The following is a 72,089-nucleotide window of genomic DNA, read 5'->3' as shown; positions in this document are numbered from 1 at the left end:
ACCACCATTTCAATTTACTCTTTTTTCCGTGCGACTCCAAGAGCTCAGAGAATTATAACTTTCACAAGAGTTCATGGGTTTTGCTGTTGCAGTTCCTTTATTACCTTCAAAAGCTGATAAAATAAGATTATTATGGGTGTTGTTCCACAGTTAAGAAGAAAGGTATTAATTTGGAAATACAGGGCCTCCTAATCATGTTTCAATATTGAATTATCTTATAGATAAGGAGGTAATTGGGAGAAGAGAAAGACAAAAATAAGAGGAATTCTTTTCTCAACTCTCATTCAGTTCTGTAGCGGGATTGGGGCGGCGAAAAATCCTAGAAAGAAATGACCCCCATCGTTACGTAAGTCATTAAATCTATATTTGAACAATAACCATTTAAGTTCATGGGAGCTTTTAGTAACGAAATGAGGTTATAAAAAAGTTTTCTTTGTAATAGTTTTGTTTTCATACATTTTTCCTACAGAAATAAATATGCCAGACAGTTGGGGTGCAAAAGAGTAATGCGGTGGAGACTGATTTTTCTCGCCCAAGGGGTAATGAAAGGGAATATTAACTATGTTTTCATTAATTATTTGTTGTCACCATCTACAGAAAGTTACTGTTAGCTCCATGCTTTTACATTTAAAGGGGAAGTTCACCCTGCCAAAATGTTTGTCAAAATGGCAGAAAAAAACATTACAAAAATTATTGGTGGAAGTTTGTGGGAAATCCGTCGAAAATTAAAAAAGTTATTATTTTTTTTTTACTTGTGACGTCATATGCGAACAGCTTCCCCATATATAGTATATCAAAAAAGAAACAGTGTAATGTCAATTCAATCCCGACCTTTTCTTATCGTAATGTGTACGTGGTCGATAGATTCATAAAGTTTGTCAATTTCCCGTTCACCCGGCGGCTCTACGATATTATAAAATACTTCAATTTCAAATCAATAGGGGGAAAAGGAAGTCTTTTCTCCAATTTCCATGGCAGCAGTTTACAATGGTATTTGAAACGTCAACAGAATGGACACATTTTTTTTTTAATACGTGCCTGGTATGAGGTGAGTTTATCGAGATTTCTTGAAAGAATAAAGTGATGAAATTAAATACAGATGAGAGAAAGAGAGAGAGAAGGGGGGGGGGAGGTGTGAACAGAGAGGGGATAGATATAGAAAAAAATACGAACGTGGTTTAAAAAAAGAGAGAACTAAATATAAGATAAAAGAGGGCTTGCGCGTTTTGTGGTGAAGATAAGGCTAACAATAATTATGTTCAGGTAAATTATAGCGATATATTGTGCAAAATTTGCTCAGAATGTAGTATAATTTTACTTAAAGGGGAATGAAACCTTGGAACAAGTAGGCTTTTGTCAAAACAGAAAAATAAAAGAATAAGAACAAAGAAAGTTTGAGAAAAATCGGACAAATAATGAGAAAGTTATGAGCATTTGAATCTTGCAATCATTAATGCCATGGAGATCCTCCCGTTGGCAATGCGACAAGGAGGTGTGATGTCACATGTGAACAACTTTCCCTCTGATGGACAATAAATTCCCCTAGTGATGTCTCTTTTTGCTCTTTCTTACACTGTTAGAAAATTTATCCTTAAAATAAAAGATGTTCCTGCAGCAGAGTCTCGAGAACACCTGTAATCTTACCAGATTGCGTAATCTTACAGGAAATTGGTATTTGGTGTATGGAATCTTACAGATTTCCTTAAATAAAACACCCTTTTCCCCCCTTTTTTAAACAGACCTGTTCTGTTAAATTGCAGAAAAATCCTGTTATATGAATTTACAGATTGATTCTGTTATTGCTTTCTGCAAAATTTTCTTTTCTCTTTTCTGTAAAATAACGGTATTTTTAACAGTGTATGGTGATACAAACTCTTCATCCATGATGTATTCTTTAAAAATATGTATTACATGCACTCATATAGAAATAACACGTGATCTACTGGTAGATATGATCAAAGGGGCATTTTAGGTGAAATATATGCTAAAGTAATGGGGAGAGTTGTTCATAAGTGACATCACACATTGTTGTCGCACTGCCAATATGAGGATCTCCCTAGCAGTAGTGATCGCAATATTCAAATGCTCATAACTTTCTCATCATTTGTCCGATTTTTCTCAAACTTTCGTTGATCTGTTTCTTTGATTTTTCTGTTTTCACATAAGCTATAAGCTATCTTGTTCCAAATGTTTCATCCTCCTTTCATATCCACGTTTGGTTTAGAGTGTAGGATAAGCCAACCGGTGTGTTGGCTCAGATTTTAAGATTATTTTATAAAAGCACTGATTTTTACTTGTTAACTACATTTCACTAACCAATAATTTGCATGATTCTTCTGAAAGTGTCTCTTTCGCCATTGTTTTAATAACTCTTCTAGTAATGTAATGACTCTTCTAGCTAGATATTTTAAACCGCTATTTGCCTGAGGATACAAAACGCTGCTGTCATTACCCGACTATGGCCGTGCTGCCTACAGGCGCTCTGGTATTCGAGGAATTTCTTCCTACCGGGTACCCATTCACCTCACCTGGGTTGAGTGCAGCACAATGTGGGTAAATATCTTGCCGAAGGAAAACACGCCATGGCTGGCAATCGAACCCACGTCCCTCAGATGGAAAAGACGAGAGCCACTATTATTATTATCGATATAACCTAATATGGGTCACCACTTTAACCTTTATTGTGGCTGGCAATACTATACTATAAACGAAACAAAACAACGGCAATCTTTTTTGGCAGAAAGTGCCCCATCCTCCATTTATTTGGCTCATGTCGCTTCCCCTGTGATACACACAATACTTAAAAATAGATTAAAAATGGCGTGCAATCAACGACATGAAATCTTTCAGAATATAATGAGTCGGCCCTTGTATCGCGGATATTCAAAAGACATTATTATAACGATCGTCGTGTCTTAAAAATTTGATTTTTTTATGTAAATGGATCATTGATTTCTAAATGGAGTGTATAGAGACCTCGGGCTGAATAGCCGAGGTTTGTTGTTTCGATTATTCATCGATCATAATTGTGGAAGGACTATATAGGCAGTAAATGAACAATAGTGAAAGATGTAGAGGGGGTGGGGAATGAAGAAGCCTCCCCTTCCAAACGATTGACCGGTTCTCAGCATGTATATATAGCAGGGTTGGCAGAACTTGGGGAGGCTAGGGGGCAGGGGCTTCAGCCCCCTTAACCTATTTTTCCAAGACCGTGAAAACGTGAATAGGTGATTTTAGGGATGGTCAGCACCCCCCACACACACACTTTTGGCTTAGCCTCCCCCCCCCCCGCATTTAAAAATGATTCCGCAGTCCTTGGCGGGTTCTCTATGCATGTGTAAGAAGGTGTGCGTGAAGGTGGGTGTGCGTGGAGGTAGCGCATGAGTGTGTGAAAGAAAGAATAGATGGTTTATGGTATATGTTCTATGTATGTAATGGTGTATGTGTGTGTATGTGTGGCTGGGTGTAGGTGTGGTGTGATGGCATGTATATGTGTGCACGAGAGAGAATGGGAGAGAGAAGGAAGGGGACAAGTCACGTTGTCAAGGTGTTGGCAGAGGTGTGCGCGCAGTTGTGTACGTGATGAAAATTTGAGGGTGTGTGTGTGAGCGCGTGCGTGCGTGTGTGCTCTTGCATGACTTTGTGTGAGGAGCCGAAGCATCTAAGTCGCCCAACTACTCACATTAGAGGTTCAATTCTGAGCACGGCACTTTATGCCAGAGGACAATGCATTATCGTTCATAAATAGAAACGCAATTATAAAAAGGCATTATTGTATCGCAATCACGTTTTCTAAAAAAAAAAATAGAAATCATGGCACTCAAGAGAAGGGAATATTGAACTCAGCATTTTTTGTTGTTGTCGAAAGTGGATAAAAAATTGGTTATCACCGTGACACCGAAAAATCAGTTTTCATTATTTTATTCAATTTGGAAAACAATCCATCTGGCACCAGGTGTTGAAATAAGTTTTCTTTGAAAATGAAAATAGACTGAAAGGCAACTGACAATTTGGGATTAGAGCTACTCTTATGTTTTTGCTGGTTCATTTTATACGAACGCTCCCTAATTTTCTTTCTATCTCTCTCTCTCTCTCATTCTCTTATCATCTCTGTCTCACTCACACTTTCTCCATTCATCTGTCTCTTTCTCCCTCAACATTATTATTTCTGGATCAATACTTCAACCAAGAAAAGAATTTTTAATACATCAATTTTATGTGAAAACAACTTCAGGTTGCACGCTCATTCTGTTCTCAGAATGGCGTCTCATTGATTTTCTCATTAAAGTAAAGATTTTCGCATTCCCTCCCTGCCCCCCCCCCTCTCTCTCTCCCTCTCTTTCGTCTTTGTCTGTTCATCAATTGTCTTTGCCTTACTTTTGATCTCCATTTTTATATCACAGGCCTGCACCCGCTTCTCTATGCCATTCCTTTGATCCATGCAACGTCTTTGCAACCCATTTTCACCATCAACTTCTATCGCTATCGTGACATAAGATCGATGATTCGATGATATTCGCATTGATCCCGGAATGAGATGAGCGCATATCGACCGAATCAATTTCAAGAGCAGTCAGAATCGGCAAGGGAATAAAGAGTGTGATTGGGTAGAAGAGGGGGGGGGGGCGAGTAGAGAGGAGATAACTACAGAGATTTAGAGACATATACAGACACAGAAAGACAGAGAGAGAGAGAGGGAGAATGATAGAATGGGACACTCATACTTTTTTCAACATGTTTTTATTAACGATTTCATTCAAATGGATTACATAATCTCAAGATAAATACAAATGACAAATCTTCATTTAATATCAACAAGGATACTCCCAAAAATATAGGTTTACCCAACACTGGAGCAAATAAGGATGGAATGAAATTCCTTAAAATATACTTTTATATCTAAAAAAAATAAATAAACTAAGCCCCCAACCCTGTATGTACTTCAATATTAATTAATACTGAATGATTGAATGATTTGCAGGAAAAACAGAAATCATCATACACGTATTATCATTGCATCCCATTTTACATCAAGCTTCAACAAAACTCTACATAATTATACACACCCATCCTCACACACACACACACACACATCCGACTAGTCTTAATGCACACACCCTTGTTTTTCATAATTGTCATAGTGCATAATGCAGAGTCTGAATAAGTGAGACTATATTCACAATGTGATGTTGTTTGACACAGAGTCTTTGGAGTCTAGTCTTCGCTCGAGACCTGTTATTGGTTTAGGTAGGAAATATGGGTCTGAGCTTGCAGACTAGAGACAGGCAAAGTGGGTAGGAGAGAGAGAGAGAGCTGGTCGGGAGAGGGAGAGACGTGCACAAGAGAGTGGGAGAGAAGCAGACAGACAGAAGAATAGAGAGTAAAGGAACAAAAAAAAGCCAAAGAGTAAACAACAACCCTGCACAGCACATTCACGAACAACAGCATTGCTCAATATGCGAAAAGCATTCCCTATTCACGAATCATGTCAGACCGGGAAATGGATGCGGAGAAGGTCAACGTCAAAATTGCCAACAAAAGCTCCATACGAGGAGTAATTTGTATTGGGAATAGAAGCCAATCTCCCATCACAGCCAAAGGGCCATGTTTTATTTCACAATGTCAGACTGATGTATGGGCAAAGTGCTTCAATGAATGAAAGACGTGCTTTTTGCCATTCTCCCACACCCCCCCTCCTTTCCCCCATGTCGTTTCTTTCTTGAACAAATCGGAACCATCATCTCTGTATATCCATCCCCTCCCCAATTTGCGCGCCGTTGATTAATGTACATGCTGGCTATTGAGGACTGTGATTTCGACAGCCATATTGTATTCGTATTATTGCTACCACTTATAACCATTCTCCTGAGCTTTTCATATTTTCGTGTTTACAAACGATTTATGATTGACGAATTCAAATAGATTGAATGAATAACATGAAGTCAACGACAACCTGAAGAGGGGGGGGGGGGGTGCATAGGGTACGGTACACACCCGTCCGTGTAATTGATAACATGGATAATGAGTCGATTTAATGCTATACTAGGCTTATTATAGGCTAATTCATCAATTCACATTTATTCAGAGACGATTTCTAGAGATGTTCATACACTAGCTGTAGATGCCTTCTTTTTTTTTAACGAAGATTGGCATGAACTATTTACAAGCAAGGCATCACTTTATTCTGCCATTGTGTACAAAGCAAATTAGATTATCTCCACTGATATTGCAAAAATAGAAGCCCCAAGATACACCGAAATCTCGATTAATGGAAAATTTCAAGTCCAGTTCATTAATCGCCGCCTAAAACAGCAGTCATGGAGGCTATGGGTTTAACCAGGACGTCACTTTTCCCATTTTATTACTATCACTGTGTCCAAAAAAACGTAGATATTTTGGATTATGAGTATACAACAATAAAATATAAACAATCCCATTTTCATGGATTTATTCATTGGGGGTTCTTTCTTTCGTAAAAAAGACCATCCTCCCATTTTCATCTTGTTAATAATATCACATGTATCATTTTATTTTTAATGTTTCTTTATCTTTACTAAAATCAAATCAAATCAATATATTCGGAGAGAAACAACTTCCTTGATAAACCCAGCGATAATACTAATCTGCCTTGCTCTGTTTGTGAGAGCTATGAGAAATACAAGATCCCTGCAAGTTTAAACCACAGATAAAAATGGTGGTACGCCTCATTTTACCCTGAATTCATGGTTCTATGATTCGATTAAAAAGCTGAAAGGAAGTGGTTTTGGTGACGAGAGAGAGAGAGAGAGAGTGAAAGGCGGGGGGGGGGGTGCCAGATAATGTAAACTTTTATTCAGAAATTCTTATATATGCACGATACGGATTTTTTGTACTTTGAGCTCCAGAGCGACCTCTCACGTTGTTATTGTTGTTTCTTTATTGTTAATGAATAATTAGCATGCAAAGAAATGTTCGGAGTAGTAATAATAGTAGTAGTAGTAGTAGTAGTAGTAGTAGTAGTAGTAGTAGTAGTAGTAGTAGTAGTAGTATAGTAGTAGTATAGTAGTAGTAGTAGTAGTAGTAGTAGTAGTAGTAGTAGTAGTAGTAGTAGTAGTAGTAGTAGTAGTAGTAGTAGTAGTAGTAGTAGTAGTAGTAGTAGTAGTAGTAGTAGTAGTAGTAATAGTAGTAGTAGTAATAGTAGTAGTAGTAGTAGTAGTAGTAGTAGTAGTAGTGGCAGCAGCAGCAGCAGTAATAGTAGTAGTAGTAGTAGTAGTAGTAGTAGTAGTAGTAGTAGTAGTAGTAGTAGTAGGTATAAGGCAATCAATTATCATTTATACCTAATTCTCACGAGTGACGAGCAGCACGAATGCTGTTGTTGTTGCTGTAAACTTCGAGTTGTATGAGAGCCCATGAGAGCTAAAGTTGTTTTGCGATACTTTATCAAAAGTTAAATTACGAGTTTATTTCAGAACTTGCGCCGTCTGAAAATCGGAACAAAGGTAATTACCAGAAACGCGACCAGGTATACTTCGCGAAACCATGGCAACTGGTGTCAAAATGGAATCAAGAGAAAATTGATTTGTCGAGGAAAATATGATACAGGTTTGCTTTTGGGGTTCACTTGGAAAAAAAGGGTATTTAAATGGAAAATATTATTGTGAAACTAAACTTAGCATACTATTAATGCAAGTGAGAGGTGAATAATATTTCTGGGTCGGTCTACAAGACACAGATTCAGAAAGTTAGTGGCGTCAATATAACTCGACCTGAAAATGGCCGTTGTAATTACATCAGGAGTTCTTTGTTCATTATGTAGTTCATGAAAATGATTCGATTAAAATGCCTAGCCCTGAACCGTTGTGGCTTGTCTGGGGCGAAATAAAGACAGGATTGCGTGCTGGTGTGATGTCAAGGAGGAATATTTAGAGGGGCATTTTAAGAAGATGACTGATGACACTTTGTGGATCTTGACACTGGCTGCTGAATTCATCAAAATTAGAGAAGGGCCCAAGCAACAGATGCGGCTACCATGCTATGCGCGCGGTCACTCTCGAGATCGAAATATCAGGAGGGGATGAGGAAGATAGAGGGGACGAGAAAAGGAGAGGCGGGGGGGGTGAGGAAGAGAAAGTGGGAGGGGGAGGGGGGGGGAGAAGGGACACGTTTCAAGTAGTGGGAAAAATAATTAGATGAATGAAAGTGAATGGAACCATCCATGATAGTGAGAAAGAACATTTTGGATCTATGGATCCATTTTGATTGCAAATGTGAGAGGGGTGAAGAGAGGGGGGGGGGTGGGTTGGTCCCATTCTTCATCATGTCTACGGTCTTTGGTGGTAATCGTCATCATCACCATCCACCCCCCTCTTCTCTCGTTTTGTGGCGAAAATCTCCGAAAGAACTTTCAACAATTAATGCATCCGCACATCTTTCCTCTACTGTTTCCAACCACAAAGGACCGAGGGAATGAAAGAAAAGAAAAGTGGGGAAAACCCTGGAAGAGTACGACGCAACGGGCCGGTTGCCATGGACACCATGTAATTTATAAAATCACTAGCCTGGGTTGAAGAAATATCCGAGAAATAATGATTATTTTAAAATCGATAATATTTATCATTTCTGAACGTTGCAATTCTTGAGTTTTGCAAAGTAAATAAAATTGGAATATCTAATAGCACTTTCAAGTTTTTTATTGAATACTGACCTATGATAATTTTTTTTCGTAGGTTACGAGCTGTGGACAAGAATCGCTGAAATGTTATGAATTTATTTACAGCACAAGTTGCACTACCGCTCTCAGTCATGTTAGTGTTGGAAACTACTCTCTTATTCTTGAGTAAATATGATTTCTCTTTTACTGAAAATTATCCGGCTCCGGAGAATCCTAATGTAACTTGGAACATGTCAGGGGCTGTCCAAGTCACAGTTTGATACGAAGCCGATTTATAGTCTTGAATAAAGTCACACCTAGCGATACCTTATCACACATTTTACATAAAATCCTCAAATCCCCAGGAAAAGGTATGTCAATATTGAATCAAATACATAATGTCAAGGTATAACTCTTATTTCACATAGGTGAATATGACGTTGACAGGCCGAATTGGCTTGAATCGTTTTGGGAGTCAAAGGAGGGTCTTTTTTTATAGACTAACGATTGGACGACGTGCATCAAGGGGTAGAGTATGTATCACAAGTCAGTCTGGAAGATAGATACTTGGTAATGACATTGAGTGGTTGGACAGATGTGAATGAATTTATAGATTGAAATGCAAGTACTTTGCCCCAATTTCTCCCTTTCCCCTCAGATAGTCTCCCCAGTTCTGTTTCCTGTTTCGTCCATCCATTTTTTTTCATCCATCCAATTATCAATTGTTCGTTCGTTCATTCATGTAGATTAATTCATTCGATAATTTATTAATTCCTTCATTCATTAATCAATCATACCCATGTTTTAAGCATTTATTCATCAATACATTCATTCAGTCTTTCATTGATTCATTTATGCATTTAACAATTCCTTCCTTCATGTCTTCATGTATTTTATGAATTTATATATTCAATAGTTCTGTTATTAATGTATACATCTATTCATACATTGATTCATTCGTTGATCTATTCATTAAATCATTATTTATCATCCATCAGTTATATATTCATACATCAATGCATTAATATTTTCCATCCATTCATTCATTCGTTCGTTCAGAAATTAAGCCATTTAATATTCTTTAAATCAAAATCAATTTAAATCAATTTTAAATTCAATTTCAAACTTAAATCCATTCGTCGATTTATTCAGGGAAGTAAGACAATCCACCGATTCATCCACTTACTTTTGCTTTCATTTATCAATTCCTTGTTCTTTTAATCTTGTATTTCAGGCTGATATCATTTCTGTTTATTTTTTTTCACTATTTAAATAAAAAATTGACCTCCTGGACAGATGTACAATAGTTTGTGTTTTTCTAGGTATCCTAAATTAAGTAAAGACGAAAGCCATACCAAAAATAATGTCATAAGAAAACCCCCGAACCAACAAAATATGCTCGGTTTATGGCTTGTCACAGTTTAACTTTAAAGGACAAGTCCACCCCAACAAAAACTTGATTTTGATTAAAAGAAAAAAACCAACAAGCGCAACACTGAAACTTTCATCAAAATCGGATGTAAATAAGAAAGTTATGGCATCTTTAAGTTTCGCTTCATTTCACAAAACAGTCATAAGCACATCTCGGTCGGTATGCAAATGAGGAACTGGTGACATCACTCACTAACTATTTCTTTTGTAAGTTATTATATGAAATATGAAACATTTTAATTTCTGGTCATTGTCATGTGAAATGAAGTTTCATTCCTCCCTGAACACGTGGAATTCCATTATTTTAACATTTTGTGCTTCAGGCAAGGAGGTCCTAATCGTCAAATTCGTAAAAATTGAAATATTGTATAATTCAATCAATAAAAGACAAAAGAAATAGTGAGTGACATCATCGACTCTCTAATTTGGATGTAACTGGCTCGTTCACATAACTATTTCGTTAAAAATAAGCGAAACTTTGAAATGTCATAACTTTCTTATTTTACATCCGATTTTGATGAAATTTTTAGCATTGTGCTTGTCTGATTTTTCTCTATTAATTCAAATCCAAATTTTTCTGAGGTGGTCTTGACATGTTGGCAATCTTTATCAACTCGGTTATGGTCAAGAAAATATGTAATAAATTTAGGCCTACAACTAGTTTAAAGCTCTCGTTTCTGTTAACATTACAATTGCTCAATACGAAATGAAGCCCTTTTTAAACTTGATCATTGGCGGAAAGATGGGGGCTCTGAACCCCCTCCCCCATCCACAAAAAGTGAACGACCAAGAAAAAAGGGGAAGAAAGAAAAGGGAAAAAAGGGTTGCAATATGATATTATTTGTGAATATACAAAAATCTTTTAAAAAGGCAACAATTTTTCCATATTAGCTACGTTGTACCCCTTCAACTTTTTTTGTTTTTTTTGGGGGGCTCATTGTGCAACTGAACTTGAAAATGAAGGATAGGAATTATAAAGATTAAACCAATGGGTGTTCTCTAGGCAAAATGGCAAGATACATGCACTTTAAACGAAACCTACTCACCGTGGATGAACCGCGTAGTGCAAGTGGAAACACAGTTACATTTTCACGGACAGATTGCACAAAATAAGACTCCAAACAAAGCTATTAATTAAAAATGATTCACTTGAGTGGAATCGTTCAGGTGCCAGTCCTGAATGTCCATTATACTCTAGGTATTACCGGGAAATGGCAGGAAAAGCAGCCAGAGTTCAAGGATGTAGAATTAATTGCCTTTGCTGCGACATAAACAAAAATTGTTAAAAATCCAGATGTTGATTTCAAAAGACATTGGTTGGAAAAATATGATTGCGGAAGGGTAATGTTCCATCAAGGGGCTGAGGGAGATTTCGCAAGTACTAGGCAGACGCTTTCTGCAACACAGAGAATCTATTGCCAAAGCCCTTGATGATAAAATAGTCTTTGTCGAAAATCCGTGAATCTAAACAGCAGCGTCGTCCGTGACACAGGACAAACGACATAATTTCAATATTTCGACGGCTCCACATCTTAAAGGTATTGTTTAACTTTGTGAGAGCTGATTTAAAAAATTCTCAAACCAAGATGAAACATGTGTACAAGTGCATGTATTAGAACTAATAAACCCTGAAAACAACCATTATTGAGAATGAAAAGTGAAAACTACAAGGCAAACCTCGATTTTGTAAATAGGCGTCTTATAGACACCTAAATAGTACACATAAGTGTATGGGATGAAATTAAGATGGTGTTTCCGGTCACTTTATATTTCAATTTTTGAAGCACTAAATAATCATTTTCGAACGCAATTTTTTCTGGGCTTCATTTTTGGAACATATCACAGACACAGGTGACAAGTGTGACCTTCTAGCTCAGATTTTTTAAAAGTCAAACCAATGTTAACCAATCACTTTAAAACGATCTGCTGTCTCGATTTGCCATTTTTTGACAAAGACCCCCTAAGTTGTTCACTGTGATTTGGCGTACTATATTTTTAATAGATTTACTATTTTGCGGAATCATTCTCCGTTTCAGTTGTGATAACTCGCTAATGTGATATTTTACACCACATTTGGCAGATTAGGTGGGTGGGTTGTGCTCTCTACGTGTCTCCTAATTTTGAAGGCTTGTTAATAAAACAAAAGAACAAAGAAGAAATTGCAAATATGCGTATCATCTTTTCCCTTGGTGAGGGAACTCCATCATCTTATACAGGCTTCAGATATTCCTGTGACGTGAATTTCTAATGGATTAATGAATGAATAAAATATGCAACCCTGGTTTTCTCCTCGTTATATAAAGATTTCATTCTCTTTTAAACTTGGAAACTTTAAGCCTACCCTAGGCCATAGCGAGTGCGCGTGCGCACCGTCAATCTGGAACCCGGGTATCGAGGCACGCTGTCTCCTTTGGAAAAGAAACAAAAATCTCTTCTTTCATAGGGCTTATTAGAAAGATTCTACCAGATAATTTCAAATGCAAGTGATCAGTTACTAGTGAAAGCAGAGGATCTGAGCAAGAGTGTCATCGTTGCCATGGCAACTCGATGTAGGCTTTGAAAAAAACATACAAGAAGGACGAGAAGATACGCCGGAGATCCTGCCACTGGCGTAGATTATTATAGCTCTCCGTTTCGCAGTGTTGTGGTAGTGTTTCGTAACACATTGGATTAATGTGAAGATAAAGGGATAGAATAATTACTAGGAAGGGAAAAGAAGGAAAGATAATAAGAGCCAATCATTGTTCTAGGGAAAGAGGTTAAATCTCCTTTACCTGGCCGTTACCATGGTGATCTAGGGGTTTGCGTTTTCGCATTTCCTTCTCTTCTTCTTCTCCTTCCTCTTCCTTTTTTTGGTCGCATTTTCTTGGAGGGAAATGTAAATCGATACTAACTTCATGTTGGACCGTTTTGGTCGGCAAAAAACAAATGTGTAAGAAAGCAAACCCCCTCTGAAAAAAAATCGTACGGGCTCACCTTATTAAGAAAATTAAAAAGTGAGAGTGAATTCTTAAAGTTTCTGGACAAAGTTAACGAAAAGTGTCGATCCATGGAGATTTCTATGCATGGCCAAACTTAAAAACTATCAGCACCAATCAAATCTAAAATATGATATTCTATATTTCGATATTATGATTAAATCTAATACCACGGTCACATTTGATCTACGGCGGCCGTAAGGCGAGTCTAAAACAGCCGTTTTATTCATTTTTATAAATGTGCAGCTGGTACAAAAAATGTTAAAACGGCTGTTTTCGACTCGCCGTACGGCCGCGTAGATCATAATGTGACCAAAGTATTACTCGATGGTTGCATCAAGCAATATTTTTTTATGAGAAGGCTGTAATATTGAGGTCAATTGTTGCCATTTAGTTTTCGCATACACTGTAAAAACTGCCGGTGTTTATTCAACACCAGTCTGGAATCTATGTCCACACCAGAGAAGCGTTTAAGAACACTAGTTTCGTTTTGGTCTAAATCATACAACACCAATCTAAACAGCATCGGTTTGATTCCAAACTGGTGTTGTTTCAATACTTCTCTGGTGTGGAAATATACAGATTCCGGGTTGGTGTTAAATCAACACCGGATTTTCTGCAGTGTAGTTAATTTTTGGAAATCAAGGACACCGAAGATGATCGACGCGGACAATCAAATGCGGCCGGAGCGCATGTTATTGCCTGTCACTGATTTTTTTTCATTTTTAGCCATTGTGCACTTTCTAAATGAATTGTTTTACTCGTGATACACACATTGGATTTAGTTTTAACTGACGAAAATGAAATTTAAATGATGAAAATCATAATCGTAATTTACGATCAAATCAAAATTAATATTCCAATTGTGGGAAAGGTGAAAATATAAGTGTGATCTTCCTAATTTACTTTTACCATATTAAGGAGACTATATCATACAAGAAATATGGTCCTCTGCAAAAAAAAGACCCCTCATTCATAATTATAATGGTTAGTAATCCTGCCACAAGCCTCAGCTTTTAGGGTCTAAGCCTTCGTCTTTATAAAACCCAACATGTACTATATTTTTTCATAACAAATTGATTTATGTATGAATTTATGTTTACAAAAAATGTAATGAAATGGAAGAAAATAAATGTTTATTTGAAGTGAATTGAATTGAATGATGATAAATTATTATAAATATACATATATTTTGTGTGGGGGGAGCAGTCGGGTGGACTATTTGTATATATTCCCATACACTCGAAATTCCGTTTATGATTTTGATGATTTGGATAATTTACATGAAATGGCAGCTGCCAAAAACCTTTCTTCAGTTTTGGTACCACCCCCCCCCAAAAAAAAAAGGAAGAAAAAAACAAACAAATAGATTATATGAATGAATTTGCCTAAAACGGTGATGGAGTGAAGGGTACCAACTAAAAATGTATTTATTGTTTAATTTTTTTCCGAATTTACATAAAACATTATGATCAAGAATTAACACTGAAGATAGGAACGTTGGTATTTCATATTGTATGACCTAACAGATCAGGTCACTTCATGCAGGTGACGTCATATGATAAAAAAATGAATATTCATAATTCTGTTCTTTGAATCTTTTTCAAATCTTTATTGATATTATGTCTTGATCGTAGTCAAATCTTTATTATTATTATATCTTATTTCACGTATACCTTTTTTTCTTTAAAGCCAACTTTATATGATTGTATGAGGGTTGATATTTCTTTACAGTTTGATGAAGCAGATTAGCATGCGAGCAACGTATTAACGAAATATGAAAGACCTTAATATTTTACTCATAAATGGCCGGCATATTTTGTTGGCCTGTCCTGGGAGACTAATATATGGGACACTCTAGTCGACCCCTTGGCCAACTTCAGGGCTTATAAGCCGGCTATACTGCTCGGTATGATGCAGGTTTGATTGGGCGAACGCATGCGAGGCTATATCGTCGAAATTATAATGCCGTCTCGGCCACTTCACCGAAATATATGAAATATATTCCCCACGGTAGAAGCCAGCACAATATACGCGGGGATTAGGCGCGGGGCGACACCACTGCCCAAAATGCATCTACGCAGTTTGATGCCGTGCGCAGCATCCTGCTTTCCTATCGTAGGATGCGATGCTTTTTGGCGTACAACAGTGCGGCGCCGCGAGCAAGCTGGAAGACCGATTGCGCGCGAACACAAAATCCAAATTGGGAATATTTTTGGTACAGTGGGAATGGAGCAAAATAGTGATTTACGGCAAAACGGGAAGATTGGCAGATTGAATATTATATTGGTGGTGCGTTTGTGCGTTGAATCGGTAGACAGGCAATAGCATGGGGAAGTGATTTCAGCGCAGATTGGCGTTGCCTGGCTCCATATGAATTTTGTCATAAATTATTTATCTCAGCGGTGGGTTCAACGTGAGTACACTGACTTACGGGCCAGGTCTCATCATCTTACTGAAATACAAAGTAGATTGTCCTGTATTCTATTTGCTCATGGTGATTATAGATCCAATCGAGATGTAATCAAACTATTTTTGTTTTGTAAACCATAATGCATTCTGATTCGAATAACTTCTGAAAATTACAATCGCTTGTGGATGCATTCATTTTATTTGCCTGATTCACAGAAAACAAGACGTGATATTTTCAGGGATGAAGGATAGAATACCGGAGGAAGACTTTACACACTAGTGAAAGTCAAATAAACATTAAACAATAAATTTGAGCAAAACGTGTTTGATAAGATAGTTCGGAAAATATAGTGCATTTTAGATGGTATTTTACTTTCATTTATTCATTCATTCATTCAAATAAACATTCATTTTATTCCATTCCCACAAAATATCATTTTCATTATAGATTATGCCAAATCCGAGTAAATTAAAAGAGTAGAAATATAAAACAGATTTGTTAACAGTACATGGCGTCATTCACTAGAAAGAGCACAAGATAGTGATACGCCTGTAACACAAATCAGATACAAATACTGACTCCGTTATTATGTTTCATAAGTAACTTATAAATAATGAATGAAGTCTGGTTTTAGTTGCGATGACGCAATGATCATAGTATTTTTTTAGAATAAATATCACCCCACAATAATTCATTTTCTTGTTTGATTTGGGGGCAAAATAGCATTTTCGAATGTCGAATGTACAGGCTTTTCATAATTATAGGGATTTAAGGATTTTGGGGTCCTATTTTAGAAGAATTCAGAAAAAAATGTATACTCCAAAAAAAAATCTCATCGCGAAAATTGGGCTAATCAAATATGCATGACCTTCATTTAAAAAAGGACGCCATTGACGTAAATTGAAAATAAAGACTACTATACGCAAAAAAATTATCAAGTTGCAGCTTTCACATTTCATACGTGTTATAATCCTATACCTGTCGTCTTATGCCAGTTTAATCAAGGGAAAGAAATTCTTTGAATTCTTCCTCGATGCAAAAGTGATCCAAAAAGCATTTGTGTATACTTGTGATTAAACCAAGGCCGGGCGAACTTGAAAATTAAGAAACAGCTGAGCTACCTCCATAGTTAAAATGTTTATTTATGACGTTCAAAAAGTCAAAGGGGTGTAAATGAATGTAGGTGAATGCTGCCGGTGAAACTTGAAAAATGTCAAGTTTGAGGAGAAAAAAGGGAGGTCAGCGGCTTTGGCGAAGGGTGACAGATTCAAAGTTTGATCGCTGAATTAAACAAGGGAGTGTGGGTTGAAAAGGTTAGGACACAGGAGCTCGGGAAAAACTGATATTTACACGGTAAGTCATCAAAGAAACCACGTTTGATGACAATTCCGAACGTTTACTTTGCAAATGTAGATATCCCCCTCCAGTTGCTAACCTCTAACACCCCCCCCCCCCCACCCCCACCTCCCTCGCTCCGCCCTTAACCACGGATTTTGGAAACTTTCAGTCTTAAAGGTAACTGTTAGTATTACAAAGGTCTTATTCAAAACAAAATCCAGAACTTGATGATTGTTGTATTTGATGCATATTGTTCATAATGGATTTGAATAAAAAAAAAACACCCTGCAGGAAGAAAAAGAAATCAAATTCATTTCCACATTTCAGACATCTGCGTCAGAAAAACCATATCTCATGCATGTGGAGTCATTGTATCACATGTAGTATACTGAATGAATTTCGGAAGGTGTTTTCTGTCTCTCTATTTTTCCACTGTTTGAAGCACGGAATAATGAGTTTTCTTTTGTTGAGAGTACTGCATTTTTAAAACATATCACAGACACGGGGCAAATTGGATTTTTTTTTTAGCTCAGGTTGTTAAAGTCAAATTAATGTTAAGCAATGGCTTTAGTGTCTAGGTCCTTTACAATTTTGCTATTCAAACTTTAACATGTTCAAAAGTTTAGATTGTGTTAACCAACTGCTCTAAAGCTCTAAACATTAAAGTAACAAAATCGATTACCATGGGGCTTTGCTTTTCGAATAAGGACAGAAAAGTTTCTGACATGCGCATCACGCAACCTTGATACCCTAAAAGTCCTACACTCAAAACTTTTGTGGAGGCAGCCGACCCTAAACTACCCTTCCACATGTGTAGGCATGTATGCACATAGTGAGCAAATCAATTCAGTATTTTCATTATCCTGTCATATTTCCATATGTCTCGAAGTAATCCCATTCATTGCGCAATAAGAGAAACCTCTTTGCATTGATTGCCCTTTTCATTTATCGTTGATTCTTCCTCTCTGTCAAACAAAGAGTTCATTCCTCTTCGTTGACGACCCTGGGAACGAAAGAAGTGGGAAAGTCCGGATTTCAAGCACCCATCCATCCTTAACGATTGAATTTCAAATCTCGAGGTACACTCTACAAAAATGCCAGATCAAGTCACGTGACCTTTAACGTGAACTTGGAATGAGGAACCCCATTATCCAGCCACCCTTTGTTTCTCGTTTCCCCTTTCCGTAATCGTCCCGGCTTCTAAAGTTTAGGAACAGCATACCGAAATATTCATATGGAAATGAATTAATTATTTAATTCATTAATTGAGGCCACCATCATGAAGCCTCAACGATCACGATGGCGGTTTCGTGCATTCTTTTTATCCATGATATTTCCTTTCTTGTGGATTAAGCATCTCATTAATAATTATTTTTCATTTGCTTATAATTGCATTATTGTTTTGTTAAATACGTATCACCTTTGTATATGTTGTTTTGCATATTTATCATGAATGCAGGAATAACATAAAATCAAATCAAATGAAAAACAATTTAGCATGCCAATCACTCTCAACTATGCAAGATAATACAATCATTATATCCGGTCGATTATCCCCTGGCACAAGGTACTACCAGCAAATACACACTGAATTTTTTTTTATTCTCATCCGTTAAGCCACTCTCATCTTTAAACATAGTATCAGTCGAATCCTTTCTTCTTCCTTTTTTCACTCCATGCATGCCTCGTCTATATAGTCCGTTGTCTTAGCAACCGGGAGAATATGAATTTCCACGGCGAAATCATGAAAATTCAACAGTGTTGAAAGGGATGTCGAGTTTTATCATCCATCCAAACTCGAATCAATCGGTCCATTCGCTCTGTTCACTGCAGGTGATATGCTTTCCTAAAACCATATCGAACATCGATTCTTTCGAAGAAATTATGATATAATCATTTTTTTGAAGGCCTCTCTCTCCCTTCTCTCTCTCTGTATTTCTCCCACACGTTTATCTCTCCTAAACAAAAATAAGTTGGCATACCGTTGTACCATATAAAGTGAAGGACGTATTCACTTTTGAGAAAATTCGACTAATAATCGATATTTTGCATTGCAGGTGGAAGGGAAAATCAGTGTCAGTTACATCAGCGGCCATTTCCACATCCATGGGGTGAGGGCGCCCTCCCTCGATGGTCTGCCAAGGTAATGTCTATTTGGAAACAATCCCGGTTTAGGTTTGAATATTATTATATAACATCATAAATAATTATCGATGCCTGTCTATCTCTGCCCCATCTCATTATCTATATCTCTGTCTCTCTACCTTACTCTCTTTTTATCCCTTATCTTCCCCACTCCCTTCCATCTTCCATCAATATTCTTTCACTCCATTCTTCTTTTTCTTCTTCCTTCTCCTCCTTTTCTCTTCCACTTCATCTTCTTCTTCCTCCTCCTCTTTTTCTTCTACTTCTTCTTTGTCTTCCTCCTCCTCCTTTTCTTCTTCTCCTTCTTCTTCATCCTCATCCTCCTCTTCCTCTTTTCTTCTTCTTCGTCCTCTTCTTCTTTGGCTTAACCCACCACTCGGCATGGTCGGTACACCATGCCGCTCGCAAATATTTGAGGGAATAATTGCGTCCTTACATTCGAAGTAATCACAAAGAGTAAACAAGTCTGTTAGGTCGAAGCCGAAATCTGGAGAGGTCATCATTGAATAGGGACTCGTGTTTGGCTCGCTCTGCCCTTCTTTCTTTCCCCTTTTGTTGTTACTTTTCATTATAATTCGAAAAATAAATTATCACCCAGCCCTCAGTCTATTTCGAAATCATAATTTTGGAATATTCTTCACAATTTCTTTTTATTTTCCAATAGTCTTAAAGGTATTTCCCTTTATATCAATGTCAGACGAATGTGTGATGAAAGTATCAAGAACTAAACGAATCGAAAATTCGTTTGTTTGTTGTTTTTTTATTTCGAATTATCGTGGAACTTTAAATCGAATCCAGTAAAATTCAGTAATGTTATGAAACACAATATCAGAAAAAAATACTAGTCACAACGATGCTTGAAAGCTAGGGAAGTGATAATCATTAATGCCGGCGCATTATTTGCTTGATAAATAAGCCAATTTCCCTCATTCAATTCAATGGTTCGAGGCGACAAAACCCAAACAACAGGCACAGGAGTCTACTGATTGATAACAGCCATAGTATTGGATGAAAACTTATCAAAAGTCTTCAAAAGTCAATTGACGAATTTGATTTGATTTACTTATTTTTCTTATGCCCAACAACATCGTAACATAAAATATAACAAAGACATTATTTTTTACAATAAAGCAAAATATATATCAGTGAACATAGTTTGCGGAAAATGGATTTTCAATAACACGGTTTCATGCTTTACTTGCATTCTCAACCATGTATCATCCGTTCATTTCCTCAGGATACATCCAAGGCATAGGCCTAAAATATCAATAATCTACGAGCAAGAATATATCCATATAGCAACAACACAGCAGAAATGCATTCCTGCTTTTAATACATTTTGTGTCACGCGACTTTATAGCACATCCTTTCCTCGAGTTATTTGCTTGTTAGATCCATGGTACAGTCCAGTGTGATAGAATAATGTAACTTTAAACCATTATAAACCAAGAATCATGCATGAACGTTCATATAAATGAACGGAAAGAACGTAAATAGAAATGCGCCCCCCCCCCCTATACTTCCGGTATATTTCCCAGGCCACAGAGCAAGCTATGAATGATGGCCCATACCCGACTTCACTTTATCTTAATTAATTGCACACCCGAATCTTGCTCAAATAATTCATTTCATAAAATGCATTGCAAATTTACGGAGATTAGATCATCACTACATGCACGTACAATGACCAGGAATTGCTGACGGCAAAGGGTTTAATACTTACATTGCTGTTGTTGTTGTTGTTCATATTGTTGGTCACACTCAAAGCAAGAAGACTGCGTATAATCCTCCTCGGAGTGATCTTATGAAGATTTGAAGCTGTTGGCTTACTTCCTACCAGCGATCAACAGAATACTCATGTCAAAGCGACCTCCCAATATCCGCTGTAAACACTGCCAAAGGATTTGCGATATGTTTCCGGAGGAAACAAGAAGAAAGAAAGAAAGACGCCGTGCAGTGATTGCGTTGCGTCGTCCTAGGAGAATCCCACTCTCTGGAGAGAAATCAAGGTTAAAAGCACAATCTCGGATTTCCAGGTCTCAACGCTTGCTCGGCCCAACAACCAGTTTAAAAACACAGGTGTAAGTCGGCAGCGATGCCTAGCTGTCGATTTTATATACCATAAATCGATGGAAGTGCTGCAAAGTCGGGGAAACTTGAGCTTCCGCGAGCAACGACGTGATTTTTTGAAACCGCGGTATTTTTGTCTATCGCTGTACATATACAGCTCGATCGTCTGTGCTGATGACTTCGAGCTTGGCTCTGATGCGTGTAGTCGTTCAATACTGCGTGGCAATGGCAATGGGGGGCTGTACACTACTATTCAATGGACTTGAATGTGACTGTAAATACAGGTCGTTCAAAATGCAATGCCTGCGGGGGAAAGGCACAGCGTGCGCCTAGCTTGCGGAGCCGATTTCAGCCGGGCATGGAGGCTAGGTTCATAATTGACTGAGAAAGAGCCTGCGAGACATGGAGAAGAAGGGAGGGAGAGGAGGAAAAAGAGAGAGAGGGAGAGAGTGGAAGGAGATAAAGAGTTGGGGTTGCAATGCGGATGGAAGGTTAAGGACGCAGGAGCAACAGAAATAAGGCTTAGCGTGCGCCAGCATTTTATAAATTCCTTCCCCGTTGTTCCATTTTTGCTGGTTCAACCACCAGTTGCCCTAACTGAAAACCTGTTTCCCCCATAGTCTGTATACCTTTTGAATTTGAATTCTGGGGGTGTTTCACAAAGATTTAAGTATGACTTAGAGTCGCACTTAAATGCCGGGTTGCGTACGGTATGAAAGGCTTGACCGCATTGGTCAGATCGTCTCAAGAGGACGTGCACTAATGCGTATCTATCAATAAGATCGCGCGTTGCATATCTTGTACGCGTCGGCATTTGAGTGCGACTTAAGTCATACTTAAATCTTTGTGGAACACTCCCCAGATTGAATCATTCTTTATTCCATAAAGAATAATTATGATTCATCTGAAACATACATTATGAGGGGAAAAAAATATTCACTGTTTGTCGAATGATATGCAATAGGCCTAAGCATGAAACTTGAATATGAGGAACCTACTAAAAGCATAAATTATAAAATAAAAGCAAAGCAAAACAAAGCTCGGAGGCTCAGGGAGGAGGCCCTTCTCGATAATGCTTCCTTTCTTTTAAAGTCGGGTGTGGTCGTTGTTTTGTTATAATAATCATAATAATAATGATAATAGCTGCATTTATAAAGCGCCTTTTGCCTGAGGATACAAAGCGCTGCTATTATTACCCAGGCTTTAGCTCGAGCTACCATCACCGGCGCTCAGTGCATGCAAGGAATTAATCCTGCCGGGTACCCATTCACCTCACCTGGGTCGAGTGCAGCACAGTGCAGATAAATTTCTTGCTGAAGGAAAACACGCCGTGGTTAGGATTCGAACCCACGACCCACTGTTTGAAAGGCGAGAATCAGAACCACGAAACCACGACGCTATTTGCAGTGGATTACAATGATTTATTAAACCATGCACAATTTACTTCGATTAATCATGCAGAAACATAAAATTGACTTGCAAACTTGGGGAGTGATGAGAAGGGATTAATATTTACAATCTTGAACCGAAATGAACTTCTCGTTATCGTTGGAATTTAGAAAAAGTTCGGCTAATGCCAGTGGAGATTGTGCATGATCATGTTAGTGGAGAGATCAGTGGTTGTGGTTAGACGCTAAAGAAATTGGGAAATTATCTAATCGATCAAATCTACAATACACCACCTTCATCAAGCCTCACTCTGTTTCTTCAACAAGCCTCACTCTGTTTCTTCAACAGAGCGGGTTCAACTTAAACCATGTTATCAAACAAATCAATTGAGCAAGATCTTTACCTTCAAATAAATTAAATGAATTTTAAAGCAAGTCCGTTTCAGTTTGTTCGTTGACTCGATGGTTTTTCAAGTGAGCACATACCAGCAGTGGCGTTAAGAAGAATGATTCGAATGCTGTTTTTTGCAAAAATTATAACTTAAAAAAACTGCGAGAGAGAAAAGTGAGCGATCAAACAATTTGACCTTTAATACCAAATCAAATTTTGTAATAGACTTTGACATCATATTCAGATCATATTTCACATTTTTATATTCATTTTCATTCCTTTTCTCATTATTTTCTCTTGTTTGTGGTTAGCGCGACAATTTTGTCTTATTTTTTTCGGGGGGGGGGGGGGGGTGGAAGTGTCCATTCCACCCTCCCCCCTCTTTACGTCACTTTTCAAGTGAACATGTAGGATGCAGGAACGGTGAAGAAGGTTGGATTATACATCTCTTCTTTTCTATCAAGCAGGTTTCTCAACCAACCGTTTCCCCCGCTCTTTAGACATGTTAGAAGTAAGAAAATTGCGAAAATACATATAAGTATTTTTTTCTTTTTGTTGCAAGAGTCTGCACTTGTCTCCCCTCCCCCTCCTCCTTCCCATAATTTTTTTTTATTTTATCCTTGCTCCATCCCCCTCTATTTTCTCACCCTTTCTCATGCTTACTCTTGCCATGCTTGCTCATCTCCGGGACTCCTCTTTCCTGCTCCTCGCTTACTTGCCTGTCCTAATATTTTTTGTTATTGTTATATACATCTGCTAATTTAATTACACTTTGTTGTTTAATGTAATCGCATTTTGGAACATAACGCACAAATATTTTCTTTTATTTGGTTGATTAGTGGTCACTGCATGTTATATACGTATATTTTATTAATTCTGCTTTTATTGAAAAAATAAAGAAAATCAGAATATTTACAAGAATTATTGCAAAATTAGAGGACAAAATCAAAGAAACAAGGATAATAATAATAATAATAATCAAACAATGCAGAACAAAGATTAAAAACACCTCTGACTCCAGGGTTAGGCTCCGAAGTATATACCTTATTTTATCTATTATATTGTATGCTTTTGATTGTGAACTCACATCATTCGTATTATTATGTTATAAAGTTTTAGAATAAAAAATGAAATGAATGGAAATTTCAAAATCAATAATCAATGAATACTTTTGCTTGTATTAATCAAATTTTCAAGCTTGGGCTAGTTGCAAGGTGAATGAGAGGGTTTGCGAGGGTGTGCGTGTGTGTGTGTGTGGGGGGGGCAGGGGTATGGGTATGGGTGCGTCTGCGTGGCAATGCTTGTGGGGTAAGGATGGTGGGGATGGCAATGTTAGGTTATCAAAGTGCAGTGTGAGAGAATATGATTATGCGCATTCACGGTGTGGGAGAGGGAGTGCGTGCGTGTGTGTGTGTGTCGATCTGTTCAGGTGTCTGTGTGAAGATGCTCATGAACGGTAAGGGTCTGTGCGGGATGGTTATGTAATGGTGAAAGTGGTTATATAGGAGGGCTTATATGTGTGCGTGTCAGGGTGTGTGGAAGTATGTCATTGGGTGGGTGTGGGTGTGTGTATGCAAGTGATGGAGAAAGAGATGGATGAAATTTGCAAACCAGAAAATGACTATAAAATAACTCTGTTAATTTTTTTCTGACCCAAAATAAATAGGAATATACACCCTCACTCAGGCGAGCACAAACACACACATCCCACCCTCACACACACACTAATAAGCACGCGCGTAAGCATACACATTTTTTTCTCTCTTCTCTCTCAGTCTTTCAGTCTCTCTCGTGCATAATTCTCCCCCACCTCTCTCTCTTTCTCTTTCTCTGTGTTTTCAAGGCTTTACGGTCATCATTCTTCTCGATTTTTTTTCTTTCCCGACAGGTTGTCGCATTATCCCTCGTACTCTCTAATCTTCACGCAATTTACTTCGAAATGCTCTTGTTCAATCCACGCTTGATGCTGAGAAATTCCCGTTCCCACTGCTACCAAAGAAGATATTAAGAATAGCTCTCTCAAGGCAGTCGAATACAAAATATTCTTATCTAGTTTTTAACGTTCAAGGTACCCCTCCCCCCGCCAAAAAATGCATAAATAACAAATAAATAGATAAAATGATAATGGACAATTAAATAAAAAGTAAGATAAAAATAGAGAAATAGATAAATGAATGATAAATCAGTTGTGATGTCAATTAAGATTTTCATCATTATACAGGCTCTGTATGTTTTTCAATATATTTTTGTTATACACTTCACTAGAAATGTGTGTCATGGCTTGCTCATTTTGCATATCTTATTTGTTAATATTCAAACCTTTTTCTTTCTCTTTTTTCCTTGAACACTGATATTTATTTTATTTATTTTCAATAGTTGTTTTCTCCCCTTTGTTTAGTCCGTGATAACGGATTTTTTTTAGTTAGTTAGTTACGGCATATTTCGGTAGGTGTGTTTTAACTGTATTCTAAAAGTGTTTTTAACTGTATAGATTTCTGTCAAACATTTGTTTTCTTTCTTTTCTTGTTTATTGGAATTGCGTAACGCAAAATCAAATCTGAATCTACATATATATATATATATATATATATATAACAAGGCTATTTTCATAATAAATAAACAATATAAAAAAGAAAGTCTGTGTCTGCATCACGGTTGTATTGTCATATCTTTTTCGATTCATTACATGCCATCAGAGTTTCATGATGGCACAATGAAGAAAATGATGGATGAATGAATGAAAAACTTAATAACTGGGTGACCTTGTAAATGATAATTTGTTATATTAGATGTAAATTGATATTCTCCTTAGATTAAATCATGTTCGTATTACGTAATACGTCTTTGCCGTCCCAATAATTTTGTACACAGACCGAGAGAGAGAGAGGAAGAGACACTCACCCACACAGGCACAGATGTGAGTGAAAGGGGGAGAAGGGGATTCCGTTGGACGACAAAAGGAACAAAAACAACAACATCAATGAGGTGATGATACCATGGGGGCAGCTAAAATGGTTGGCAATGGGAACAATCCCGAATACACGCATATTCACATTTTGATGTCTTGGCCTTGACCATGGATCACATCTGCCCGACTGCCTCCAATACACCAACGAGGAGACGTAGGGGAAGAAAAGTAGAAGATGATTAATAGAAGACAGAGAGAGGGAGGGAAAGAGAGAAAGAGAGAGGGGGAACTGGAAGATGAAATAGTTACTTCATAAATAAGAATGTGACAGCTACCGAACAGCAAAAGTTTAAGGCGCATTATCATATTGGTCACAAGGTTGTATTCATTGTCCAAAATAACTTAACTTTTAAGATACAAATAGACAAACATTAATTTGAAAATAAATGAATAATAAAGTTTATACATACATATATATATATATATATATATATGGTATTTTGTGCACGTAACTTAACATGAAAAAATATATATTTACATCAAGTTACAAGCTGATGCATAGGTCATTGTAATATAGGCAAGAAAAGATATGCATGAGGTTAGTGTTGTTTTGTGCTTGTATAAATTGGTATTCAACTGAAATTCGGATTAATCTATCATTCATTCAATTTTCTAATACGTGTCTTACACGCATATATGCCGCCTTACATTACTTCACCTAGTCACTTTTGCTTGGTTTATACTCTTGTTTCCATTTATTTCACTGTTATTGTTATCATTTGATACTCCTTTTAGGGACGTTCCACAGTTATGTTTTTGCGCATCATGATCTGCGCATATTTTACATTCCGCGCGCTGACGTCACTGGATGAACAGGTGATTAATCAGCTGTATAGGTATGGACTGATTTTTCTCAATATCTGCACTCTAACTTTTTTTTTCAAATTCATTTATTTCACATCTCTTAAAAAACAGGGTACAATGTAATAGTGAGTTAATCTAATTGAGTAAACACAACATTGACAGTTGTACATTATTTAGACAAAATTGACAACTGAAGACAAACATAAAATATAAAATATATGAATGGGATGTGAGGGAGTAACAAAAAGCCATTGGCCTATCTAGGCTACTCCCTTTTTACATTCATAACTGATAAGGAAACAAAACAGGTTCTTCCAATCAACTTTTGAGATTGAAAAACAAAGATCTCAAGATCATTCCAAATTAATAGACTAGTAGAAAAAAGAACATCAAATTAAAAGCAAAAGCAAAAAATAAAGAAGTATAACAAAAACAATCAATAAAACAAAACAAAAACATAAAACATAACTGAGAAGCTTATTCAATGAGTAGTACAATTATTTAACAGGTAAAATTTACATTTTCTTTTGAACGAGTTTAAAGAAGGACATTGTTTCATTTCAGGTGGCAAATCGAGTGGTCCACTATAACTTATGACTGTTCTTGAGAAATTATTACGGTAAAAAGGAATATATAGTTTATCAGATATTCTTGTATTATATTTATTTATACTTCGGTTCGTTGTAAAATAACCGTCAAATGTTTCAGGCAACTTATTCATATAATATAAAAACATGAAACATGAAATTTGAAGGGTATGTATATCATACACTGTTAGAAAAAATAAAAGAAGTTCCTGCAGCAGAGTCTCGAGAACACCTGTAATCTTACCGAATTGCGTAATCTTACAGGAAATTGGTATTTGATGTATGGAATCTTACAAATTTCCTTGAATAAAACACCCTTTTCCCCTTTTAAAGGGTGTTTTATTCAAGGAAATTGGTAAGATTCCATACATCAAATACCAATTTCCTGTAAGATTACGCAATTCGGTAAGATTACAGGTGTTCTCGAGACTCTGCTGCAGGAACTTCTTTTATTATTTTTTTTTTTTCTAACAGTGTATATTTTCAAGATCTTTAACTTACAGAATAACTGATGGGAATGAGCTGAGTATGAAGAATTTGTTATTATCCGAATTGCCCTTTTCTGTAAGCGAAATAGTTGTAACATTAAATAATTTGCACAAACCCCCCATACGATATTGCAATAGCTTAGATGTGTTAGTATCATTGTATTATATAATTGTACAAGAACATGCAATGGAAGATCACCTTTAAGTCTATTAAGTACACCAATCGTTTGAGAAATCTTCATGGAAACATTGTTTACATGTTGTTTCCAAGTCATATTGTCATCAATTATAACACCAAGGAATTTTGTATATTGCACTTTTTCAATTTCAACTTGATTGATATATAATTTTATTGTGTTTCTTCAATTTTCTTATTTTTTGGCTTAAAAATCATAAAGGAAGTCTTTGTGTTTATTTGAAGTCTGTTCGCTTGGAACCACAAGTTAATATTTTCCATTTCAGAATTTAGGATATTGTTTAATTGAATTGGATCCTTACCAGATAAAAACAAACTTGTATCGTCAGCAAATAATGTAGTCTCTAAAATGTCACTTACGTGTTGCAGGTCATTAATGTACAAAAGAAAAAGGAGAGGGCCCAGATTAGACCCTTGGGGTACCCCTACTGTAATATCTCGAAATTGTGAAGAAATATTGTTAATACATGCATATTGCTTTCGATTTCCTAGGTAACTTTTTAACCATTTTAATACCGTACCCCTAAAACCATATGATGATAATTTATCAATTAAAATATTATGATCTATACAATCGAAAGCTTTCGATAAATCTAAAAATACTCCAATCGTTAATGATTTGTTTTCATATTCCTTAGCTATTTTTTCGGTTAGATCAATCAATGCATGAGCAGTGCTGTATCCTTGTCTGAATCCAAACTGTTTGTAAATATAATATGTTGAATTTCGAAATAAATGCTATAAATTTGTCATATGCTATTTTTTCAAATAACTTACTAAAAACTGATAAAATTGATATCGGTCTGTAATTTGTTGCTAGTAAGTTGTTGCCATTTTTGAATATAGGAATTATTTTGGTAACTTTCAATGAGTTTGGAAATACACCTTTTTCAAGTGACATATTAATAATTTTACATAAAGGGAAAACTATCGCATGAATTGAATATTATCTTAGGACTTATATCATCGTGACCCGTGCTCTTATTTGCATCCAATTTTGAAACAACATCATATATATTCTTTTGTGTTACTGGTGTAATGTACATAGAATGACAAATACTTGATCCGATGTGTTCTTTTGTGAAGCTGATATACTGGAATTAGCATTAAAAAAGCGAATAAATCAAGGACATGGACCCATGCTAATTTTGTGGATATTTGGAATATTCAGGTGCTAAAGTGCATGTCTACGTGCAAAGTTTGGTAAAAATAACATGGATTTCACTTTAACTATGAAACGTCCTTAAACATGAATACATTATATTTCATTATTTTGATATCCATTGTATCTGTTATCGTACCATTTTTGTTGATTAATTGTTTCGTTGTTGTCGGCATTAATCATATTTTTGTGGAAATAAATTCGAATTAGAAATAGAATATTGATTTGATCATTTACTGAATTCAGCCCTATGTACATGAAAAGATTATGCACGGACATTTTGATAGTATTCCTCCTCTGAACACGAAAATTGTCTACAGAATCGATTTCCAATATGAAATTAAGTTTTAAGTATAGATTAAGCCTCGAGATTTGTTAGTTTAGGACTGATGTCCAGTATAAATGATGTGTGTGATTTTTTTTCATAAATTTGATTAAACATATTTTGTTTAGTCCCTTTATTCACAAATTCAATTCAATTAAAAAATAGTCTTTATGGATAATCAAACATGTCAACAATCATACATGAAAAACAGCAAGAGCTGGAAAAATCATGTTTACGAGTTGGTGTTGGCATAATTAAATACATTGTAAAAACCATAGTAAAATGCATTAAAAAAAGCTATACATTTAAAAGTTAATACAACTTAGATAAAGCATAAAAGGCAATGAATGAATGAATGAATGAATGAATGAATGAATGAATGAATAAATGAATGATGTAATATGATAATGGCAAGGAGAGGAGACTGACACTTATCAAAATGAAAAAAAAAATAGTTGTCAGAAGCGGATCTAGAGGGGGGGGGGGTTGGGGGACCATTTTTTTTACAAATTTTCATGGGGGTTAATTTGGCAACGACCTCTATACCAAAAATAGTGGTGTTTTAGATGCAAGAAAACGCCATTTTCACACACAGATTTTCAAAAATTTTCCCTACTGTGGGAGGGGGGACATCCCCCTCCAACACCCTCCCCCTCGCTCGCTCCGCTCGCTTGGACTCGGTCGCTACGCTCCCTCGCATACCACCCCAACCCCCCTTTATAAAAAGCTGGATCCGCCCCTGGTTGTATGGTGTGGTGGGGATGACCATTTTGCATTGCCTTTCCTATATAGTCGGCACACTCATCTTTTGTTGAGTATGTAAACCCCAAAAAAAAGGCAACGGACTGTTTTTAAATCTCTTTGTTCTTATTGGAAATTGTTTATAGTTGTTTGTATGTTGTTTTTTTTTCGAGGTAGCCATGTCTTACACAGAGGATGAGTTGGAAGTGATTTTGCAAATTGTTTTTACACAGTGTCAGTCTTCTCTCCTCAAGTTTTGGTAAATTACATACCTTACATGCATTTGTGTATGTGATGTAATTATGTCCTAAGATGATTTACATACAGTATGAGAGTAACTCTCCGTTGTATTCTTTCAATAGTATTATTTTATTTTGCTGTAAGACTGCTATGGAAAACTGGAGCACAATATTCTAAAATTGGTCGTATAAAAACCATATATTTTTTCACGAAATCCTTCAAAGGTAAATTGAATTTGTTCAGTTTCCTCAACACATATAATTTTCTATTGCACCTTTCAACCAAGTCATTTCAGTTTAAAGTATTTGTTAGACAAGATATACATATTCTCTTCATTGCTTTATTCGATGCTTAATATCTCATTTTCAGGTCAGTATACAAAAATTTCAGCTCGCGCTTCGCTCTCGCATTATTCATTTAATAAGATGGGTCTATGTATTGAGACCAGAATTACAAAATAGATTTGGAATATAGGATTTTCAGGTCAGTTCCTACAAAAATTACACCTTGCTTAGCGCTGCATGCATTTGATACCTAAGCATATCCCGCTCGGAATCATCAGTCTTCAAGTCTTTCATGCTTTTATTATTATTTTTTTTATTTCAGTTACTGCTTAGAAGCATTCGAATTCATAGCGTTAGATTGGAGGAGCCAGAGAAGGGAGTGAAATCGACCCCGTCTCTTACATGTCTTAATCAGAGTGGCATTGGTTCGAATCCTAACCTACTAGAAGGCATCTATTCCATGGTAGTTTTTGCTTGAGGCGGGAATATCTTGCTGCATTGTTGTAGAGTGCTTCGAGACTTCATAAATAAGGATAAGACTCTAAACGGTAAGAAATATCATTTATGCCCTTTTGTATCGTTTATTTCGATATTGCATTCACATATTTTGTTAGGTTTATAAGCAAGTATATGTCGGCCACTAACTTTATCTGCCCATGTGAATATAAGATTTTAGAGAAAATATATCTCATCTTCTGATTCGAAAAGATCTATGTAATATTCTTGCAATATTAATGGACGCTTAAGCAGCTTCCCTCCGCTAATGACCCGATATACACCCTGGTCACATAGCATCATTACGGTCATTATGTATTGATACTACAGAGCACGCGGCAAGCAATGAGACCCGTAGCCCGCCTTCCAGCGGAGCAGAAAATACCGCAGGCGCCAAGTTGGTCGCGTCGTCTGCAAGCATCTAAGCGTAAGAAATCGCGTTTATCCAACCAAACTTCTTAAATTATAAACCCTTCAAGAGCAAGATAAATTGAAAGGAGCGAGCAAGGACATTATTTTCCATATTCATACTTTCATCAACCACAGCAGACTGCTTTTAAATATCATCTCCATATAACTACATTATCACTTCGCGGGAAATTTCTGATCAAAAGCGATTCAATTTTCCCGGAGATTGATATTCTTGCTTTCATCCAAGCTTTTATACCTTGAACCTTATTCATCACATCTCTTCGATTTGGCGGTATAATGTTGGTTTGAAAATGGAAATGAAACATATACGCATCATCTCTCTAACCTCAGTTATGATTGGCAATTACGTTCGAGTAATTGGTCACTAACTTCAGTCTAGCGTTCTCAACTTCCCTCTGCACTTTTTGCTATCCAAAGAAGTGTTTTACATACGGACTGTAGGAGAATGACAATTTCCTTTCAAGAATATTCACCATGATGTTGATCTTCTTGAGAATTAATACTTACATAAGTATATCCAAGCAGGTAAAAGATTTGGTGTTATTGTTGTTCAATTTTTTAAATCTAAAAATATCTTGATAAAAATGAGATTGAAGTTATATCATGTGCATTTTTGAAAGTTTGGAGTCTCTCAGGTCAGTCGTAAACCATGGAGGCTTTTAGGACCTTCAACCGAAATGAAAACGACATACAAATTCATAGATATATAGAGATTAATTGAAATTTAATTGGCTATGCCAAATGTATTTGCAAGGTATAACATATGATATGAGCCCTTGAAGGAAGTTCAGACACAGCAAAAACTGCGGTGTTATACGGTGAACATAGAGGACCACACCAGTTATTTTACACCGGTGTTAAATTGATGGTGTTAGTTTTACACCTATAGGTGTTATTACAACACCTTTGGTTGTTACATTTACACTCTTTGATGTTATATTCAATCTTTAGGGTGTAATTTTAACAACTCAGGGTGTGGTCCTCTATTAACACCAATTGGTGTCAGTTCTAACACCACAGTTTTAACAGTGGAGGGATTAATAAACATGCACATGCATTACTGATGAAAATATAGATGAATAAACAAACAAATACATAGCAAAGAATTTAAATGCGATTCGATAAAAATTTGAGAGTAATTTACATCAGATGGCCACAAAATAAATGAATTCTTCAATACAAGCATTAATAAAGCTTTAATCACGTTCTTGAAATAAAGGACAATAAATGCGCGCATTTAATCAGTGTGGAGTATTTGAAATAAATAAGGACTCAAGAATCGAAAAAAAAAACATTTCGGAATATATAAATGTCTATGTTTTAAGATGTATTGAATAAATAATACAAGAAAGGAGAGAAAGTGATGAAATGGGAAAAATACATGATGTGCAATTGTTTCGTAAATCCAAGTCGTGAGAGAAGAAAGAGAGCAAGGACAAAATGAAAAAAAAAATAGAAAGAAAGGGGGGGGGAAGAAAAACGAAAAATTACTTCCGAAATAAAGAAACAAACAAAGAAAAAAGAGGAAGAATAAAAGAAACGACATAAGAGTGAAATGAAATGCATTTAGAAAATGAAGAGGAGAGATACAACGAGAGGAGATAGAATACATGTAGATGTGCGCTGAGAGAGAGAGGGAGAGAGAAAGAGAGAGAGCCAGACAGACAAAAGACGGAGAGAGAGTAAGGAAGAAAAAAAAATGTCTGTACCGCCCCCCCAAAAAAAGACATGTGGGAGGAATATCACCCCTGTACAACGGTTTTAATATCCATCCCGATATCCATCCGGCTCCAACGATGCCCAGAGAGGATCCCCAAATCAAATTGTCCAAGATTAACCTTAAAGATGCTTGCGAAGAGTTACTTCCTTAAGACTTTTAAATACTTAAATGTGTCTCTTTCTCTCAATCCGTCTCAACCGCTCTTTAATTCAACTGTCATACTGTGATCGATATAGGATTATTATATAACGATTGGATTATGTGTAAATATTGCAGCCTGAGATGGACATGTTTTTGTCATAAGAGGTCTGGCGGACTCTTCTGTCACGTGATCTGTTGAGTTGGATCGACCGCCTATGGTTTTTTTAACATGTTTTTATTGTCTTCTCTCAAAATCAAATAATAATAATAATAATATTGTGCATTTGTATAGCGCTTAATACATCGGAACGTCTCTAAGCGCTTTACAGACATTATTACCCATCATCATCGGATCCTTGCATGCCCGCATACAATATATGCACCTTCTTCACTCCCTGGGGAGCATTCCAACAAGAGTTCCAAGGCTCAATTGCTAGGCATACTACTAGGCTTTAGCATCCTACCGGGTACCCATTTAACACCTGGGCGGAGAGAGGCAAAGTGAGGATTAACGCCTTGCCAAAGGACGCTAGGTCATGGTGGGATTCGAATACACGACCCTCTGATTACAAGGCGATAGTCAGAACCGCTACACCACGGCGCTTCCAAATAACAATATATATCTCATCTCATAAGCAAATTATACGATAACTGAAATAAATATTATTACAAAATTATACATGTGTACAACGATCACTGAGAAAGGAAAATGCAAAATAGAAAATGTAACTTGTCTCTAATAATATTCAAATTCATATGAATCTGAAATGATAATCAGAGGAAAGCAAACCGACCTTATCGATTTTATTTCAGTAGAAGATGTCATTGGTGAGGTGTCATGGCCGAGTGGTCTAAGGCGCCCGACTAAAGATTTATTTTGAAAATCCGGGATTCGATCCCCTCCTTTTTACTCTTTCTTGATATTCGCATCATTGAATGTATTATTTTAGCCAGTGTATAATTATGTATCTTTGTATTTTTTTCTCATGGAACATCATTCTCAAGCTCATAGAGATTAAGATGTTCCAATCATGTATACATATATATAATATAGATGATACTAATATGAATATCATGTAATGTTGAAAAAGATGTTTATATATATATATATATATATATATATGAATAAAATCAATCAAACTCAACATGATAATAATAATAAAGTCATCTCAAGTTGAGAACGATTTTCAATGACCTAAACTTGAACTTAATGTCGTCATAATCAAGTAACCTCAAGTTTGGATAGATTTAAAACGCCTTCAACTTGAACTCGACACCATCATAATCAATTCGACTCAAGTTTAGATCGATTTCAAGCAACCTCAACTTGAAATTGATATCCACAGACCTTTCAAACAACGATCTCAACTTGTGGCTGCTGAAAATCATCCTGAACCCTACCCTCTTGTCGAGGCCCTGGCGGCTGCTTCCCGAGCGAAGCGAGGGATTTCCTTAATTCGCGAAGCTCGCGGCGCTCTGCTTTGCTTTCTCCCTTGCTTGGCCATGTTCGCTCGGAAAGCAGCCGACAGGGCCTCGACAAGAGGCTACCTGAACCCTTGCTCAGACACAATATTTCACAATCAACGGTAGATCTGAATTGAATTTATTCATTGTCCATTAAGAAGAATGTGTTTCACACCGGGTTTACAAATTGCAACTGCTCACCCCCCCCCCCCCCTCCCCCTCCCGACATAGGACGGTTTATTTCCGATTTGTCTAATGCCAATTCTTCCAATTCCCAACTCGTCTGCTATCATTTGGTCTACCATCAGTTCGTCCTCTACACCCGCATGGTCTAATTGCCAAAATGTCCACTCACTATTTCGTCTACTATAAACAGTTGGTTCAATAGCCATATACCATTTCGTCTAATTGGACTAAGCGTTAATTGAGTAAAATTAATGAAAATTTAAATGGATATTAGACCAACTGGGTATGAGATGAAAATTGTCATAGACGAAATGGTGATTAGATCGACGGATTGATGATTGGACAAAATGGTTATCGGATAGACGAATGTTGATTGACGGAATTGCATTAGACTAAATGAAAGTTAACCATGTAGTGAGTAGATGAGTTGGCAGTAGACGATTTGGCAATTTACCCATGGGACCTATCCACCCTCCCTCCAAAACATTCAAATGGGAAGGAAGTATGGCACAAAATGCCCGAAAGATGGCGCCACATCTAGTTTGATAAAAGGTACCAATTTCACTCCATTCGCTATTCGAGTTCATCATTTTCAAAGAAATAGACATTCAGTTCGGTCTTTTCAGACTACAGATTATTGCCCGCAATGTTGTTATTATTTTCTTGGGGGATGTGCTGGCGTTCATTCAGCATAAAGAATATTTACGCCCAAACACTTTCCGTTGATAATAAACACAATTGATTGAGGGCATTTTAACTGAGTAATACAAAATGATTAGGGTTTTATGACAATTTTGAAATGTTTTATGCCATAGTTTAAAAAAAGTGTGATGAATTCTGAATCATTTAGTACTATTTCTTTGAGTGTTTACCGTTGTTCGAATCGAACATGAATTGAATTCTCGTATGTTCATTCTGAATTTTCTATTTTATTTTTGTTTCATTTTTTATTTTATCATTAACGTTTATTTTTTAACTTATAAGTGCACACCTAGTTACCAATAATGCATATAGCATTTCCATTTATTTGAAAGCAGGATAAAAGAGCATTGTAGATTATTTGCCTTGCTCACGGGCAGAGGCGCCGATCCTGGGGGGGGGGGGCAGGGGACGATTGCCCCACCAATGAAAATATTGGGGGGGGGCAAACATCATTTTGCCCCCAAAAAATTCCGGATATGGCAAAAAAAAAAGATTGTAATGTTCAGCAAGCGAGAATGAGATACACAGCTCGCTCTTTATTCAAAATCATGCTCAAAATGCCCGCTCTTAAATAAAGATACAGAACTCGTTCTTTATAAAAAATCGTGCTCAAAATGCCCGCTTTTCTGATTTTCAGCTCAGTCGCACTCGCATCATTTCTGTAGCAAAAACCCATACTTTTCGTGATTAAATAGGTAAATGCAAATGTCCCGTTTTCACTTTAAAGCCTCAAAAGAACTCCTGCTTCGATTTGCAATCATCTTTTCTTGGATATGTATCTCGTTCTTTATCAAAAACGTCCATTAAACTGTCATTTTTTTTCAGATCGAAAAATCAAAATTTTCAGCTCGCGCTTCGCGCTCGCATATATTCTTCTTTTAGATACCAATCTTAATCATTGGTACCAAAAATGCTTAGAATATCAAGCTTCCATTTATGCTCTATATGATACTGTTTTTTTCTGTTTTACGAAGTAAGAATGGCCTATTAAATTGTACTTGATTTGTATTGCTTTATATTACTTTGTATTATGTTTTGAATAGAAATGAAATAAAAGAATTGAATTGAATTTTTTTAGCTCACTCTCGGCACTCGTACTATCTGTGTCGTGAGATATGTATCCTCCTAATGAGTTACTACAAACAGTTCTAAACAGACACGCTTTTCCTGTCAGTATACTAAAAAAAAAATCAGCTCGCGCTTCGCACTTGCATTAATTTGTTGGTGAGATACGTGTCTGTGTCTCATGAGTCACACACACACACACACACATATATATATATATATATATATATATATATATATTGGGTGTGTGGGTGTCTTGTACGATCCAGCGCCTTTGGAACGTTAAGAGTTTGCCCCCCCCCAATCGGAAAAATGGATCGACGCCCCTGCTCACGGGCATGGGTGCCGCGGCCAGGGATCGAACTCCGGACTTTCCATGTATAGCCAGGCGCCTTAGACCGCTCGGCCAAGGACCATATTGTCATTAATTTCATTTTATTTTATTTTAAGGGGGTGAATTATACCTTCGCAGAAAAGTAAATAAAAATGCTTATGAAAATATTCTATACCTTTTACAAGTGCACCGGCGTATCATTAACAGTATCCGAAAGCTTGGGACGAAAAGGATTTCATGAAAAGGTTTAATATAAAGCTATCCTATGATCTATTTCAATGCAAACGAAAGATATACAGGCGCGGATCCAGGAGGGGGCCGAGCCGGCCCTAGCCCCCCCCCCCCCTATTTTTTGACAACCTGCAGAAAAAGTGTACTCTTTATCTTAATAGTAACTACGAAAAACAAAAAGAAAAGTAAGAAAGAGGTATTATATCCATGATGTGCAATTTACAGCCTCTTAACGGCCTGCCCGACCCCGAAAGGAAACAAGAAAAAGATAAGGGAAAGAATTGAAAAATATACTATATAAAAGATTTTCGCTCGTGCTTCGCGCTCGCATTGCCTGTGTAATGAATCCCATTTAAGAGGATAAAATGACACTTCATATAGCCAGTTCTGAAATTAATTTGCACACAATATTTTAGCTCGCACATCAAGTTTTCATTATTTTGTTTGATTTACACAAATTGTTATATCAAAATTTTCAGCTCGCATTGTTTGATTTGTGAAATACCTATCCTGTTTGGAAATTCTTGCCAAAATTTGTCAAAATGCTTCTTTATTATGTCAGTATAAAAAAAGAATTAAGCCCGTGCTTCGCGCTCGCATTTAATTGTTTTATTTAAATAAAAACGCGCTTAGACTGTCCAGTTTTCATGTCGGAATATCAACAATTTTGAGCTCGCGCTTCGCACTATCATTATTTAGTTGGTGATACTTGTATCCTCTTCATTAATAAAAAAGACAGTCCTAATAGAGTCCCTTTTCACGTTACTATAATAAAATTTCGGCTCGCGTTTCGCGCTCGCATTGTTTAGTTGGATACTTATCTTTGTTCATGATTATAAAAACTGCTCAGAATCTTCAGTTCTAAGGACATAAAATATCAAAGAATTTTAGCTCGCCCTTCGCGTTCGCATTATATATTAAGACCACATGAGATACCTCATCTTGTTAATAACAATAAAAACTAGCTTAAGACTTTGGTCTTTAGATAGGATTACCCCCTGAACCCCCCCGAAAAAAAAATCAGATTATAGCGGCCAATCGAGAAAAATGTTGATGAAAATATTTTTCAGTTGATGAAAAAGTACTAATATAGTTGTATATCGAAATTTACCGCAGTTGAATCTGATTTCATCTCTCATTGTTCAAATTTCCAGGCAGGCACATTGCGCCCTCAGTAGACAACAACATTTTGATTTTCTGTTGACCTTGCACTTTCCTACTCATAAAACATTATCAAAGTAGAATGGGAAGAAAAGGCGAAAAGCGTAGGATAAGTGCAATAAGATATTTTTACCCCACAAGCTGTAAGCTACACGTGAACTTTCAATAAAAACAAAATCTTGTCGTTGAAAAGTACAGCAGAGTTTAACTATCAGCAGCTAAGGGAGCTCATGTAGGAAATAATCGTTCTTTCATATTTCTGTTAATTGTGCTAACTAATTGGACACAAAAGTACAATTTTTCAAAGGAACCGACATGTGCACTTATCGCTGAACAGGCATGATTTCTTAAATAATAAAAGAAGATGTACAAAAAAACAAAAATAATTCACTGCGGAGAATTTCGATTAAACATTTTCGCGCGAATACCTCCTCATTTCCCGCGGTTGAATAGGTTTATTGTCATGATTTCAGGCGTAATTTCTGAGTCTGTCGGAAGTTGTCTTCGACTTTGGGGATTTTTTTTTCAGTGGATCAGATGTATATATTAGGGGTTTTCGCAGCGGGGGTTTCTTCATCCTTTTCCCCCTCCGTTTATTGAGATTTTAATTTTGTCTCGATTGGGAATGTCTGGGTTGGGATAGAAGACGAAGAAGGTGCAATGAAGTGGAAGACGAAGAAGGTACAATGAAGTGGAGGGGTAGTAATGGGGAAACCTTTTGAAACGTCTAACTTCTCGATAGCCCTTGTACAATTTTTTTCAATTTATTATTTCATTTTCAACAGAAGAACAAAGTAATGTGATCAAAATAGTTACAATGAACTCATACAGATAAAATAAATTCAGGCATGTACAGTATTTGATATTTATCTATAAAACGAAGTAAAGCAAAACAGAATATATATAAGCAAATATCATAACCATTTTAAAATAAAAATAAAAATTCTGTGAAAATGGAGGGATCCACTAAAAAGCAGTGCTTGTATTGTGTGGACCCCTCTAAATACTTATGTTAGAATTGCCTACGAAGACAGACAAGTTTACAAAACAGAGAACAGCAGAACAAAGAACAAGAAACAATCAAACAATTGAAGCACACACAAAGGATATGAAAATAAAAATGAAAAGAGATAAAGAAAGATAACAGAGATAATACAGCAGGACTTCAACGCGCGGATAATTATACCAAAAAAATAAGTTAAGAAGGCATGAAATGGTGAATTTAATGATAAAATTATTTAAAACTGAGTAGATGATGACCTGTATGATTTCAGAAAATTATTTTTAAGTTTCATTTTAAAAGAACAAAGGGATGGGCTTCTAATTATATCTTCACTAAGGGAGTTCCAGAATCTCGGGCCATCGTATATAAATGTTTTTTTAGCTAATAATGTTCTTAAAAGAGGTAAATGAAACTCATTAGACTGTCTTGTAGGGTAATGATGAATTGAACGATTTTGAGGGAACATTGAATCAAATACGTGAGGAAGTGAATTGTTATTGTATTTATACATAAATTGGCCTAAGTGAAACAGATATAGATCATTTATTTTTAGCAGCTTGTTTTCGGCAAACAATGGATCTGTATGTGAAAGAAATGAAGAATGGTTAATTATACGGAGAGACTTCTTTTGTAATAAAAGAAGTCTGTTTAATAAAACTTGGTGGGTATTGCCCCAAACAAGAATGCCGTAGTTCAAATACGGTAAGATTAAAGAAGAATAAAGCATTAATAAGGTTTGTGGAGGAAAATGAAATTTCAGTTTATTTATTATGCCGATGTTGCGTGAAATCACTTTGCAAATATTTTCAATGTGATATTTCCACGAAAGTTTATTATCGACAGTTATGCCTAAGAACTTTATGAACGAAACAACTTCTAAAGGGGTATCATCAAACATAATGTTTGCCGGCAGTGTGTCTATAGTATTACTAAATAACATGTATTTGGTTTTTTTTAGATTAAGGGATAGTTTGTTAGCTCTTATCCACTGAGTAACCTTTTCTAGCTCAGAATTTACTATATCTAGTAGTGTTTTTGGATTTTTATGAGAATAAAAAAGATTTGAATCGTCGGCAAAAAATATGAACGAAAGAATATCGGATGAATTACAAAAATCATTAATATAAATGATAAATAATAAAGGACCTAACAGACTGCCCTGTGGGACTCCGCAATTTATATTTTGCATATTGGATGTATAGCCATTTAATGTTACGTACTGACGTCTATTGGATAAGTAACTCCTGAACCACTCCAAGGCCTTCCCACGCACCCCATGGTGAGCGAGTTTATGTAATAATATATTGTGATTGATTGTGTCGAAGGCCTTGGAGAAGTCCAGGAAGATACCAACCATGTGTGAAGAGTTGTCGAGAGCATGTGCCACTTTGTCAATGAAATTTAATAAGGCATGTTCAGTATTATGTTTTTTTCTAAAACCAAACTGGTAATCGGAGAAAATATTGTGTGCTTTCAAAAAGTTAATAGTTCTATTGTAAACGACCTTTTCTAAAATTTTTGACATGGAGGATAGTAAGGAAATAGGTCTGTAATTATTAACATTAAGCTTATCATCTTTTTTGAAAAGAGGTATTATTTTACCTATTTTCATGTTGTCGGGGACTTGACCATTTTGCAATGAAAGGTTAAAAATATATACCAAAGGATTAACAATAGAGGAAATTACACCCTTCAAAATAAAGTTGTTGATATCATCATAGCCAGGACTTTTTTTGTTATTCAAACTAGACACAATATCGATAATTTCTTGTTCAACAACAGGTGTAAAGAATATAGAATTTGTATTAGGTATGCCCAGATAATCAGAAAAATGCTTGTTCGAAGGAGGGACTTCATGAGCTAAGTTTACCCCTATAGAGGAAAAATAGTTGTTAAAAATATTGGCAATAATTTCAGAGTCTTCAACAATTTGATCATTATCCCTTATTTTAGTTATGCTTGTTTTGTTATTTGATAAATTCATGGCTTGTTTTAAAATCTTCCATGTACCTTGCATGTCGTTCTTATATAAATGTAATTGTTTCGTGAAGTATTTTTTCTTTGCTAGTCGTATTGTTTTAGTCAAAATATTTTTGTATCTAGAATACTTAATTTTGGCTCGCTCGGAACCTTTTGTCTTAAATTTATAGTACAAATTATTTTTTCTGTTAATTGAACGTAAAATTGATTTGGAAATCCATGGAAGTCTTGGTGTTTTTTTGTATGCCGTTTCTTTGTCTTTTACTTTTGGAATGTAAGTATCTAATTTATTACAAAATATGTCAAGGAAGTTCTCAAATGATGCATTAACATCATCTGAGTTGTAAACACGCGACCAGTCTGAAGATTCTAAAGAAGTGTCAAGTCGGGCTATGTTTTCATGAGTTGGTCTTCGCCTTGATGGCCGGTGTAGATTGTTCAGTGGGCGCCTAAGGGTGAAATGTGACATAATTGGAAAATGATCGGTTATATCGGATATGATTACAGAAGAGTCCGGCGAAGGTAGAACGTTACAAAAAATATTATCTATGAGTGTGGCGGAATGAGTCGCCATACGAGTGGGTTTCGATATCAAAGGCAAGAATGAGGCAGTCAAGAATATATCAAGGAATTCATGGGATATGTTATTATTTTCATGTTTCAAAATATCAATATTAAAGTCTCCCATTATAAAGACGTCTTTGTTTACAAAAAGTGGATCTTGTACAATTTTCTTTTTTTTTTCGTTTTAAACATGACATCGCCTTTCAAAGGGGGGGGGGTACCCCCCCAAAAAAATGTCCTTATGGTGTTGTGTGTATTATTCTCCTTATGGGCAACACCCCCAAGTATTCTTGAAAAATGTAAAAATTGAAAGTATAGCCAAATGACCTGCAGTTTGTAAAACCACTTTTTCTTTTTTTTGGCTTTTCAAATTTCTCGTAAACAATTTGACCTCCATTTGTAGTGAAACCTTTTTTTTTTTGCTTCTCAGATTTCTCGGAACCAATTTCGCCTTAATTTTGTAAAATTTTGAAACTTTTACATCAGCCCCCCCTCCCAAAAAAAAAATCGTTCCCAGTGCCCTGAAACATGGCTTTACTTTGGGGCACTTTTACCATTTAAATTTCTACTCTCTTCTGACAAGCGAGGGAAGTGAGCGAGGAAATCGATCATAAAGTTCAAAAGGTAAATACAATTTGAGGTTGTGTGCGAAAGTCCTACCTGCACCGTTGGGTTAGAGAAAAGCACTCGATGAATAATGTTGGGTGCAGTTTTTATACATTAACCCATAAAAAAACAAATAAATAAATGATCAGAATAATGAATAAATAAATAAATAAATAAAAAATAAATACATAAATGAAAAAATGAATGAATGAATGAATTAATCAATCAATCAATCAATCAATCAATCGATCGATCAATCAATCAATCCTCAATCAATAGTGGAGGTGCCGTGGCCGAGTGGTCTAAGGCGCCTGGCTTTACGTGGAAAGTCCGGGGTTCGATCCCCGGCCGCGGCACTTATGCCCGTGAGCAAGGCATTTAATCTACAATGCTCTTTTATCCTGCTTTCAAATAAATGGAAATGCTATATGCATTACTGGTAAACTAGGTGGCACTTGTTTAAAAAGAAAAATCCTTAAAAAAAATCAATCAACCAATCGATCAATCAATCAATAAATCATTCAATCAACCAATCAAACAGTTTCAGGAGCCATAACACTTTTTTGTGAGGAAGGGGCAGAGGAGACACCGAAACTGGACAAAAATAATGATTATACTGAAATTTTGTGCTCATGCTCCACTTAAAGGTCAAGTCCACCTCAGAAAAATGTTGATTTGAATCAATAAAGAAAAATCAGACAAGCACAATGCTGAAGATTTCATCAAAATCGAATGTAAAATGAGAAAGTTATGACATTTCAAAGTTTCGCTTATTTTTAACAAAATAGTTATATGAACGAGACAGTTACATCCAAATGAGAGAGTTGATGATGTCACTCACTAACTATTTCTTTTGTTTTTCATTGTTTGAATTATACAATATTTCAATTTTTACGAATTTGACGATAAGGACCTCCTTGTCTGAAGCACAAAATGTTAAAATAATGGAATTCCACGTGTTCAGGGAGGAATGAAACTTCATTTCACATGACAATGACGAGAAAATCAAAATATTTCATATTTCAAACAATAAAAAACAAAAGAAATAGTGAGTGAATCACATCATCAACTCTCTCATTTGGATGTAGCTGGCTCGTTCATATAACTGTTTTTGTGAAATGAAGTGAAAATTTGAAATGTCATAACTTTCTTATTTTACATCCGATTTTGATGAATTTTTCAGTGTTATGCTTGTTGAATTTTTCTCTTTTTATTCAAATCAAGTTTTTGTTGGGGTGGACTTGTCCTTTAAAGTTGTGATTTGTCCATTGTCATTCACAATAAAAAATTCTGGTAAAGATTCAGACAGACTGATAATACAACAACGATCAAAGTGGTATAGTCTCTTTATTCAAGAAAAACAGCAAATTCAAATAGAAATGTAAGATAATTATACCAGATTAAACCAATCCAACAGTTTACAAAATAAATAACACAAGTGGACCGCTGCTTTAATGGTACTTCAAAATGGCACGTTTGCATTTACAAATTTGAAACATGTACAAATACAGTACTTCATTAAACAAACGAGCGACTTGATGTTATGTTGTATGATGTAAGAGAGGATGAGAGAGAGATGGGGGGGGGGGGGGAAGAAAGGAGAAGATGGTAAAATGAGAGAGAGAAAAATGGACATCGGGACTATCGGAACATAATATAGAGAGATTGATGAAGATACCAACAGAGAGATTGCTAGAAAAGATATGTTTTTCTAAATCTAATTCAAAGTTTCAAAGATATAGTCTTGGTTGTTTAATTCTGTACCAACCGTTGCCGCTCCGACGGGTCAGTCTTTATTCACAATCATATACTCACCTAAATTTGTACCCACTTTAAAAGTTTACAAAATACATACATATAATATAATTTTTTATAGTTTGATATTGTTGCCTTGGAAGCTACAACATCCCCAAGGGCCCCTGAACAGGGAGTGGGCAGGGGGTTTCAGCCCCTGTTTTTTTTTATGGTCAGCCCATCCACACTTTCAAAACCGTTCCGCGGCCCCTGATCCCAGACCGCACAGCAGTCCTTTAAATGAGTGTCCTCTAGTACTTAACCCGACACACCCCCTTACGAGGTAATACATCCCTTAATATTAACAGCCCAGTATTCCATTATAGCCTCCATGTCAATTCAAATGACGATACAAAAATTTGAATACTACCAAATGAAATTTCTGAATTAAAAAACCGCATGGTTTTTATTTCAATTCGGCTAATTCCTTCAACAGCAGTCCCATGAGCAGTTCCCGTTCCTCCTCTTCCTCCCGCTTACTCTGTTGCTGAAGCAGCTCAAGCTCTCTCAGCTCACCCACCTCCTGAGATTTCTTCTCTTTGTCCTCATCCTGCTCCATCCTGCCACCATCTTCGTTGCCTACTTCAGCTCTCCTACCGTAATCGAGCTGGTGTTCCAGCTGGTCGACGAGCTCTCGGACCTCCTGCAGGTCTTTCCTCATGTGGCCTTCGTCCTCAGCTCCCGCCATGTTGCCGAACTCTCTCTTGGCAGTCGCCTTTGGCTGGTAGAAGCAATAGTTGATCTTGACATTCTGGCCCGTATTCCCGGGTCGAGGGTATTGTCCCTCCTGCCAGAGCTCTGGGTCAGCCGTCTCGGTTGCCCACTCCAAATATTCCGCCGTCACAGTCATGTCGACTACCTGTATAAAACAAATTCATGTTTTTTCAAATAACCCACAAAATGCAAGTGTTTAACTCCCATTCGTCTAATGCCGATTCGTCCAATTGCCAATGCGTCTAAAATCATTTGGTCTACCATCAGTTCGCCCACTCACCACATGGTCTACTTTCATTTAGCCCAATGTCATTTCATCTAATAGCCAGTCGGTCCAATAACCATTTAGTCCATATACCATTTGGTCTAATTGAACCAAGTGTTAAATGTGCAAAATGAATGAAAGTGTACTGGTTATTAGACCCACTGGTTTGGGACGAAATAGTTATAGACGAAAGGGTGATTAGACGAACTGCTGATTGGACAAAATGGTTCTTGGACCAAATGGTTTTCGACGAAATGTTTATGGACGTGCTGGCAATAGATTAAATGAAAGTAGACCATGTGGCGAGTGGAAGAGTAGGCAGTGGACAAATTGGCAATTTACCAATACGATAAGCTTATGGTGATCAAGCTTTCTCTATTACTAAGCGTGATATCATCATTAGATACTTTCACGTTTAAATTGAAGTCTTTTCTAACAGCAGGCTATCAGTATCAGACAGTCATCCAAGCTTTCTTTTTTTTATTTGGGCATTGGAATGGATCTTTTTCATAAAAATGGTACCAAATAAATGACTTTTATTACTATAATTATCATTTTTATCATTTTTATTATTATTACTATTATCATCATTATTATTATCATCGTCATCATTATGGTGACTTAAATGTTACAAAGTCAAAGCTTTTTTTTTTGTATGATGTTCCCTGTGCCAATTGAATGGTTCTGGCATGCTTACGCACGAAACAAAATTCTCATTTCTTCAGAGTCAAATTCGACTCGAATTGGTGCTAGTTGGGAGTCAACTCTATTCCGAGTCAGAGTGACTCAGATTCCAAATAAACATGATTCCGAATGGTGGGACGCCAGCTGAAAATCCCCCCCAAAAAAAAAAAACATGAGGGATTTGGAGTCGGGCCCTCTATGTTAGCTTTGGGAAAGAGAGTTTCCATTTATCCGATCAACGTGTAATCTGGACCCCGTCTTACAAAGAGTTACGATTGATCCGATTAATCGCGACTATGGACGGCCAGCAACGTCAACATCAATTATGCATGTTTGTTCAAAATATTTTCTAGCTGTGATGTATATTCATACATTCATTGTTTCCTTGAAAATTCACTGCGCTTCCCTTTGCATACAAAGGACATTGTGCAAATTTTTCGTAGAAAAAAAAAATCATGACACTGATGGATTTCCATAGAGTTACGATTGATCGGATCAATCGCAATTCTCTGTAAGATGGGGGCCCAGGACTCCCAGTCTGGACTGAGTCAGAACTCAGAGATGACTCTAGGCTATATAGCTACCTACCTCCTGGCAAGCACTGTGGAATCTTATCAGGTAAAAGCTGCTGTCTGTTGGCAGGATGATAGGGGTCCTTGGAGTGCCATCTTCACGACAGCAGTACTTGATTTCTGTAGGTCTACCCGGTGAGTACTCTCCAGCAGGCAGGGCGTTATAATCTGGATCCTTCCCTCGCTGTTTATCATTCCATCTGATTGTACCTTCCTGGAATCCTATGATAATATTAATAATGGTAATAATAATGATGATAATGATGATGATGATGATAATAATAAGAATAATAATATTAATAATAATATTAGTAATAATGATAACAATAATAATAATATTAATGATAATAATAATAGGTCCTAATAATAGTAATAATAATAATAATAATAATAACAATAATGATAACAACAACAACAACAGCAATAACAATAATAATAATAATGATAATAATATAGGATTTGTAAAGCGCACGTAACTACCTTGCTAGGTGCTCAAGACGCTCCTATATAACCCAGGCTAAGCTAGTCTAACGATTCTTGTGCCTACAGGTTTTTGAGGAATTACTTCCTACCTACTTCCTATCTACCTCAACTGGGTCGACTACAGCACACGACATGGCTAGGATTCGAACCCACGGCTCTCTATTTGAAAGGCGAGAGCCAGAACCACTAGACCACGATGATGTCCCATATAAAATAATATATGTAAAACAATATATATAACTGGGGTTTACTACATACAGATGATGGTGCCCAAACGAAAAAAGGGAAGGAAGGAGAAAAAAGAAAATGGAATTGGTGAGGTGTGATGTTATTTTCTAAAAAAAACTCATTCATATTTTCGAAATGTGTTTTCCAGACATTTTTATGAAATCAGTGGTGTTTACTCAAGTCTGGATGGACTTACCACTGGGGCATTCATTGCCGACCTTGAAGATGCAGTACACACCGGGCATCCAATCCCATGGACTGTTCGGCGTGGCTTCGGCGATAGATTTGACGCAGTAGTAGGTGCGCATGTCTTTGCCATTCGGGTTACTGATTGCTTGACGGTTGCAGTAGTTGGTCAAATGGTTGTTGCTAGAACACTCATTGGGTCCTTTGGAGACCTGATATAGCAAGCCGTCCTCCCAGGTGAAGTCATTGGTTTGAGGGCAGAACTGGTCGAGGACGGCTGCCTGTGGAAGCGCGTACTTTCCGCTCGGCCACGTAAGCCTCATACTCATCGGAATGTCTGTATGATGAAGGAAGGAAGGAATATCCATTCATGTCGAATACCGTGGTGACATTGGAAAGTTTTCCGCACCGGTACGCAGAACGCTTCCAAGAACATAGAAAATGTATTGCCAAATGCCTATTCATGACAATGAGTAACCAAGAAGTCTTTGTCAGAAATTGGTGAATCAAAACAGCAGTTTCCTCCAGGACCTTGGACAAACTACATATTTGCAATTGTTCGTCAGCTCCAACATTTAAGACGAACTGATGTCCCGTTTCACCAATCTTCGGCAAAGACCTCCCCGCTCTTAATTGTCACTTGACGGACATTTTCAATATATTTACTGTGTTCTACATTGTTTTTCTGCGTGGCGGTACGAAAACTCGCTATTATTTGCTCACAGGAAGAGACTGAAACCTGGGCCACGTTGCATGAAAGTTGCTATTACTGCAGCTTTGCCATCCTAAGGTAACTTTCATGGAATCCTTGATTTTCCATCGGTTGTTGAGCATTGTTACCATTGTAGTTACCATTGATGGGTGGCAAAGTTATTTTAAAAACAACTTTTAAGCAACAAAGTCCCAATTCAAAGTTCCAGTCAGAGTTAAAGGTCAAGTCAACCTCAGAAAAATGTTGATTTGAATCAATAGAGAAAAATCAGACAAGCACAATGCTAAAAATTTCATCAAAATCGGATGTAAAATAAGAAAGTTATGACATTTCAAAGTTTCGCTTATTTTCAACAAAATAGTTATATGAACGAGCCAGTTACGTCCAAATGAGAGGGTCGATGATGTCACTCACTCACCATTTCTTTTGTTTTTTATTGTTTGAATTATACAATATTTCAATTTTTACGAATTTAACGATTAGGACCTCCTTGCATGAAGCACAAAATGTTAAAATAATGGAATTCCACGTGTTCAGGGAGGATTGAAACTTCATTTCACATGACAATGACGAGAAAATAAAAATATTTCATATTTCATATAACAAAATACAAAAGAAATAGTGAGTGAGTGATGTCATCAACTCTCTCATTTGGATGTAACTGGCTCGTTCATATATTATTTTGTTGAAAATAAGCGAAGCTTTAAAATGCCATAAATTTCTTATTTTACATCCGATTTTGATGAAATTTTCAGTGTTATGCTTGTTGATTTTTTCTCTTTTTATTCAAATCAAGTTTTTGTTGGGGTGGACTTGTCCTTTAATATTCATCCTAGGTATATCACTGCACATTTACACGATAAGATCGTAAGATCAACGGTATAATTATTTATTACTCGAGGATGTAATCATCAGTCCCCGCGACATCCCTGCAACCGATGGAGATGCAGATGTCTCGGAGACTGGAGAAATTCGCAAAACCTCATTCTGCCAAAATAATTTTCTTAATATCTACTAGGAAAAGTCCCGGAGACGTCGCGGGAACTCCTTTGCAGCTTGCCAAATCAAATTAATCAAGAATTAGCTGCAAGCCCCGTGATGACAGCTTAATTAGCAAGGGCTGCAGCTCAAGATTCTATAATGCAAATTAAGTCCCAACGTTTTTGGTTTCCCATCATTGATTATGTACTTATCAGTGTCACGGAACGTAGCTTTAAATTATTCTAAGATGGTATATCTGAATATAACCAAATGTGTAGAAATTGCAGAAGTTCTTGACCAACTAGTTTTGAACCGCTTACCTTCCGAGGCGGTGACCCCGTTGTGTTGTGGGTAATCTCCAAAAGCTTCTAGGATGTTGGCTTGGATCGCTTCTCTCTGCCAGTTGGCGCACTCTGTGTAGGAAGTCTGCCGAGTCCAGAACTTAGCATCCAAAACTTCAGTCAATCTGATGAGCTTTATGCTTATCGGTTCTAGAGGTCATTTAGAATTTTGAAATAGTCATAAAGACAGTGATCCTCTAATGATAATGCCAATATAACCACCATGTTTGGTTCTGCATGTATAAAGCCAGGGGCCGGGAAACAATTTTAGAAGAGGGGTGGTTTGACAAGCGGAAAAGGGTTTTATTAAAAGTTAAAGGCGATTTGGTAAAAAAAAAGAAAATGGCCGACACCCCCCCCCCCCCACCCACAAAATTACAAACAAAAGCTTCGTGATCCCAAATGAAGATGATTTTTTTGCCTTCAAATGTCTACTTTTTAGCATACCAATCTGATTTCGAGGGGCGCAACATACCTATCCCCCCTCCTCCCCCCGAGTAAATCCATGGGGGTGCTAGACATCTTTGGGGTAACTTTAAGTGCTTCCGGTGACCTCAAATGTACGCATTATAGCTCTATCCAGTTTTGATGATATCGATGGTTCACATACATTATTAGAAAATTTCTACTTAAAAAAATCAGGCAGCAGAGTCTAAAGAAAACATGTAATCTTACATGCATTTGTGTAAAATTACAGAAAAATTGTATTTGGTGTATAACCCTACATTTTTTGTAATACCCTGTATAACTGGGGGGGGGGGCGTTTCATGAAAGGACGTTTTATCCGACAAGTCCCATTTTATCCGACAGTTACCATAGGAACAGTGCCTCTCAGCCAATCAAAATCCTGGAAAGATGTCAGATCTGACAACTTGTCGGATGAAAATATTGATGAAACGCTCCCCAGGTTGCCCCTTTATCAAAACAGACCTAGTGGGTGTTTCATAAAGCTGCTCGTAAGTTAAGAGCGACTTTAAGAACGACTGGTGATTCTTTCTTGTGGTAAATGGTATATTCGTTGGCGATGGTTAAGCGCGTAAGCAAGGTTCACCAGTCGTTCTCATATACGAACAGCTTTATGAAACAAAACCCCAGTTCTTGTAAAATTTGAGAAAAGTGTAAAACATCTTTTTTGTTATCACAATTTACAGAAAGATTTGGTTATTTCTTTCAGTAAAACCTATTTTTCAATTTTTTATTCTGTAAATGTTTTGTTGTTGTTCTTTCTAACAGTGTACCACTGATCTGGGGCCTGTTGCAGAAATAGTTGCGTTTAAACGCAAGTCCAAATATCAAGCGCAAGTCCCGAATACGGGTTATTCATTGGTTGAAAATCAAGTTGCGCAAGATTTTTTGAGTTGCGTTTGATCGCAACTCTTTCTGCAACGCGGGTCCCAGTATACTAACACATACCGTTATATTCTTCGCTCCCTACTGAATATGTCTTCTGCATACTGCCGAATTTCTCCTGTGACTCTGCATTTTCTGTCGCCCTGTCCATGTTCAGTGAAAACGACCCGGAAACGATCTTGTAGCTACCCTCAACGTTTAAGCTGTTGGCCATCTGAAATCGTGAAGAGTCCAAAGAAATTACGACCCTTTACCCCATATTACGATGACCATGATGACGGTCGAGAAATGTTTCGTCAATGTTCCCTATCCGATTTTCATTGTACTTTTGCGTCATTATACACTATACACAGATTATGACATACACTATATACTGTCAATTTTTGTATGAATACGATTAAAAACAGGGTTTTGACAGAACTATCCTTGTATATCATAATTATGTATCATGATGTCGATTTGACTCTTTCAGGGAGAAGTCTCTCCATATTTTGCTTTTGTTGAATATAAATATTAAAAACTGATATATATATGGTAAAAATAGACCTAAAAAATACCGTTGCCGCATGCGTATAAGGGAAAGCATTTTTCAATTCAATTCATTTTATTCAATCATTAAAAAAAATCGATTTACAAAATATACAAAATCATACATGAATGTACAGTATAGTTTAAATGATAAGGGTCAATGAGTTCCAATATATCTTGAATATATAGTATTTGAATTTTCCCAAGAAGATAAATACGTCGTGTAATTTAATATCTCACAAATGAAGGGGCGGGCGAGGGTGGAAGGGGGGGGGGGTGTATGGGGAAGGTCAGATGATATTTACTTACCTCTCTTGCTGAGTTTCTGATGAAGGATGATTTGTCCTCACGATATGTCGTGCCACGACGGGCCCCTAATGTCGCCTGTACTACAACATGCTACAGAAAGAGGGAGGTTTGGATGAATAAATGTTAGTTGTACAGTATGATCAAAGATAATAAAACACCAAATGCCTTGAGAAAAAAAGTCATCGTCATCATTATCATCACCATCATCGTCACCACGAACATCATCATCACCACCATCCATCGTCATCATCAATTTTATCACCATCATCATCAGCATAATCATCATCTTCTTCGTCGCCATCATCACCATCATCATCATCTTCTTCATCATCACCATCATCATCATCATCATCATAAGCAGCAACAGTACATCATCACAATCGTCACCATCACTATTATTTTCATCATAATCATCGCCGTCAACATCATCACTTTCACCAATATTATCACAATCATCGCAATCGTCAGCATAATCACCATCATCATCATCATCTTCATCATAATTACTCTCATCATCCATCACAATCATAATCATCACCATCATTGCCATCGTCGTCAGCATCATCACTGTCATCATCATTCACTTTATCAATATGAGCAAAGGGTTTACCGTTCCCCAGTTGGTGAGGAATCCCATATATTCAGCCTCATTACCCCGGTAGGAGGCAGGAAGTCTGCAGACAGCAAGACAAAATTCCCGACTGAGTTCATAGGCATCGTCCTGGACAAGGCTCATCCGGTAGCGAATTTCGCCAAAATTCTCAATTGTTTGCTCAGAAAAGTACACATAGCCATTCGTCTTTTCCTCGTTGTCCACCGACTTATACTCTGCAACATCATGAGGGGAAAAAATGAAATTGAACTAAATGAAATTCGACAGTTGAGATTTGAATCATCAATGAAGGATTCGCACTCTGTTAAATTGTTTGCAAGTCTTGTTGATTTGAGATCTCGGTCACGATGGTTACAATGGACATAAATGTTCCTTTATTTTTCCCTTTTAGATATAAGATAATTTCTCAAGCATGGAATGGGCTTCAAAACTACGTTAGAATCTTTGTTGATACCATCGAAGGTACAGGGCAGCAACAAATTTCATCTGATTTCAGAATTGCTGCCCTCTATGTTTGTTTGTTGATACGGTTCCAATATACTTGTGAGAAAAGTTTTCAAAGTGCTGTTTTGTCATTTGACTGGCAATTTCAATACATTGGCTGTGTTTATGAATCCTCCATACGTCGCAAAGCAAAAAATATCTTCTGAAATCCTGGAACCAATCCTGCTAACCATTCAGGAAATAAGAAAATGATTTACTTACCGTGGCTTGCTCCGAACTTAAAAGAAGCGAAGACAGCATCAACACCGACTGAGAAATTAAGATAGATGAACAATAACATATTATAGAACAATTCTGTTTCTGTTTGAGGTAACTCCCGTAGGAACTCGGCAGGACAGCATTTTGCTGGTAAACGCCAAGCTGGTATATAACCAATTACCTATGAAACATTTTACGTCTAGGTTAATCAGTCATAATGGCTGACGTTATAGACGATATATATCACATTATACATGTAATTAGTTAGAAGGCGAGTCCTAAGCTTCATTTGTCTTCTCAAAGTGAAATTAAACAGAAAAAAGAGATACAAGAAAACTTAGAGATATTAAATTTTTGGAAAACTCAATCAAAGAAATTACAGAGTAAGTAAATTATGTGACGTCACATACATTCAACTCCCCTCTCTCATCATTTACGATCGTTCATGATTCAAGATAATGTAAATCATTGTTTCACTATACATGATGTAAAATCAATGTCGATTATCCGCAAATCAGAAGATTCTGCGTCGCTATGAGAAATGTGATCATGACGCAACGTGTGCATGCGTCATTACTGATTGTGGCCGTTGAGAAACTCACCTTCAAGCGAAACTTGGTGGGAAAGTTTCTTGGCGTAACTCTTCGTTCCGTAGAACACATCCTTCTCCTTGGACGTGTAAGCGCTGCTCCGTCGCATGAAGGACACCTCATCGGGGACGCGGTACTCGTTATCGTTCGTCAACTTCTTGTCGTCGTAGGTGAGTTTCAGGACGCGGCGAGTCGTCATCAGCCCGGGATCTACCCCTCCGTTTTTGGCGCTTCCCTCTGGATTCCCCTTGATGATATCATAGGATATACCGATGTATTTCATCTGTTCTGGGATTGGTTTAGTTGAAGCGCCTAGTATTGGGACTGGAAGAAATAAAAGAAAGGCGAACACACGACCGCACATCTGCAGCTGCTTCTGCTCCATCGTGAATTGGATCAAGGGATCTATAAAAATAGATATTAAAAAATTACACCCAGGAAATGAAGAAGTAATGACAAGATAAGAACTAACTGGAAATAAGCTCCCGAAGGGAGCTAGAGAGGTACCTCTTTTCGCGCGTTTTCTCTGTCATAGGTTTTGTACACAGCCAACATGGCTGCCGGCGGACAATTTGAAGGTTGATTTTGGAGGGTCAATGTTTAATTCATGAAATGACGTCAAATTACGCAAAATACACTTCTATGATTGGCTAAGACGCTAATGTTTTATTCATATCTTACGAATTAAATACGTTTTTCCTTCCCACAATTCCCCACGAGATCTGTGCGAAGTGTTGTTCTTTTGGACTCTGCGAATTTCCAGTTTCTACAACGAAATAGCTCGACTAATCATCTGTTTATAGAATTGATGTTCGAAATCGTGATTTCTGAGTGAACTTTATTGGAGCAGAAAATCTTGGAGGGAACATCAATATTAATCTAATGACATTCCAGAAGAATAAAAGTAAGTTAAGTTCATTTTAATGTTTTGATCTCACTTGCAATGGTGATGTGTTTCCCGGGTTACTTTACTACGTAAACCCTCCATTTCCATACACTTTTTTTGCCTGACTTCCAAATAAATCATCGCTCAGTGAGTTTCTAAAAAAATAGGCCTAACTTACCATTCGTCGTAGATCTAGACCTTCATCGGAATGCTTCATGTAGTCAAAAAGTAAACCTGTATTTCAGTTTTATTTTCAATTATCAGGGGTAGATGTGGACTTGTTTCCCACCTAATGTAGTAACGACAAACTGTCGATTTTGGTCAGAGCGGGATCCGGCCTTGATATCACCGGTGCTAGCCGGCTAGCGAGATTGTTGATGTAGTCATGGGGTATGAAAATAGCGGGGACGGACTAGGCCAAAACTTCAAGCTTGAATAAGTTGAAGTTTAGGCCTAGTCCGTCCACGCTATTTCATCTTTATATGAATAATTTTCAGCAGCTCTTTTTATCAGTTTTATTCAGAAACGTGTTAGCGTTACTTCAGAGTAATCATGAATGAAATCCAATTGATTTAGCGTTAGATTTGAATGAAATGGCTTAGGGCCTAGACGTAAATCAAGTTTCTAATTTGAACAGGATGCCCTGGGCCTGGCCTGGGGTGGTATTCTAAAAACTTTTTAGAACATAGTTATTACTTAATTCAAATGTGATGTGATTATTTAGTTACATGCAGGACCAGCATAGACCAGGTCCTGATTTAGCTATACAGCTGGAGCAATATGTGGTTAGAATCATTTTACTTTAATAAACAGTCGGGTACCTGGTATGCGTATGCCTCTCTGAAACTTCATGATAGAGAGAGAATGAAGTTTTTGGACCAGATAATTTAGTTTGGAATATTCATAGGCCAATGATATGGGCAGCTGAAAATTTTTTGAATATTGTTTAAGAAGAGTAGTTTTATTTATCTCTAATACTCTCAAACTGTAAAAAAATGTTTATTGCAGATCCAATAGGACCAAGATCTTAGCAGTTCACACCCGGTCAGAGGGACAAAATTGAGAACCATGCAGATCAGCAAGTGTGAGGTACACTCTATTGAGGAACAGGACATCTGAATTGGAAAATTGCAAGGTATGCTTGTTGTTTTAATAATAATACAGGCTGTATCCAAGCTCATCCCCCCAAAATAGTCTAAATAAATAAATATTCCCTCTTTTGGGGGAAGGGGGGGGGGGTATGGCCAATTGAGCTGAATCAAGATAAGATATCATGTAAAAAGAAAGCTCCATTGATAGTTAATATTTGCTTGAATTCAGATTCACCAGTATTTCCATTTTCACCGACCATACCTTCTGTCTATGTACATATACATAAAAAACCATATTTGAATTAATTTGCACTCTTTTTTATCAAAACATACTGTAATTAGTTTTATTGATATATCAATTTATCTGGATGTAGGACAAAAGTGACAAAAAAAATTAAATAGAGTTTAAATCTTCTTAATAAAACTGGACTAGATGAGTAAAAATAATTTACATCAGCAGCTTATTTTGTTCTTTATTTTTTACAATGCAGGTTTCCTACTGCCCAAGCTGTTTAAGTACTGGTATCACAACAAGTACCAAGACGGAAGAAATATGAAGGCCAAGTTAATAAGTAGTTACTTCAAATTAATTTGGCAAAAGAAGCTGCTGAAAACTCCTTATCTAAAAAAAGAGCCAATGGAGTAAATTAGAGAGTCGAAAGGGGCCTAAGCTTTCGATCCTAGCAGAATCTTCTTCGGAGGCAAAATGACAAACATATAAAGTGGAACAACCATAATATAGACCACAGACATTCAACAGCAACACTGAAAACAGGGAGACAAAAGGGGCATTAGTGAGAAGAGATGACCAATCAGGTTAATGAAGGGGATGAACGAAAAGGAGTATGCAGACACAACGGGAAGTTAGTGTACTGTAAGTAAGGCCAAAGAAACACCTCAAGCCAAGAGGGATTAAGATATGAGGCAGGCAACATGAAACAGGGTCTGGAACAAAACAGTGATAGAGGGTGTGAGGAAGAGATGAATAACAAGAGAATTTGTGAGAGGTGGGTCAAACAGGTAACAAAGAAAGGCATAATAAACTGGTGCATAAGAGTGGGGGGGGAGGGAAAGAATGGAGAACAACTGATAATGTGCAAAAGACATGAGTATGTATGTAAGAGCATTAAACAAACTAAGAGAAGAAAGTAAGTGTAAAAATAAATCTGTAAGTATAAATTTTATATAAACATATCCAAAAAGGAAATGGGTTAACTGATATTGTAATCCGCTGGGTGTGAGGGGAAAAAAACAGAAGACTATATAGTAGAAAATAAAACCCTGTATATTACATGGAAGGGAAGCAATAGCCTAAAAGGGTAAAAGCAAATAAAGAAACTGATGCTGTATGAGGAAGGGGGTGTATTAAGAAAAAACCATAGTAAACATGAAAATAAGCAAAATAAATAAGTGGTAAATCTAAGAGATGAAGGGAGAGAAAAAAATATATATAATAATTATTATATCACCTGAATAAGAGAGGAAAAATTGGAGCTGAGCTATATGAGATATGGGAGGAAAGTAGAGGCAAAAACTATGATGTAACTAATCTAAAAGAGCTGAGGGGGGGGGGATATGTGTGTGCAGATGGAAAGTGGGTAAGAAGGATTGATTAGTCGTTCCCCTCTTGGATGTTCAGGCCATGAGGTTGGATGGTGCGAAGTCGTCTCATCCAGAACTTCTCTCTGCTAGTACGGACTGAGTCAGGACGGGTGCCTAAAGATTCGATGCCCTGTAGCATCATGTCAGTGATGGAGTGGTTGTGAAGGTTAAAATGGCAGCCAACTGGAGTGTCCAGCTTTGCTGTGTTGACGGTTGATCTGTGCCTGTAGAATCGTTTCGTGAGTGTGGTTTTGGTTTCCCCTACGTATTGTACCCTATAAACTCTGCAAGTGGTGAGATATACAACATTAGTGGTAGTGCATGATATGTTGCCCTTGGTTCGGTGAGAAAGGCTGGTAGAGTTGCTGGTGAGAGCGTCGCCCTCGTGAATGTGTATTTCACATATAATACACCTGTTGCTGGTGCATTTGAAGGTGCCATGCTGTATGGGAGAAGAATGGTTAGTGAGGGAGGGCAATTCAGCACGAACAATGAGGTCCCTGAGATTCGGTGGGCGTCGGTATGCTAGAAGGGGAGTATCGGGAACGGCCTGTTGGAGACGATCAGAAGTATGTAAAATGTGGTGGTTATCACACAGGATTTTGCGGAGAGGGGGTAGATTGGGATGGAAGGTGGTCACAAGCGGTAATCTGTCGGTGGTCTTCTTGTCACTTTTAGGTTTGAGACCTTCAGATCTAGGGAGAGAACGAACTTTGTTGATTGCCAGTTGGACTGCCCTGGCCCCTGGCACAGAGATGTTTCTGCAAATTCCTGGTATGGAAGGAAAAATCAGGGTCCTCGGAGCAAATACGGCGAAGTCTGAGGGCTTGACTGTAAGCGATGCCAGTTTTGCAGTAACGGGGGTGGCAGCTGGATGAGTGGATGTACTGGTGGGTATCTGTGGGTTTAGTGTACAGGGTAGTGGTGATACCGTTAGGCTTTTTCTGGACTGTGACATCAAGGAAGTGGGTTTCCTGTTGGGAGAAATCAGAAGTGAATTTGATGGTCCTGTGGAAGGAATCGATGTGGTCATTGAACGTGTGGAGGCTATCTTCCTCCCTGGTCCAGATGAAGAAAATGTCGTCTATGTAACGCCACCAAATCCATGGGCGACAGGGGGCGGAATCTAACATCTGCTGTTCCAGCTTGGTCATGAAGAGATAGGCGAATGAAGGAGCCATCCGGGTGCCCATTGCTGTGCCGAATATTTGTAGGTAGTGCTGATCCATGAAAGTGAAGTTGTTTTTTGTTAGTACATGAGACATCAGAGATTTGATATCGGATATGGGGGACTGGAATGGCCACTGGCGGTCAGGGCTTCACATGATGCTTGGATACCTTCATCGTGGGGAATATTGGTGTACAGTGAAGAAACGTCTAAAGTGCCGATGATCGCAGTCTCGGGTATCTGGTCCTTGATGTCATTGAGTTTCCTGAGAAAGTCTGGAGTGTCGCAGATGTAAGAGGGTGCACGTGAGACAAGGGGTTTAATGTGATAATCAACAAAAAGGGAGATGTTCTCTGTTGGGGAACCATTTCCTGAGAGGATGGGTCGACCAGTGTTGCCAGGTTTGTGGATCTTGGGAGGAGATAGAAGCGGGCAGGTTTAGCATTAGTAGGGGAGAGAAATTTGTGGGCCTTCAAATTAATTTGAATAGATATATCAACGAAGTATTGAATGTTCTTTAAACTGCACATCTGTAGAAAAGAGTGCAGTACAAGTTCAGGTTCATCAGCGGGCAATGACATTAAAGTATACAAAATTTCACACAAAATACAAGTAAGAAATATTTTTTTTCCAATGGGCAAATGTATCACCTTTTATTAATATTTAATACCTCTACTATTTCTTAGAAGTTTTCGTGAAATTTATTTTCAGTTTAAAGGCCTATTTTATACAAGACAAAAAATAAAATTTTTAAATAAAAATCATCCGTAGATAAATGTTAATGAAGGTGATCAGAGGATTAAGAAATAATTTTGTATCACTCCTGGACCTCATTTCATAAACAAGTTATTATTATTGTAATCTTGTCACTATGACAATTACCATGGTAACGGCTGAGCAATAAATCAAGGTCTTTATGGTGGGCTTGGACAAAGTTACCATAATTGCAAGTCTTCATATAATGGCTGAACAATTATGTAGGGATATTAGATTGCATTTATTGTTTACTTTTTTATTGTTGTTTTTTATTTATTGTTTATTGTCTTACTTTTTAAAAAGTTTTGAAATGGGGTTACCTCTGCAAAAATATATAAATAGACTATATTTTAAAAAATATATTGCATTCTAGCCACAGTGACAATAGACAATACCAAATTTTGTGAATGATTCACTAATGTATTGACTGGGAAAGGCACTCTTTAGGGAGATTCTGGAATTATCCCTCACCCCCTTTTTTATGTGGAGTGCTCTCACATTAGTAGAATATTTATTGTCAGCAAATTTTTAAGGAATTTACCTCAGTTTTTTTTTCTAGTGACAAACTTTTGTGGAAAAAATAAAAAGAATATCACAGATTTTTATGCTCTTTTTATGAAATCCTGGATGCATCCCTCATATTAACTATTTGGCTCATCAACATCTTTTGAATGAAATTTTAATAAACATTGTATATTTTGACTTAAGTGTAGAAAAATGTACTCAATCCTTTATTCTTTTAATCTAATGTAATGCTTGTAGACTGACCCTAATTATTAATGTGATGTTATTTTCAATGTTTTAGAAGATGCATTTCTTAATAAACATGTTAATTTTGAATTAAATTATCTGATCTTGGTCATTTTCATTTATTAATCACCAATTAGTGATGATATATTGCTACCAAAACTGTGTATGCACAAATAGCACAAGACAGTTGCACTCTGTACTCAAACTGGATGATACTACTTTGACAAAATGGAAATACTGGTGAATCTGAATTCAAGCAAATATTAACTATCAATGGAGCTTTCTTTTTACATGATATCTTATCTTGTTTCAGTTACATCATGAGAGCAAACAGCTGTTAATAGAAATATTCTTCAAGAGAAATAAGGATAAGAGTGAGAAAGTAAGTAAAATGACAGGAGAATTGTTTGCATTTATGCATATATTTGTGTGTGTCAGTTTCTGAGAGAAAGAGAGAAGAGGCAGGAAATGGGAGGCAGTTAGTTGTTTGTTTTGGAAGAAGCAATCATAAGATCTTACTGTTCGTGATGGGTATACGGGGATGGGAATTATTTCTACAAAATGAGGAACCTGTATATAAAATGTATTTTTCTTTCCATATGAAAATTATACCAGATTCAATTCCAGTTGAAAATAAAAGATAAATATCCTATACCCTACGATCGGTTTGCTCTCTTGCCTAGATAATTTTGAGAATCCCCCTAAAATATTGTACCTAGGTCATGGTTATTGTGACATAGAAGTCGCCATTTAAAATTAAGTGCCTCCGACTGCTATTTTTAATACGACCTAAATTGGAAACTGTACAATAATTATGTAAAAGAATTTGATTTATTTTTATTTTTGTTCATATAATGAAATAAAGGTTCATTTAGTTTTCTGCAATCAAATATAAACAGAAAAGATAAAAATATAAATGAAGAGTTTAGTTGCAAAAGGGTTAGGTCCACTTTTTACCATTTCGAGAAAATCCATGTTTTTCATTCTCACTTGCTACATTACTCTTATGAGAAACTAATTTGTCATGATGTACTACCCTATCATGGGAACATATCATTGGGTATAAAAGAAATCTACCTGTCTTTAATATTTTTCTATAAATTCTTTTTAAAAATATCATTGTAGACCTAACCCCTTTTGCAACTTTACTGAAATAAATCCAATCAATTTTGATTAAAAAGGTGACTTTTCTTTGCCACTTTTATTCACGTTTTTATGTGAATTTCAAATTTTCGTTGTTTTCATTAGAACGCCTAAAAACATAAAGGCTTTGAGACAGAAAACAATAAAAATTTATGAACAATGAACCTAACCCCTTTTGACAAATGAGCTCTTCAGAATAGTTTGTTTGCAATAGGAGTTAGTTCGACTCTCCCATATTGCGATATTTTTATGCGAAACTAAATTTTCATGATGCCCTACCATGAGAACATAAAATTGGCTATGAAAGAAATCTACCTGTCTTCATATTTTGTAAAATATTCATTTAAAAAAAAGAATTGTGTGGATCGACCTAACCCCTTTTGCAACAAAACTAAAATGGACCTAACCCCTTTTGAAAAAAGGTGATTTTTCTTAGCCATTTTAGATCACTTTTTAATAGGAATTTCAACTTTTCTATGGTATTATCTTTTAGAGCTACTAAAAATCTATACATTGAGACAAAAAAAAAATCGAATTTGATGAAAAATGGACCTAACCCCTTTTGCAAGTGAGCTCTTCAAAAAGGGCTTCAGAAAAATAAAGAGATGCCGCCATCGTAATTACATTCAACCAGTATAAACCGAGAAACACACGATTTAAGGGAAAAGAGTTATTCTTGCAACATTTTCTTTGGGAACCTCTTCTGCAATATAAATAGTGAATGTAATTACTACAATGAAAATTACATGAAAAGAGGGCAAATCAAGCTCAAATTCTCTCCCATAAAGTCAATCAGTGATAGAGTTGGAAATTCTGCCTATATCACAAAGATAGACTTGCTTAAACATGTTAAAGGATACTGGCAAGTGCCACTGACTGACCGAGCCAAAGAGATATCAGCCTTTGTCACACCTGAAGGCGGCTTATTTCAATGCAAAGTCATGCCTTTTGGAATGAAAAATGCACCAGCAACCTTCCAAAGGTTAACAAACTTGCCGGACTTGACATTGTGCCGTATACATATACGACATCCTAGTGTACAGTGATACTTGGAATGATCATCTGAATCATTTAAGAGCACTGTTTGACAGGCTTGATAAAGCCAATCTAGTAGTGAATCTGATGAAGAGTGAATTTGCCAAGGCAAAGGTCACATATCTTGGTCATGTGGTTGGTCAAGGGCAAGTGCTACCAAGAGAAACCAAGATACAAGCTATCTTAGACTTCCCAATCCCCACAACTAAGAAAGAATTGCTCAGATTCTTAGGTATGAGTGGCTTCTATAGGAAATTTGTTCCAAATTGCAGTACAGTCAGGGGCGGATCCAGCTTTCGCCAATAGTGGGGGGGTTGGCCGAAAAATATTTTGATCAACACTTTTCTCGATTGGCCGCTACAATCGGGCTTTTTTTTTGGGGGGGGGGTTCAGGGGGTAGTCCTAACTAAAGACTGAAGTTTTAAGACTATGTAAGTTTTTATTGCTATAAACAATATAAGGTATCTCATGTGGTCTTAATATATAAATATATTTAAAATATATAAAAATATTTGATAGTTTATGTCCTTAGAACTGAAGATTCAGAGCAGTTTTTATAATCATGAACAAAGATAAGTATCCGACTAAATAATGCGAGCGCGAAGCGCGAGCCGAAATTTTGTCATATAATAACATGAAAAGTGACTCAATTAGGACTGTTTTTAGTGATTAATGATGAGGATAAAAGTATCACCAATTAAATATTGAGAGTGCAAAGCGCGAGATCAAAATTTCTGATATTCCGACAAAAAAATGGACAGTCTAAGCGCGTTTTTATTTAAATAAACAAGCTGTGTGTCTCAAACATTTAAATGCGAGCGCGAAGCATGAGCTTAATTTTTTGATATACTGACATGATAATAAGGAGCAATTTAACAAAATTTGGTAAGAATTTCCAAAGAGCATAGGTTTCTCACAAATCAAACAATGCGAGCGCGCAGCGCGAGATGAACATTTTGATACACATTAACAATTTGTGTAAATCAAACAAAATAATGAAACCTTGATGTGCGCGCGAAAAAATTGTGTGCAAACTGATATCAGAACTGGATATATTGTATATATATTGGTTATATATTAATGTCATTTAACCCTCTTGAATTGGATTCATTACACAGGCAATGCGAGCGCGAAGCGCGAGCGAAAATTTTTATATAAAGTCTATTTTCCAATTCTTCCCCTCACCTTTTTTTGTATCTTTTCGGGGTCGGGCCGGTCGTTTCGAGGCTGTAAATTACGCATCATGGGTAAAATACTTCTTTCTTACTTTTCTTTCTGTTTTTTGTAGTTTCTATCAAGGTAAATAGTACACTTTTTTCTGCAGGTTGTCAAAAAATAGGGGGGCGGGGCCTGACAGTGGTTAGCCCTCTAACAAACCTACTGAAGGCAAAAGTGAAGTATGTTTGGTCTGACGAATGTCAAAGATCATTTGAGAAATTAAAAGCCATTTTGGTGAATGAGCCTGTTTTAGCAGCTCCAAATTTCACAAAACAATTCAAGGTAGCTATTGATGCATGTGATGTTGGAGTAGGAGCAGTATTACTCCAAGAAGATGAAGAAGGCATCGAAAAACCAATGTGCTACTTCTCCAAGAAACTCAATCGGTTTCAGAAGAAGTACTCAACTATTGAAAAGGAGGCCCTGAGTCTCGTACTAGGGCTTCAGCAGTTTGAGGTGTATCTAACCAATAGAGAGATTACAGTCTATACAGACCACAATCCTCTTGTGTTTTTGGAGAAATTCAAAACAAAGAATCAAAGACTGTACAGCTGGAGCCTAATGCTCCAACCATTCCCTTTGAAAATTGTACACATAAAGGGAAAGAATAATGTAATTGCTGATGCTCTTTCAAGAGTATAAAAAGTGAAATTATTCATGCTTTTGACCAAGTGTGTCATTTGAAGAAAATGTTTTTGATGTTCATTTATGTAAACATCTTTGTGTAGTATACATTTGTACACGATAACTGTAAACAATTTCTCAAGATGACTTAGAAAAGTTTTAAAACAAAAAAGTAATCTCAAAGAAACATTTACTACGGTAAAGATTTCTTTTCCCCGTTGTGGGAGGTGTTACATATAAGAAGACTTGTAAAAGCAATTACATTCATTTATTTAGTAATTTCCTCCTTTAAAGATATTTTGGAATAATCAAGAACATTCCACAACATGTTTGTAAAAGCTTTTGTTAAGCAGGCCTCTGTCTATTTAAAGGCCAAGGATTATTGTTATTTCTGAATAGAGATTACTTTACAATAGATTTCTACACAATGGGATTAGCTATGATTTCACTGAGGTCATTCAAGAGTGTGATTGCTCCTGAAAGAAGGAGAATGTTGTTTTTAAAGACAATACCAGAAGCTTCCATAATAGTGAATACTAGAAGCCTCTAGAATAGAGAATACTCGAAGGATCTACAATAGTTGTAATTAGTATATAAAGCTGGCAGATTCTTCAAGGACATCATCATATCATACCAGATCACTTCATCAAATCAGAGCTAAGAGTTTCACGCCAGACTTTATGTCAGAGCAGACTTTATTTCCACCTGGAATATTTATCTTCTGTGGAATTATTTACCCGCCATCAATGAACTGTTTGCAGTTATTTTGAGAGAGGAATTCTCAGTTCTCATCGAGATCATCAACATCATCAACCTGTTCAATGAACACTCTTCAACATGTTCAACCCATGGATTGCTGAAATTGACTGTTAATCATCATCAACATCGTCTTCGAGGACATTTCAACTCGTTAGTGACTCTTATTATTCATCGTGCTTCAACATCAGTTTCATCATCGCCATCATTGTGAATTTTTGCCAGCCAACTTGGACTTTTATCAGGATACTATCATTTGGAATACCGTAATTGCCAGAACTGATTTCAAGAGACGTAAGACCATTATCATTTATGATTTGTTTGTTTATACTTAATTATTTCCTGTAAAAAAGAGGAAATTAAACCTAAATTTTACTTGTTATTTGTTGCAGTATCGTAACAATATATATATATATATATATATATATATATATATATATATATATATATATGCATATAATTAGAATTCACAAAGACATAAAATATTGATTGCAAACAAAATCAATCATACAATAACAATAGATAGGTTCATTTGAATTAACATTAAAAGAGAATTGACTTTGAATAGACTTGCTTACATGAGCAAGCAAGTCTCTATTCAAATCTCTTTTGATACATCAAAAATGGCATCAACAATACAGCATTCCGTACATCCATTATGGTTATGGTAACAATGATTATTATGTATAATAGCACAATGATTATTATATATAATAACATAGTATTTTACAATAAGGAAGGCAGAAAAGAGAACCCTTCTCCCCCCCCCAAAAAAAAATGGTTCAATGTTTCAGTTAATGTGAAACATAGTGTGGATAATAGGATGTGCGTGGGCTATCAAAGCAAAATACCAAATGAAATGAATATTGAAAATAAAAATACAATTATAACTACACTACTATTTATATTTACAATAAAAAAAAGGTTGAAGCCTTCATACTTTTTCCAACAAAATGTACTAGATGCTCACTGGTTGTTTGTTAGAAAACTTAGATTGAAAAAAACACACGAAAGTTTCAACCTTGTTTTTTTATCAATATTGATCCAACACGTGGACTATCTACCGAATATTATACTGAAGACACTTTATATTGGCAGAAATCTCCTTCACAATATCCTGTACAAATCACTCTGACAAAAACGTAAACTGATGGTGGAACATATATAATTGTAACTAATCAAACCCTTATGTGTGTCCCTTTTTGCACAAAAATGTGTTCCGTCGCCCCTGATCAAGCATGACTGAAATACATGTGTTCTGTCATTAAGAGTGGGATAGATATTTTATTTTTGGCATTTGATATACTTGGTGTATGGAATTATGTGCGACTGCCAATAGTATATGCATCACGAAAGACTGCATGGATAGAGGTATACAAAATACTTTGATCACAAGTGATCTGATAGCCCCGCTCGTCGGATATCTATCACATTTTCAACTATTTCTACGGCTAGTAATTTCCCATTTCCAGATTATAAATTGAAAATTGATGGAATTGCTCAGATGCACCATTTGAAATGATGGCAATAAATCTATGATTCATCACTCCTGTACTGCTTGATAAAGTGCTTTTAATCAACAACTTGGATTCCTGGCAAATCACATCAAATTCTCCATTCTTCTCATGATATGTAATTATATTGATTTAATCATATTCAATTAAATTGATTATATTTATTTAAATTTGACATTTGATTTATATTTGAATCACTTATGAATACCATTTATTCAATGTGTAATTTTGTTCATGCTTTTATCTAAATTGAATTAATTTATCTCGTATTTCTTTGTATTTTGTTTTAAGAATGACAAAATAAATTGAATAGAATATTATATAAGAAAATGTGGTGACATATATACATATATAAAATAAAGTTCTTAATTTGCATATTAGTGTGGCATGGAAAACTAAGTTAGGTAAGTTTTAGCCATCAAATAATGTTCACGGAAGTAAGGAGTTTTAGACATATTGAAAATCAGAAACTTTGTTTCCGAAGCCGATTATTTAAAATCCAAGGATGTGAAAGAGAAATGCTGTAACTATGGTATTGCCTGCTGTAATGTGTGCATGTCCCCTTGAACTAGAGGTATCACTGTTATGTTGTGAAAAGTCACTTATCATTTGAAAAATAATAAATTGTATAGTTTGTTTGCATATGTTTTTCTTGTATTGATATTAATTAGATCCCCTCTTGACCATTTAAAACGCCTCATATTCAAAAGCTTCAAGGGGCTCCGCCCCCTCGAGCCCACCAGGGGCCCCTCAGCAATATTTCGCTCGTTAGCGCTAGTGGAGCAATACAGATTCTCGACAAGAAATGTGGCGCTTTAACAAAAGTAATTGAGAATGACTGGAGAATAACTTTAACTTTTTTTCATATTTGTTTCATAGCAATTTACTTATGACACCGTATTTAGACAGATATTAATTGAATCGACATGACAAAAAAGAATACTCAATTGGAAACAAAAATGATTAGGCTTAATAAAGCAATAATAGAAATTGATTTAAGTGAATGAAAAAAAATGATATTGCCAATTTTCTTACCTGTAGCTTAACCTGTGTTATGGATGTGGCTCAGTCAAAGAAGTGATGATGACATTAAATGGCGATTCTAATGGACTTTTCTAGGAGTGGCTTTTCTGGAGCAGATGTGTGCGCATGCGCGTGTGTGATAGTGCTAGGAGTAATTTGAGGTTATTAAAAGAATTTCACGCAGCTGAGTAGAACGAAGGATTATCAAAATATCACAGCCTAATGCCCATCATGAATGTTGTTTTCTTATCAGTTTTTGCTTCAAGGATCATAATGGCTCACCCATTCTATTGAGAAACAGGTAGATAGGCCTGTTTGTTTCGATACACTTAGTCCAGGATAGAAGAGGCATAACCTAGTTTTTTTATATATACAATATTTTTTGATGGTTTCTTGTCAATTCGAGGATGCTGATTACGAATCTGAATGATGCCACTCGTGTAACCTTGAGCATTTTCCGCAAATTGGCAAAATCCAACATGGCCGCCAAAATATGCAAATTACCCATGAAAATCCTATAATTGTCCACACATTCGCTACGAAATGCATGAAATTGTGTGGCAGGAGCGAAATACTCTCTGAAAAAATAATTTTTGACAAAATGTTTATTTTCCTGATATTCAAAATGGCCGCCATAGGCCTTGTATACTCTATTATGTACAATATGAATAGGGAAAACTAGTTTTCACAAAAATGAGCACTTAACTGCAAAAAATCGCGATGCATGAATGAAGTAATATATGCAAATCATCATTGCTATCGAGATATATCATTTATTATGTCATATATAGGAACTTTATGTATTTTGATATCTAAAATAGCCGCCACAGGCCCAAACAGTATTGCATACAATGGCAATGGGGGCCAAAAAATTCACAAGAGTGATCACTAAAATGCATATTATTAAGATTAAACGAGTGGAATACTGACTAAAAACATAATTGTTAACGAAATATATTATTAATATGCCATGTGCGTGATGAAAGTTTCATTTTGATATTCAAAATGGCTGCCAAAGGCCCTAAAGTATTATGCACGATGAGAAAGAGGAGCAAAGAAATCACAAGAGAGAGCACTATAATGCATATATATGTGATGAATTAATGGGATAGTGTCTAAAAACATATTTTCTAAGGAAATATATAATTCAGGTTTCAAGTTTGAGTTAAATGCTGTATTTTGACTTTCAAAATGGCCACCATAGACATTAACAGGATTATGTACAATGCAAAGTGGGAAACCAATATTCACAGGATTGAGCACCATAAATGCACGTAATAGTGATCTATGAGTAGAATATTGTCTGAAAGCATAATTTGTACTAAGAAATATCATTTATTCTGCCAGTTAGGCGATAAATACTGTTATTGGAAAGTCAAAATGGCCGCCGCAGGCCCTTATGGTATTATGAACAATGTGAATGGGAACAAATTATTTCAACAGAATTTGGCTTTGCTTGGCCAAATGGTGATGTATGAGTGAAATATTGTCTGAAAACATGATTTATAATAAATTTATATCATATCTTGTGTAATTTAGGTGATAAATAATGTATTTCAACATTCAAAATGGCTGCCATATGCCCTTTTCGTGAACATTATTCACTCCACTCAAATTGTATATTATACGATAAGGGCCTGTGGTGGCCATTTTCAGTTTTAAAATGCAGCATTTATCACCTTAATTACACAACATTATGATACATCTCGTTAGAAACCAGGGTTTTAGACAATATTTAACCCTTACATCACAATTACATGTACATTCAATATTTAGAGTCAAGTAAAACCAAATTCTGTCAAAATTATATGTCCCATGTTACAATGTACACAATACTTTAAGGACCTATGGCAGCCATTTCGGATTTCAAAGTACAGCATTTATTACCTCCACGACCAATACGTGATGTATTTAGTTAGAAATCAATATTTTTACTCGTATATCACAGTTATATGCATTTTATGATTCTCACTCTTGTAAAAATTATTTTGTCCATTCGCATTGTGCATGATAAATATAGGGCCTATGGCGGCCATTTTGAACATGTTGAATGTCAAAATACAGCATTTATCACTTAAATGGCATATGAACAATGATGTTTTAGTCAGTATTCCACTCGTTTATCTTAATAATATGCATTTTAGTGCTCACTCTTGTCATTTTTTTGGCCCCGGCCATTGCCATTGTACATATATTCCTTGGGCCAGTGGCGGCTATTTTAGATATCAAAATACAGTAATGTCCCCATATGTGACATAATAAATGATATATCTCGTTATTAATGATGATTTGAATTTGAGTATATGGCCTATGGTGGCCATTTTGAATATCAGGAAAATAAATAGTTTGTCAAAAATTATATTTTCAGAGATTATTTCATTCCTGACACACGATTTCATGCATTTCATAGCCAATGGGCGGAAAATATTACGTGCAATTGTGGTGCTCAATCCTGTGAATAATGGTTTTCCACTTATTGTACCATAAGTGACCGCCTGCAATTTTTGTGCTGTAGAAATTGGAAGTTATTACTGATTAATTGCACCGCTTTTTTGGAAACATTTATTGTGGATTGCTCTCTATATACTTCTTCATTCGTTATTGGTATTTTCTTCGGATACAACCATGCCCAAACTTAAAGAAAAATCAAGTAAAGAAATTCGCCCGAAGCAGAAGCGAAAGAAGGAGACGCCAATCGAAGTTCTTGAGAAAGACATCCCCGGGAGCTCCGTAATGCTGGTCATTGGAGTGTATCGAGCCAGAACACTGAATGTGATGATGATCGAAATACACATACCAAAGCGGATCTGTATTCAAATTCTCATTGACAAGTTAGAATTGCGATGGAAAAAACAGGCAGTTTCCGTTATATTTAAAGGAGAATGAAACCATTGAAACAAGATAGCTTGCGTGAAAACAGAAAAATCAAAGAAACAGATCAACGAAAGTTTGAGAAAAATCGGACAAATAATGAGAAAGTTATGAGCATTGGAATATTGCGATCACTAATGCTATGGAGATAGCAAATTGGCAATGCGACAAAGATGTGTGATGTCACTTGTGAACAACTCTCCCCATTACTTTAGTATATATTTCACTTGAATTGCCTCTTTTATCACATCTATCCATAAATCATACTGTTCTTTCTCCATGAGGGCATGTAATACATATTTTTTAAGAATACATCATGGATAAAGAGTTTGTATCATCATAAGAAAAAGCAAACAGAGACATTTTGAAGGTATTTTATAGTCCACCAAAGGAAAAGTTGTTCATCAGTGACATCACACATCCTTGTCGCACTGCCAATGTGAGGATATCCATAGCATTAGTGATTGTAATATCAAAATGCTCATAACTTTCTCACTATTTGTCCGATTTTTCTCAAACTTTCTTTATTCTTATTATTTGATTTTTCTGTTTCTACACAAGCCTATTTGTTCCAAAGGTTTCATTCCCCTTTAAATTACTTCATGGACTACTTCCACCTTTCTTGTGCTCCAAAATAAGTATCAAGAAAAGTAATTATTCTCTTCGAAATTACCAGTGTAGGATTAATCTCGAAAACCCAAAACTAATTTTATAAGGGACGGTGGTCTCTATATAGGTATTCAATTATTTAATTCCTTACCAAGTAATACCCGGCAACTGGATCAGTTCTCTTTATTTATGAAATCAGTTAATTCCATCTAATTCTAACTCATCTGCGGGGGGGGGACTAGAGAATTTCTATGATTTCTCCTCGCACTGCGGTTTTATGTAGTTTTACTTATTGTTTTTCATTTTAATTATGTATGTCTTAATTATATTATGTGTTACTGTAATATTCAAAATATTTTCGTATTGTCTCACTTTTACATGTTTTTTAATGTTCACGGACTTGCTGAAAAGCAGTCTGTTATGACTGAATGTAAGTTTTACCGTGATTAAATAAATACAATACAATACTGTTAATGTCTATGGCGGCCATTTTGAAAGTCAAAATACAGTATTTAACACAAACTTGAAACCCGAATGATATATTTCCTTAGAAAATAATTATGTTTTAGACAGTATTCCATTAATTCATCACATATATATGCATTATAGTGATCTCTCTTGTGATTTCTTTGCTCCTCTTTCTCATTGTGCATAATACTTTTAGGGCCTTTGGCAGCCATTTTGAATATCAAAATGAAACTTTCATCACATACATGGCATATTAATAATATATTTCGTTAACAATTATGTTTTTAGTCAGTATTCCACTCGTTTAATCCTAATATTATGCATTTTAGTGATCACTCTTGTGATTTTTTGGCCTCCATTGTCATTGTACGCAATACTGTTTGGGCCAGTGGCGGCTATTATACATATCAAAATACATAAATGTTCCCACATATGACATAATAAATGATATATCTCGTTAGCAATGATAATTTGCATATATTATTTCATTCATACATCGCGATTTTTTGCAGTTAATTGCTCATTTTTGTGAAAATTAGTTTTCCATATTCATATAGTACATAATAGAGTATACAAGGGCCTATGGCGGCCATTTTGAATATCAGGAAAATAAATATTTTGTCAAAAATTATTTTTTCAGGGAGTATTTCACTCCTGCCACACAATTTCATGCATTTTATAGTTAATGTGTGGACAATTTTAGGATTTTCATGGGTAATTTGCATATTTTGGCGGCCATATTGGATTTTGCAAATTTGCGGAAAATGCTCAAGGTTACACGAGTGGCATCATCCAGATTCGTAATCAGCACCCTCGAATTGACAAGAAGCCATAAAAAAATATTGTATATATAAAAAAACA

At 36.3% G+C, this 72,089-nt stretch overlaps 1 protein-coding gene across 2 annotated transcripts; it reads right to left on the bottom strand.

Annotated features, from left to right (window-relative positions):
- Positions 1–43,990: 43,990 nt before the first annotated feature.
- LOC121427751 lies at positions 43,991–67,398 on the bottom strand. 2 transcript variants are annotated; one of them, XM_041624297.1, is made up of 10 exons: positions 67,293–67,398; positions 53,727–54,119; positions 53,128–53,175; positions 52,420–52,637; positions 51,810–51,899; positions 51,036–51,186; positions 49,602–49,772; positions 47,599–47,925; positions 46,708–46,913; positions 43,991–45,315 (listed from the first exon to the last, which is right to left on the bottom strand). In XM_041624297.1, exons 2-10 carry the CDS (start codon positions 54,097–54,099, stop codon positions 44,863–44,865), a joined length of 2,037 nt encoding a protein of 678 aa, XP_041480231.1. In that variant the 5' UTR covers positions 54,100–54,119; positions 67,293–67,398; the 3' UTR covers positions 43,991–44,862. The 2 variants fall into 2 exon arrangements, with proteins under 2 accessions (XP_041480231.1, XP_041480232.1); XM_041624298.1 differs by lacking the exon at positions 67,293–67,398 and having other exon boundaries at positions 53,727–53,942; positions 54,037–54,114.
- Positions 67,399–72,089: the final 4,691 nt, after the last annotated feature.

Source organism: Lytechinus variegatus, chromosome 14 (assembly GCF_018143015.1).
Source record: "Lytechinus variegatus isolate NC3 chromosome 14, Lvar_3.0, whole genome shotgun sequence".
NCBI classification, from domain to species: Eukaryota; Metazoa; Echinodermata; class Echinoidea; order Temnopleuroida; family Toxopneustidae; genus Lytechinus; species Lytechinus variegatus.
This window is presented reverse-complemented; position numbering and strand designations above follow the sequence as displayed.

Bases quoted from the DNA above. Each gene is read 5' to 3' on its own strand.
- LOC121427751 (XM_041624297.1), bottom strand. From the start codon at position 54,099: ATGGAGCAGAAGCAGCTGCAGATGTGCGGTCGTGTGTTCGCCTTTCTT. The intron at 52,638-53,127 runs GTAAGTAAATCA...ATGATGTTGCAG, and splicing joins TAAGTTCGGAGCAAGCCACG to AGTATAAGTCGGTGGACAAC. The intron at 51,187-51,809 runs GTAAGTAAATAT...TCACGATTTCAG, and splicing joins TCAGAAACTCAGCAAGAGAG to ATGGCCAACAGCTTAAACGT.